Below are 72,089 nucleotides of genomic sequence, written 5' to 3' on the forward strand. Positions count from 1 at the left end.
GGGAGGCCCCGCCTGGTGTACACGGCACCTGGAGGGTCCCAGAGAGAATCCCAAGTGGCACGGCTGCCCGCTAGCTGCCGTTGCCTGCCCCACTGTCTGCCGGGCAGGGCACGGGATTGCCAGAGATCTCCTCAGGGAGGACTAGGGCTGAGTGGAACTCCAGCGGCCAGCTCCGCAGCCTGGGGGAGAAGCTCCAGAGCTCCACTCGGGCACCAGACAAAAGTCTCTGTTTGCCATTAGCAGAGAGGCTCCTCCCAGCATCCACAATGCTGGGAGGGTCCCAGAGAGAATCCCAATCAGAGCAGCACCCTGCCCACTGCAACTGCCGGCCCCACTGACAGCCTGGCGGGGCTTGGGACTGCTGGATATCTCCTGGGAGAGGACTGGGGCTGGCTGGAGCTCCAGTGACCTGGCTCCATAGACTAGGAGGAAACCCTACAGTCTCACAGCAGCCTCAGAGAAAGTCTCTGTACACCACTAGTAAAGAGCACCCATCCGGCAGCCACAAGGCTGGAAGACCCTGGGACAAAATTAGCATAGCTAGGTGAACTAACCACAGACTGCAGATGATGCCAATAGCTGTGCTGTGACCCATAGTGGACAAATGAGATTTTGTGGGTGCCAACAGTGACAGAGCTGCAAATATAAGTGATCCTGTCCCTGGCTGCTGGAAAAGCCCATAACACCGTGGCAGGCCCCAAGGAGGGAGCACATCTAGGTGGTCTGCAACAGTAGGCATGAACAGCCTGAAGCTCCCCCTCCGTGATGGCCCCTACAGCTGAAGAGGGAACCCACAGGACCACTGTGACTATGAGGAGGGGCCCAGGCCCAGTTAGCAACAGCTGATAGGGTTCCTGGTTGGTGCAGTATAAATAGCTTCTCCCCCACCACACCAGAAGAAACAAGTGGAAGGAGTAACTAAACTCTATCTCTATGTGGAGGCACAAATCTACAACATCAAGCCATATGAAAAAATATATTAAATCTCCAGAACAGAAGGAAAATAACAAATACACAGAAAACAATCCCAAGGAAAGTGAAATATATAACCTAAATGACGATGACTTCAAAACAGCCATCATTAAAAACCTCAATGAGTTAAAAGGGAATTCAGATAGACAACTCAACGAGTTCAGGAGCTATGTCACAACAGAGTTTGATACTATAAAGAAGAACCAAACAGAAATACTGGAAATGAAGAATACAATAGAGGAGATTAAGAAAAATCTAGATGCACTGAACAGTAGGGCCGATAATATGCAGGAAAGAATTAGCAATTTGGAAGATAGGAATATAGAAATGCTGCAGCAGAGGAGGAGAGAGAAGGAAGACTAAAAAGAAATGAAGAAACTCTGTGAGAATTATCAGATGCAATTAGGAGATGCAACGTAAGGATTATAGGTATACCAGAGGGAGAAGAGAGGGAGAAGGGGCAGAAAGCCTATTCAAAGAAATAATGGCTGAGAACTTCCCAAACCTAGTGAGAGATGGAACTTCATGTGACAGAAGCCAATAGATCTCCAAACTTTATCAATGCAAGAAGACCAACCACACGGCATACAGTAGTGAAGCTAGCAAAAGTCAATGACAAGGAGAAAATACTAAGGGCAGCCAGGTAGAAGACATTAACCTACAAAGGAACCTCCATCAGGCTATCAGCAGATTTCTCAGCAGAAACTTTACAGGGAAGAAGAGAGTGGAATGATATATTCAACAATCTGAAGGACAACAACCTATAGCCGAGAATTCTCTACCCAGCGAAAATATCCTTCAAATATGATGGAGAAATAAAACCCTTCCCAGATAAACAAAAATTAAGGGAGTTCATTGCCACAAAACCTCCACTTCAGGAAATGCTCAGGAAAACCCTCATACCTGAAAAATCAAAAAAAGGACAGGGACTACAAAGAGCAAAGGAGATAAGTAGAAGGACAACAACAGAGAGTAGCAGCTATCCATCAGAACAGATTAAACCATGGGACGAGAAACAAAGGAAATTGAAGAAAAGCGGAAAACAAGACATAAAATGGCAACGGTAGGCCCCCACATTTCAATAATCACTCTAAATGTAAATGGATTGAACTCTCCAATCAAAAGACACAGAGTGGTAGGATGGATCAAAGAACAAGACCCCACAAAATGCTGCCTCCAGGAAACACACCTCAGCACCAAAGACAAACACAGACTCAGAGTGAAGGGATGGAGAACAATACTCCAAGGTAATAATGAACAAAAGACAACAGGAGTCGCTATACTAATATCAGACAAAGTAGACTTCAAAGCAAAACAGGTAAAGAAAGACAAAGAGGGACAGTATATAATGATAAAAGGGACTCTCCACCAAGAAGACATAACACTGGTAAATATATACGCACCCAACACAGGAGCACCAAAATTTGTAAAGCAACTCTTAACAGAACTAAAAGAAGACATCAACAACAATACAATGATAGTAGGGGACCTCAACACACCATTAACACCAATGGACAGAACATCCAGACAGAAGATCACCAAGGAAATTATAGAATTAAATGAAAATTTAGACCAGATGGACTTAATAGATATATATAGAACACTTCATCCAAAAACAGCAGGTTACACATTCTTCTCAAGTGCGCATGGAACATTCTCAAGGCTAGACCATATTTTTGGAAACAAAGCAAGCATCAATAAATACAAAAGAGTTGAAATAATATCAAGCATCTTTTCTGATCATAATGCTATTAAACTAGAAATCAACTACAAGAATAAAGCAGAGAAAGGTGAAAAAATGTGGAGACTAAACAACATGCTTCAGAACAAACAATGGATTATTGAAGAAATTAAAGAAGAAATCAAACATTATCTGGAGACAAATGAAAATGAGAACATGACGTACCAAATCATTTGGGATGCAGCAAAAGCAGTCCTAAGTGGGAAATTCATTGCAATACAGGCTCACCTCACTAAACAAGAAAAAGCTCACATAAGCAACTTCAAATGACACCTAACAGAATTAGAAAAAGAAAAACAAACAAAGCCCAGAGTCAGCAGAAGGAGGGAAATAATTAAAATAAAAGCAGAAATAAATGATGTTGAAACAAAAAAGACTGTAGAAAGGATCGATGAAACAAAGACTTGGTTCTTGGAAAAAATTAACAAAATCAACAAACCCTTAGCCAGACTCACCAAGAAAAGAAGAGAGAAATCTCAAATAAATAAAATTAGGAATGAGAGAGGAGAAATCACTACAGATACCAATGAAATACAAGGGATCATAAGAGAATACTATGAGAAACTATATGCCAACAAATTGAACAACCTAGAAGAAATGGACGAATTCCTAGAGTCCTACAACCTCCACAAACTGAATCAGGAAGAAATGGAGAATCTGAATAGGCCAATCACAAGTAAAGAAATAGAAACAGTAATCAAAAACCTCCCCAAAAATAAGAATCCATGACAAGACGGCTTCTCTGGAGAATTCTACCAAACATTCAAAGAAGATTTAATACCTATTATTCTCAAACTATTCCAGAAAATTAAGGAAGATGGAGTACTCCCTAACACATTCTATGAAGCCAACATCACTCTGATCCCCAAACCTGGCAAGGACAACACAAAGAATGAGAACTATAGACCGATATCACTGATGAACATAGATGCAAAAATCCTCAACAAAATTCTGGCAAACCGAATACAGCAATACATTGAAAAGATTATACACCGTGATCAAGTGGGATTTATACCAGGGACACAGGGATGGTTCAACATCCGCAAGTCAATCAACGTGATACACTACATTAACAAATTGAGAAACAAAAACCACATGATCATCTCAATAGATGCAGGGAAAGCATTCAACAAGATCCAACATCCATTTATGATAAAAAACCCTCAACAAAACGGGTACAGAAGGAAAGTACCTCAACATAATAAAGGCCATATATGACAAACCCACTGCCAACATCATACTCAATGAACAAAAACTGAAAGCTATCCCTCTGAGGACAGGAACAAGACAAGAGTGCCCACTTTCACCACTCCTATTCAACATAGTACTGGAGGTGTTGGCCAGACCAATTCGGCAGGAAAAAGAAATAAAAGTACTCCAAATAGGTAATGAAGAAGTAAAACTCTCGCTGTTTGCAGACGACATGATCTTATATACAGAAAACACCAAAGAATCCACAGAAACACTATTAGAAACAATCAACAACTACAGCAAAGTAGCAGGGTATAAAATCAACATACATGAATCAGTAGCATTTCTATACACTAACAAGGAACTAACAGAAAAAGAACTCAAGAACTCAATCCCATTCACAATTGCAATGAAAAGAATAAAATACCTTGGGATAAATTTAACCAAGGAAGTGAAGGATTTATACAATGAAAACTACAAGACTTTCTTGAAAGAAATTGACGACGACATAAAGAGATGGAAAGACATTCCATGCACATGGATTGGAAGAGTAAACATAGTTAAAATGTCCATACTACCTAAAGCAATCTACAGATTCAACGCTACCCCAATCAGAATCCCAAGGACATTCTTTAAAGAAATTGAACAAAGAATCCTAAAATTCATATGGGGCAACAAAAGAGTGCGAATTGCTAAAGCAATCCTGAGTAAGTAAAACAAAGCCAGAGGAATCACAATCCCCGATTTCAAAACATACTACAAAGCTACAGTGATGAAAACAGCATGGCACTGGTACAAAAACAGGTCCACAGATGAATGGAACAGAATTGAAAGCCCAGAGATAAAACCACGCATCTATGGACAGCTAAACTTCGACAAAGGAGCTGAGGGCCTACATTGGAGTAAAGAAAATCTCTTCAACAAATGGTGCTGGGAAAACTGGACAGCCACATGCAAAGGATTGAAAATTGACCATTCTTTTTCACCACACACCAAAATAAACTCAAAATGGATCAAAGACCTAAAGATTAGGCCTGAAACAATGTCTTCTAGGAGAAAATATAGGCAGTACACTCTTTGACATCCGTTTCAAAAGAATCTTTTCGGACACTGTAACTCCTCAGTTGAGGGAAACAATAGAAAAAATAAACAAATGGGATTTCATAAGACTAAAGACCTTCTTCAAGGCAAGGGAAAATGGGATTGAAACAAAAAACAGCCTACTAATTGGGAAAAAATATTTACAAGCCACTTATCTGACAAAGGGTTAATCCCCATAATATACAAAGAACTCACACAGCTTAACAACAAAAAAACAAACAACCCGATAAAAAAATGGGCAGAGGACATGAACAGACATTTCTCCAAAGAAGATATAAGTATGGCCAATAGACACATGAAAAGATGTTCATCATCGCTTATCCTCAGGGAAATGCAAATCAAAACTACACTAAGATATCACCTTACACCCGTTAGATTGGCAAAAACATCCAAAACCAAGAGCGACAAATGTTGGAGAGGTTGTGGAGAAAAAGGAACCCTCATACACTGTTGGTGGGGATGCAAACTAGTGCAGCCACTATGGAAAACAGTATGGAGATTTCTCAAAAAATTAAAAATAGAAATGCCTTATGACCCAGCCATCCCACTACTGGGTATCTATCCTAAGAACCTGAAATCAGAAATCCCAAGAGTCCTTTGCACCCCTATGTTCGTCGCAGCATTATTTACAATAGCCAAGACATGGAGCCAACCTAAACGCCCAGAAGATCATGATTGGATAAAGAAGATATGGTATATATACACAATGGAATACTACTCAGCCATAAAAAATGACAATATTGGTCCATTCGCAGCAACATGGATGGACCTCGAGGGTATCATGTTAAGCGAATTAAGCCAGACAGAGAAAGACGAACTCTATATGACTCCACTCATAGGTGGAAGATAACATATAGACAAGGAGAACTGATCAGTGGTTACCAGGGAAAAGGGGGGGTGGGGGGAGGGCACAAGGGGGAAAGAGGTGTACCCACAACAAGTCTAACAATAACGTACAACTGAAATCTCACAAGGCTGTAATCTATCATAATCTTAATAAAAAAAATGCATTCCAGAGCCAGCCCTGATGGCCTAGTAGGTAAAATTTGGTGCTGTCACTGCTTTGGTGGCCTGGGGTTTGCTTCCTGTCACAGAACCAGATGAGCATCTGTCAGCTGCCATACTGTGGTGGTGGCTCACATAGAACTAGAAGGACCTACAACTAGGATATACAACCACACATTGGGGATTTGGGAAGGAAAAAAAAAAGGGAGATTGGCACTAGATGTTAGCTCAGGGTGAATCTTTCCCTGCAAAAAAAAAAAAAAAAAAGAAAAGAAAAGAAAAAGCATTCCATTAGGCTGACCTGATTTTATATTCACAGCTTTCAAGTTGGTTACATAAAAATACAAGTTTTGGAAGCTCAAAAGAGACCTAAAGTGGCCACTATAATTTTAAGTCATCTTTAGTAATTTTGATGAATTGAGACAGAAATTTAAAAGAAGAGGGATCATAATTTTTAAGCATAAAGCCAGCTAGAGTTCATGAGACAATTAATTCTCAGGAATTTTTAGAAAGCAAAGCCTCATGGTAAAGACAAGAACTCAATTTAGAATGACAGTTTGACTTTTTATATTCATGTTAACAGAATTACCTAAGCTTTGGGTCTCTTGGAGCCAAACTAATACCAAAGAGAAATGTGCTATGGGGGGGGGGGGGTGTGTGATGCTTTTTCAGTGTATCTCACTTCATAAAAGATCTCTTTTTTCTTCTTTTGTTGAGGAATATTCACCCTGAGCTAACATCTGTTGCAAATCTGTCTCTATTTTGTGTGTGGGCCCCTACCACAGCATGGCCACTGACTAGTGGTCTAGGTCCCTGCCTGGGAACTGAACCCAGGCCACTGAAGCTGAATGTGCCAAATTTAAGCACTAGACCACTGGGGTTGGTCTCATGAAAGTTGGCTTGAGGTTAGTCTGTGACCTAGTATCAATACAACCCATGCCATGACCAACAGCCTATCATAGGAGTTTTGGGGTTTTTTTTAAATGATTTTATCGAGGTCATATTGACTTATAACATTGTGTAAACTCAGGTGTACATGATTATATTTCAGTTTCTGTATAGACTGCATCTTGTTAACCACCAATAGCCTAGCACATATGTGCCCTTTATCCCTTTTGCCCTCCCCCCAGACCCTTCTTTTCTGGTAACCCCTAGTCTGTTAACCATATCTATAGATTTTTTTTATCTTCCACATAGGCATGAAATCATATAGTATTTGTCTTTCCATGTATGACTTATTTTGTTTAGCATAATACCCTTGAAGTTCATCCATGTTGTCACAATTGGCACAACTTTGACTCTTTTTATGGATGAATAGCACTCCATTGTACATATATACCACTTCTTCTTTATCCATTCAACCATTGTCAGGCACTTGGGTTACTTCCACATCTTAGCTATAGTGAATAATGATGCAATGAACATAGGGTTACATCTATCTCTTTGAAATGTTTCTTTCATGTTCTTTCACAAATACCCAGAAGTGGAAAAGCTGGATCATATGGTATTTCTATTTTCAGTATTTGAGAAAGCTTCGTACTTTTTCCTGTAGTGGCTGCATCAATTTGCGTTCCCAACAGCAGTGTATGAGGGTTCCCTTTACTCCACAACCTCTCCAAGACTTGTTATTTCTTGTCTTGTTAATGATAGCTATTCTGACAGATGCAAGTTGATATCTGATTGTAGTTTTAAATTGCATTTCCCTAGTAATGAGTCATGCTGAACATCCTTTCATGTGCCTGAAAAGATGTCTGTTCATATCCTCTGCCCAAGTTTTAAACAGGTTGTTCATTTTTTGTTGTTGCGTTTTATGAGTTCTTTATGTATTTTGTAAATTAACTCCTTGTCAGATATATGATTTGCAAATATGTTCTCCGAGTTGGTGGGTTGCCTTTTCATTGTGTTGTTGGTTCCCCTTGCTGTGCAGAAGATTTGTGGTCTGGTGTAGTCCAGTTTGCTTATTTTTTTCATTTGTTTCCCTTGCCTGAGTAGACAAGTTATTCAAGTATACTGCTAGGACTAATGCCAAAGAGTGTACTGTCTATATTTTTTTCTAGGAGTTTTATTTTTTCAGGTCTTACATCAGATCTTTAATCCATTTAGAGTTAATTTTGTGTATGGTGTAACATAATGGTTTACTTTCATTCTTTTCATGTGGCTGTCCAGTTTTCCCAAGATAATTTATTGAAGAGACTTTCCTTTCTCCACTGTATGTTCTTCACTCCTTTGTCAAAGATTAGCTCTCCATAGATATGTGGTTTTATTTCTGGGTTTTAAATTATGTTCCATTAAATGGTGAATATTTTTTTCCTCCAGTACCGTGCTATTTTGACTACTATCGCCTTGCAGTATAATTTGAACTCAGGGAGTGCGATAACTCCAATTTTGTCCTTTTTTCTCACGATTGCTTTGACTCTCTGGGGTCTTTTGTTGTTCCACATAAATGTTAGGTTTCTTGATTCTATTTCAGTGAAGAATGTCATTGGGATTCTAATTGGGATTGCATTAAATTAATAGATTCCCCTAGGTAATATAGACTTTCAGAATATGTTTCTTCTTCTAATCCATGAGCATGGAATATTTTTCCATTTTTTTATGTCTTATGTCTTCTTTGATTTCTTCTTCACCTCTTTTCTTTTGAGGAAGATTAGCCCTGAGCTAACATCTGCCACCAATTTTCCTCTTCTTGCCCAGCAATATTGGCCATGACATAGCATCTGAGCCCATCTTCCTCTATTTTATATGTAGGATGCTTGCCACTGCATGACTTGATAAGCAGTGTGTAGGTCCGTGCCCAGGATCTGAACCAGTGAGTCCTGGGCTGCTGAATCAGAGTGGGTTAACTTAACCAATGCACGACCAGGATGGCCCCTCCAATTTCTTTCAATAATGTCTTAGAGTTTTCAGTGTATAGATCTTTCGTCTTCTTGATTAAATGAATTTCTAGGTATTGTAATCTTTTTCTTGAGATTGTAAGTGAGATTGTATTCTTGAGTCCTCTTTCTGCTAGTTTGTTATTAGTGTATAGCAATGCAACTGATTTTTGTGTGTTGATTTTGTACCTTGCAATTTTACGGAATTGTTGATTATTTCTAATGGTTGTTTGGTGGACTCTTTAGGGTTTTCCATATATAGAATCATGTCACCTGCAAAGAGTAATAATTTCACTTCTTCATTGCCTATTTGGATTCCTCTTATTTCTTTTTTTTACCTCATTGTTCTGGCTAAAACTTCCAGCCCATTGTTGAATAAAACTGGAGAGAGTAGGCATCCTTGTCTTGTACCTGCTCTCAGAGGGATATCTTTCAATTTTTACCTATTAAGTATGAGAATGACTCTGGGTTTCTCATATATGACCTTTACTATGCTCAGGAATTTTCCTTCTATACTCACTTTATTGAGAGTTTTTTTTCTATCATAAATGGCTGTTTGATCTTGTCAAATGCTTTCTCTGCATCTATTGTGATCATGTGAATTCCTATCTTTATCTCAATGTCTTCTTTATCTGGAAGTCTGCTTTGTCTGATATAAGTATGGTTACATCCGCTGTCCTTTGCTTGTCATTTTTTGGAGTGTCATCTTCTCTCCCTTTGCTCTGAGCCTATGTTTGTCTTTAGTTCTGAGATAGGTTTCCTTGGGGCAGCATATTTCTGAATCCTGTTTCTCATTCATCCAGTTACTCTGTCATTTGATTTGCGAATTCAATCCATTTACAGTTAGAGTGATTATTGATATATGATGTCTTAATATTGTCATTTTTATCTTTTCTCTGTTTTTTCAATATTTCCACCGGTCCCCATCTCCTTTGTATTTCTGCCTGCCACTTCAAATTGGAGATTTTCTGCGATAGTTTTTTCTTTATGATTTGTGACTCTGCTCTGATTTTTTATTCTGTGGTTACCAGTAGTTTTGTACAAAGATCTCATAGATGAGATCGCCCTCTTTCTGATAGCTCTTATCTCCATTAGCCTAAGCAGGTTCCATCTCTTTCCTCTTCTCTTTCCATGTTTTTGTTGTCACAAATTACTCTTTTTTGTGTTCTGAATTTGTGACCAAATTGAAGTGTTTATAAGTATGTTTGATGCTTTCTTCCTCTTTATCTTTCGTGTTATAATTGTGTGCTAGCATATTCTAAAAATTGTTGCAATTTTCTTTTTTTCTATTTATCTCCTTACTCAAAGTTTTGTAAACTTTCACCTTTTGTTTCAGGTAGGAGTACTCCCTTCAACTTTTCTTTAAGGCAGGTCTAGTGGCAATGAACTCCCTCAGCCTTTGTTTGTATGGGAAAACTTTAATTTATCCATCACATCTGAAGGTTAATTTTGCTGGATAGAGTATTCTTGCCTAATAGTTTTTGTTTTTCTGTATTTTTGAATATATAATTCCACTCTCTCCTAGCCTGTAAGGTTTCTGCTGAGAAATTCACTGAAAATCTGACAGGGCTTCCCTTCTAGGTTATTTTCTTCTCTCTTGCTGCCTTAATATTTTTTCTTTGTCCCTGACTTTTCACAATTTTAATATTATATACCTTAGAGAAGGTCTTATTGCATTGATGTGACTGGGAGTCCTGTTGTTTTCATGTACTTACATGGGAAATTATCAGTGATTATTTCTTTGAAAAAACTCTACTCTTTCTCCCTCCTTTCTCCTTCTGGGATACCTACAGTCCCTATGTTACTTTTCCTTAGATATCTATTTCTCAAAGAATTTCTTCATTTTTTTATACTCTTAGTTCTGCCTTCTCCTTCACTTGAATCATTTCCAGGTTTCCATCTTTGAACTCATTAATTCTCTCCTCCATAGTGTCTGCTCTATTTTTAATGCTTTCTAAATTGTTTTTTTAACTCATTAATTGTTTACTTCCTATCCAGAATTTCTGTTTAGGTTTTATTTAGAGCTTCAGTCTTTTTGGTGAAATATTCTTTCTGTTCATTAATTTTGTTCATGAGCTCATTTAATTTTCTATCTGAGTTTTCTTGTAACAACGAGTTTCTTTATGGTAACTAGCTTGAATTTTCTGTCAGTTAGATTGTAATCTTCTGTGATTTCAGGTTTGTTTTCTGGAGAGCTGTCATTTTCCTTCTGTTCTACTCTGTTACTGTAGTTCTTCATGGTGTTTGTTGAACTGATCCTCTGCAGGTGCATTTGTGGTAGTAATCACCGTTCCTTATTTGGGTACAGCTTTGGTTCTGAGTTGATTCTGATTGTATTTGAGGGCCTACTCTTTACACCCTCCACTGCCTCTGCCAGAAGCACTTTTAGTGCCCGCCTCGTAATGCTTGTACCTCTGGGGTTGCTGGTGACTTGCTGCTTAGATGTGACTATAAGAGATCCTGTGCCATCAGGATCTCCAGGCTGTGAGTACTTTTGCTGCTTCTGGAGTCTCCTGGATCTCATGTTCTTACATTGGCTCTCTGCAGGCACAGGAGCTGCCATCCTGTGCACCACCTGAACTGCAGTCTCTGAGTTGTCAGGTGGATTTGGGTGCACCCCTGCCAGAGGTGCTGTGTTCATTGGTGCTGCTGTCACTGCCAGGGACCCAGGGTTCCAAAGAATAGTATTCAGCCCCAACTGGTGGTGGAGTTGGTGTCAGAGTTGCCACCACTGGAGGCTGCATCACTGATTCTACTGTGGTTCTTGATGACTCCAGTCACAAGTTCCACCTACCACCCCTGGGGGGACAGTAGTTGTTTCTTCAGCTCCCACCTTGTCTGCTTGCAGTCTCATGGGCTGGGCCACTGGCACTGCCACCATTCCACCAGAAGTTACACAGAACAGGCTGCTACTGCCACATCTCTGAGGGCAGTTGTATGGGCCAAGCCACCATGACCACTGCTCTGCAGGAAGTCACACAGGACAGAAGTTTTCTCAAGGTGGTGAGAACCCTAATAGCTCTTAAATGCTCACATGTGCCCACCAATTTTTCAACTTTGGCTTCCAAGATGTCTCTTAGCAATAGCTTTTATTTTATGTGCATATTAAACCACAGCAAAGATTATCTAAGCAGAAATTTCTACTGAGGGAATGCCTCCAAATTCAGAGATCAAGGAATCCCCTTCAAATTCAGACTACTCATCTTAGGGAATCCCCTCCCATAGCAAGACCTTCATCAAAATCATAACTAGAGAATTCCTTGCTTACCTGAGACAAATTTTTCTGCAATGATGAAAACCACCTCACCAATCCCAAGGAAAGTCACTGACCTCAGCCAAGGGAGGAAGGTATGAGCCTGGGAGGTCCCACAATCAGACAGCCAGCTCTCCATGGAAGTGTCTAACTATACAAGGAGGCTTTTGTTGGTTTACAATCCATCTTCAGGAGATCCTGGTCCAGGAAGGTGAGATTGCTTCAGGTCCCACTTTTTGACAGCATGTGTCAATTGAAAAAATGGAAACAAGTTTAAGAGGGAATAAATTTGTTTATCATCATGGAATTGCAATTCAGAAAGCAAAGATTTAGGTAGAAACCCAAATAGTGTCCCAATAGGAAGTAAAAGTCAGTGGATTTTAAAGGCAAAGAAGGGAGGTTTGGTTCATACAAAGAATTTTAATTGCAGTAGGGAGCTGAGAGCTTGTCTTGGCTAAACATTGATTGACTATTGATTCTATCTTCAGAAAGTCCATAATCCTCACTCTCTTTGATCAGGACGTCTATTTTCCTGCTTATTACCCAAATAATTGCTTATAAAACAATTTCTGTCTCGATTCAGTTCAATGTTTAAGATGGCAAGGCAGTTTCTCTGGAAAAGTACCTCTGACTCCACTTTAAACTTGTTCCATGACAGTCAATTTTGACAGCAAGGAACAGTACAAGAAGACATATACCATAAAATAATAAGATACATAAAAAAGAAGCAAGGGAGTTAAATAGAATAATTGCAATCAAAATATTTTTAAATGTATAAAATTATGGAATACACATACTGATGAAGGGGACATCAAAAGACAAAGTTTATGGAGTTTATATTTATGGCACAAAGAATTACAACTGCATAAGTGAACAGAGTTACTCTATACTCACTATGTTCTATCTAATGCTTGATGAATGAATGAGTATGTTTATCACAATTTTGTGCAATGTGGTAGACCCATCATAGCATTCAATCAATCCCTCAAATCTCCTATGATTAAGAAACAATATAAATGTAGTAATGTTTGCTAAAATATTGCATTTTCATAGGAAAAAAATTGTTTTTATGTATTAAAAATGAATTTCCAAATGTAAAAAATTAAAATTCTTATTAAACTCAGTCAATAAATTTTTGAAAACAATATTTTTCTTATAATCCAGTAAAATATTTAATCTGAACAATCAAAATTAAAATCAGTAAATCAAATTATTTCTCTTATTGTTAAATTCTTGTTAATTCATAAGTATAAAGTCACAGATAAGCCATCTTAGAATTGATAATAAAAATAATCAAATATAAAGAAATATATACAGATTTTAAAATGTGGGTCATAGTCATCTCCTTCTAGCAAATATTATTAGCTTATGATATTTGATGAATTCTGCAATATAATTGAAAGCAAAATATGAAAATACCATTTCAAACATATGATAATGGATATTCTATTTTTTCTCTAATTTTCAGTCATCACACACTGATCTTAAAATTTTGAAAATGAAAAAAATATAAAAATAATTATTCACCTTAATTATACAATTTAAGATAGAATTATTTCACATTAACATATTTTAGAAATAGCTTTTACCAGTAATTTCTATTTAAATAAAAATTAAAGCATCATTTCTTTGAACCTGACCATCAGATATCAGACCTATAATGTCTCTGAAAGCATCAGGTCTAATGTGCTATGGCTCTGGGCCTGGACCTCTAGAATTGCTGGTCATTGCTCTACTTTGGACAACTTCTGTGGCTTCTTTGTGTTTATTTTATCATTTGTAAAACTAGTAGGATGACAATAAAATCAAAGTAATAATATATGCGAAGATCTTGTAGATAGTAGACTAATGACTGCCAAGTAGGCATTCACTATATGTTGGCTACTTTTAGCCATTGTTATGAGTTTATATTTACATGGTATCTTCTTGACTATCTTTTTAAAGAAAAAAAATTGGAAAATACTAAAGACATTAACTATGGCCATAAGTAATTTGGACTCGAAATCATGTGTTAAATAAATTGGTTGGCCATGAGTGATGCAGATTTTGGAACATATTAGCATTAAGAAATTTATGAAAACCATTATTTAGCATTTACCTCTAATTAGCATATTTTCTTTGTAGTCTCTATTGTTCTGTCTCATGCTTCAATGTCTAAATTGAGATAAGTTTTTCTTTATTAGGATAAGTACTTAATATTCTAGATACTTTATTACTGAATCAAGCAAAACTTAGGAGAGTAATTAACATTCTTTGTGTGTGTGTGTGAGAAAGATTGGCCCTGAGCTGACATCTTTTACTCATCTTCCTCTTTTTTCTTGAGGAAGATTATTGCTGAGCTAACATCTATGCCAATCATCCCCTGTTTTATGTTGGATGCCACCACAGGCATGGCTTGATGAGCAGTGCCAGATCTACGCCTGGGATCTGAACCTGCAAACCCGGGGCCAATGAAGTGGAGGACATGAACTTAACCACTACATGATCAGGCCGGCATCTTTAGCTTACCTTATTTACTAAATTAGAAGGATGCTAGGTTCTTGCTCCTTAGAGTAGGATCCCCAGACAGTGATGCCTTCTGAAAGTTTGTGTGAAATGCACACCCACAGGCCCCACTCTAGATCACTAATTTGAAAGCTATATTTTGCCATCACCCTCAAGTGATTCAAGTGCCCATTAGAACTCGGGATCATTGCTCTAGTTGACCCTAAAGACCCATTCTGCTACACATGAGGTACCATCATACCCTGGGGATATTGGGAGCTTGGTTCCAGACCACTGCAATAAAGCAAATATTGCAATAAAACAAGTCACACACATTTTTTGGCTTCCAAGTACATATAAAAGTTATGTTTACACTATGCCGTAGTTCATTAAGTGTGCAATAGCATTATTTCTAAAAAAAAAAAAAGTACATACCTTAATTAAAAAATACCTTATTGCTAAAATATGCGAAGCATCATCTGAGCCTTCAGCAAGTCATAACTTTTTTGCTGATGAAGGGCCATATAAAAATATGATATCTGCAAAGTACAATAAAGTGAAGCACAATAGGGACAATTATTCCTACATATCCACAATTTCTACCCATTGACTTTGTAGACTCATTTGTCGGAAAGATATGCTTGTTGACACTGGATATATGTAAAAAATTTTCTGCGATTTATACAAGAGATGAAATGTAGTGTTAGAGAGTATAAGAGTCTTATACATGAGGATGGAGAGAGGAACATTCCTTCAGAAGGGAACGTGGAGCCAGCCTGGTGGCTCATCAGTTAAGTTGGCATGTTATGCTTCGGCAGTCTCGGGTTCACTGGTTTGGATCCTGGGCACGGACCAACCTATCACTTAGCAGGCCATGCTGTGGCAGGCATTCCACATATAAAATAGAGGAAATTGGCCACAGATGTTATCTCAGGGCCAATCTTCCTAAAAAAAAATAAAAGAAAGAAGGGAATGTGGAAAGTGAAGTTTCCAAAGTCCACTTCATCTTTTTTTCCCAAAGCTGCCTTTCAAATGTGAGTTCTAGTCACCTGAATGTTTGACAGTAATAGCTTCCCAATTGATCTTCCAATTTATAGGTTCTGTCCTCAAAATAATGATTCAGAAATAAACTACAATCTTTTTTAATAACTAGTTTCAAAATTATTTTCTGCTTTTAGCCTCTTCTTAGTATGTCTACTTCCAAATGAGCATCAGGATGTCTTAGACATGAGAATCAGTTGCCTTAAGTGCATTGTTCAATAAGGTGCATTCTTTTGTTTGTGTGAAGAATGTGTCACATTAAGTTTAAATGTGTAAGGATCAAGATCAGAGAAGAAAAACCATTTTACAGCTATTTATTTTTTAAATTATTATAGTTAACTTGTGAACATTATTTTTGAGGTCAGAACTTGTAAATAAGAAGATCAATTCAGAAGCTATAACTGTTAAACTTAGGTACCTAGAATACACATTTGGGAAGCCTTTTTCTTAAAGACAAAAATACATGTTTTCATTTAAGGGCCATGCAGAAAGTGTCCTTTTACAAAGTAGTGAATTGAGTCAACATAAAATGGTTGGCCCTTTGTGTATTTAGATGTAATCTGTGGCTGAGCTGGGGCATGCTACTGCAGGATGATGGAGGTAGAAAGACTGCATTTGACATTTGGATTTGAAGTGCAACTATAGGTGCAATCTTTGTAAAACTGTTAATTATTTTTGCATGTACGCCTCTTGAACTGTTAAATTAGTTATAATAATACATGTCTCTCCATTTCATTAAATTAACTGATATTAACCATGCACAGCTCCAGGCACAAAGCAGGCCTTCAACAAATGTTATGCTGTCAGTCTGCATTTGGTTATTTAGTTGAATCACTATTATGAATATATTTCGTTTTATTTTCCCAGGACTGTGCAATTCAGTCAAAGGCCTCAGTGTAGGGCCTCTGCTTTCTTATTTATCTCCTCCTTCAATGAGTACAGACAATAAAACTCTCCTCCAGGACTCTCTGTTGCTGAATTTTCCTGGGTCCCAGACCATTCAGCCACTTCTCTTTGTGCTTTCCTGGTTATGTATGTACTCACGGGTCGAGGTAATATGACTATCTTGGTATTTTGAGTACTTGCCATCAGTTACACACCCCCATGGAGTTCTTTCAGAGAAAACTCTCTTTCCTGGGAGTTTGGTATACCACAGCAAAATATATGTGCAAAAGGCAGCTGGTAACTGCTATGGTTTGGCTTCCTTACAGGAGGACTGCCGGGGCTCTAGGAACTGCCTTTTGCACATATATTTTGCTTTCTCATTGAGCTGCACAGAGTACTTCCTCCTGGCAGCTGTGATTTACAACCACTATCTAGCCGTCTCCTCACCTCTACACTGTGGGACAATCATGAGCAGCCTTCTTTCAGCACACTGGCCCTGGACTCCTGGTTCTGCACTTTCCTGGCCATTGCAGTGCCCACAGCCCTCATCAGAAGACTGTCCTTCTGTGGCTCATGCACTATCAGCCACTTCTTCTGTGACTTGTTTCTCCAGGTTGCCCCAGCCTGCACCAGCACAGAAGCAGTGGAACTCACAACCTTTGTGACGGCTTTGGTGGTGATTCTGAGATTGTGCCTCATCACCCTGGTATATATCATCAGCACCATCCTCAGCATCCCCTTGGCCAGCAGAGGAGCAAAGCATTGGATCTGAATAAAGCTGTGCATGTCCTGAACACTGTGATGACTCCAGATCTAAACACCTTTATCTACACTCTCCATAACAAAATAGTAAGGGAAACTGCTGAAGAAATGGAAGGGAAATAAGCCACCTACAAAAAGGAGAATCTCTGTAAATCATCTCCATAGTTGTGCAGAGGTCCCACGTATAAATATGGAGGAAAAAGACAAATGTTTCTTGACAGAGGTAAAGACAAAAGTGAAAACATCGAACAAAAGAAATTAAAAAACTGTATACATTTGCTCTACTTTCTCATACACGATGGGAATGGGAGTTCTTGATATAAGCAAAACCGGACTCTTTTTTCTTGAAAAAACTTTGCACACAATTAAATTTGTTCTAGACTTTCACTTATAAAGTTAGGTGCATATAAACAGTAAGAATAGTGTTTTACTAAAGAAACTCTAAATCCCTGTCCCTTTTAAAGATTGTTTTGATTACATAAGTGAAAACTCTTGGGAACTATATTTGTGAAATATGGAGTATTAGAAACACAAAAAGGCTAAATGGATAAAAGTATAACTAATGTCAGAGTCTGCAATAATTACAGCACACTATTTCTTGATGAAATACAGTACAATAGATACATATAAAAACTGCTAATTTTAATGTGCCACATTTGTTTAGCAAGGACTGTGAACAAAGAAATCTAAAAAGCAGTGGATGGATATTTCTCAAAAAATTAAAAATAGAAATACCTTATGACCCAGCCATCTCACTATTGGGTATCTATTCAAAGAACTTGAAATAAGCAATTCCAAAAGTCCCTTGCACCCCTATGTTCATTGCAGCATTATATACAATAGCCGAGATGTGGAAGCAACCCAAGTGCCCATCAACTGGTGATTGGATATAGAAGATATGGTGTATATATATACAATGGAATACTACTCAGACATAAAAAATATAAAAATTGTCCCATTCACAGCAACATGGATGGACCTTGAAGGTATTATGTTAAGTGAAATAAGCCAGATAGAGAAAGATGAACTCTGTATGTCTCTACTAATAGGTGGAAGTTAAACATAGAGACTAAGATAACTGATTGGTGGTTGCCAGGGGAGGGGGGGGTGGGCACCAAGGGTGAAGCAGTGCACCTACAACATGACTAACAATAATGTACAACTGAAATTTCACAAGGTTGTAAACTATCATAAACTTAATAAAAAGTTAATAAAAAGAAAAAACAAGCGGGGGATGAAAAGTGAAAAGTAGATAAACAGGATCCCTGGAGAGTTTGGATAAGGCAATAGAAGTCCCATACAGAACAATGTGTTGACCTTAGAAAAGGAAAATACTACTGGATTCTGACTACCAGCAAGTCAACAAGGTTAGGATCGGCAGTGGCTCCAGGGTGAAAATAGCTATGGAAAAAAATAACTATGGTAGTGATTTGATCTTCCTCCAAATGACTTTATCCCTTAGAGAGCAAAATATGGTCTTTCTCATCATTGACACATGAAAGTTAATTTCCCTCCATTTATCCCTGTTTTGGGCCATAGGTTAGAAGTAGCAAAAGGGCTCAGCAGGCTGAATCAGTCTGCAGACATACTCTGTCCTGTTCCACACTGGCTTACACAGGTGCACAGTGGGCTGCTTCTCACAGGGGAAAAGCCTGCAGGGCTGAGGGGCAGCCAACCCTTGGACCCTGTTTGTTTGTACTATTGAATATTCCTCCTGGGTCCCTACTCAAAAAGGAAGTGGGGGAAGGTAGAATAAAAAGGCTATATATCTGAAGGAACAGGGAGAAAATATTTCATTGTGAGAGTAATAAATATGGATTTTCAGAAGTCATGTGTATGTTGAAAGCCTACCTCTTAAGGTAGCATAATGAAACGATGTACACCTCATCTGCTCCCTCTTTTATCTGAGCATAAGGTTAAAATCCATGAAATTCCTAAGATTAAAAAAACACACAAAAATCACAAGGAAATTTTTGGAAGTGATGGATGTGTTTAGCACTTGGTTCTGGTGATGATATGACGGATGTATGCATATGTCCAAACTAATCAATATGTGCATAGTAAAGTTGAGCATTCTTTTGTCTATGAAGTGTAACTTAATAGAGCTAAAAAATAAAATAAATTTTTAAGGTTACATGGAGATTTCTAAGAATCAAAATTTCTAACAAAAGTCAAATTCTTACTTTCTGAGGGCAAATGGCATCCCTGCTTTGATGGATGAGCCCCAAATTCTGAAAAAATACAAAAGCTGTTGCTACTGTCAATCTCAGTGAAAGTTATGTTCAACATCTCACTCCCTCTGCACACCTCATTATATCAAAACCAAGGAAATAGTCTTCATCATTTAAAGTGAACGACTAAATGCATCAGTTTGACATGATAATGTATCCAAGATTTAATGTTAAGTGAAAAAAATAACTGAGAATGATCTGAATACCTTTATTAACTCGGGTCTTTCTTCCTATGCTGTTTAAAAAAATGACATACTCTGATCATAATTTGCATGATATATTTTCAAGAAAATATCATTTGCTGCTGGACTTAGATTTTGTTTTCTTTCTTGTTTTAATCAATAATTTATTTAAAAATTAATTTGGGAGAAATTAGAATTATCAGAATTATTCCCTGGAGGTAAATTACTGGAAGTGGAAATGTAAAGTCGCTGCTAAAGACTTTTTAAGTCATTTAATCCATTTTGCCAAACTTCTTTTTAAGAAAATGGTGTTGGGGCCGGCCCCTTGGCACAGTGGTTAAAGTTCTATGTGCTCTGCTTCAGCAGCCCAGGGTTCAAGTGTTCAGATCCTGGGTGCAGATATACTCCACTCATCAGCCATGCTGTGGAGGCATCCCACATACAAAGTAGAGGAAGACTTGTACAGATGTTAGCTCAGGAACTCAGAGCCAGTATTTCTCAAAAAAAAAAAAAAAAAAGAAAAATGTGCAGGATTGGCAACAGATGTTAGCTCAGGGTGAATCTTCCTCACAAAAAAACAAGAAAGAAAATTGTATTAATGTACAGGCCTTCAAGTTTGACAAGCCTGTTTCACAAAATTCTGTTCTATTGAAAGATAATTTTGTGGTTTTTTCAAATTTTTTAATATTCATCTATGTAAATTATTTGGCAACATTTATTTTTTAACATTTTTATCTTTTTAACTTTTGAAGCTTTAACTTTTCAAGACAGTTATTTTAGTGAAGAGCAAATTGAATAATATGCATTTGTACAGAAACTCTTATTTTTGAGACTGAATATACAAATGGAGAAGGGCCAGATCTTATGTGATAACAGAACTCCGCCCCACAACCTGGAAAGCAATCACCCTAGGAAACCAAATCACAACCTGTGCAACAGTCAGCACAAAACAGTCTGCACCTGATCAATAACTGCCAACTTCCAAAATTTTAATTCTGCTTTCAACACAGGACCAACCAGACAAAGCCAAATACACTCCCTAAATCATCGCATAGGATGTCCTCCATTTACCTAGTGGCCTCCAGCTTCCCCATGTCAGCAACTTTCCATCAGGGCACACCTTGACCCTCCCCTCCCTTCTCCTCTTCCCTTCACTCTTCCTCCCTCTCCCTGTCTCTTCTCTTCTCCTCTTATTCATCCAGTAACACTTCCCTGTTGTATCACAGACTTTGCAATATTTTTAATGTATGATAGAGCAAGTCTTTCTTCATAACTCGATTTCAGCCTTTCTAGCTGGTGTGCAGTGATATCTCATTGTTGTTTCAATTTAGCTTGTCTTTGCAAATTCCTCACAGTGATTTCTGCAAAGTGAAATATTTTAGTTGTGATGAGATCCAATTTAACTTTTTTCATTTTATGTAATGTGCTATTGCTATCCCATCCAAGAACTTTCTGATTAACCTTAAATTCTGAAGATTCTTATATATTTACTAAAACAAAATTATAATTTTGTGTTTTACATATAAATCCATGATGCATTTTGAATTATTTTTTATATTGGGATGATTTTTAGCAGTGCTTCTTTTTTTGCCTGCTGACGTTCAATTTCTCCAGTACCAATTGTAAAAGGGTCTTCTTTCTTTCACTGTATTGCTTTTATCTATTTGTCAAAAATTACTATGGTATAACTATATGGCATATTTTTGGATTCTCTATTCAGGTTCATTAATTTGCCTGCCTGTCCTACAGTGAAAATTACAATGCCATGATTATAGTAGTTGCAGAGTAATACTAAATATTGTTAAATGGTTTACTGCTACATTATTCTTCAATATCAAAATTGTTTTAACTACTGTCAAGTATGTGCTGTTCCATATAAAGATTTGAAGAAGTTTGTCTATGTCTACAAATAATTTGGTGGAATTTTGGTTAGAATTTTAGACCTATGCATCAATTTGGGGATAATTGATGTCTGTACTCATTATTCTACCCATGAACATGGTTATCACTTCAGAATCCTCTGCACATAACAACTCCTTCCAAACCCCTGCATTAGGAGAAGACTTGATCAAACTCTAGCATGGCTTCTAGCAGCATAAGTCTGTGTATCTAGACCATCCAGGCCCAACTTTAAAAGACCAGCCTGAGAAAGCTCAAGCTTCCAGAAAACTTACTATTTGTTCTAGCCAACACCCTATTATAGGCCCCTGCCCTCCATTTTCTAGTGTATTTACTATAAAGGTCTTACAGTTTTGAATACTCATCTCACAATTCTCCCAAGGACCTGACAGCCACTACTTTGATATGCAATTATTAAGAATAGGGTCTCTTTCTCTCAACCTCTGAGTGAAGATAAAATCCTAACTCTGATAACCGCCGAAAGCAAACACAGCTGGCCTAATCACAGTTACACTGACCAACCCTTTATACATTTTCACTTCTGTGACTCTAGCCCCCACACTTCCCACTCCCCTATCCTTCCTTTAAAATTCCAAAATGACCTATGCACAAGTTAGAATGGAGCTCAGATCTTTCCCCTGCTGTCAGTAGTTATGAAATAAAATCTGCTTTCACCACTTTAGCTGATGTGGGTTGTGTTTGTATTTGATAACTGTATTTCTAGATTTACTTACATCTTCTTTAATTACCTTAATCAGTATTTTGTAATTTTAAGCATATGGATTTTGTACATATTTTATTGAGCATATACCTGAGCATTTCATGTTCTTTGGAGTGATGCTAATTGATACAGTGATTTTGATTTCAGCATCTGCAGGATCCTCGTTAATAAATAGAAATAAGATTGTCTTTGTGAGTCATTTTTGTTTTTGGTGATCTTTTTGTGCCTATGTACCTCCAAAATTGTTTTTTTCAATTGTGAGTTGACTTTCTATTTGGTGATCTTTTTGTACTATATATTGCCTTGAATATTTATTTCAATAGATTCCTAGATTCAATACATTGTTTTTCAATAGATCACTAGTTGAATAATTCACCTAAGAACAGTTTTATTTCTTCTTTTCCAAACTCTATGGCTTTTATTTCTCTTACTGCTATTACTGCTAGAACATTGTGTATTTTGGTTCAATAAAAATGATGAAAGTTGTTCAACAAGAATGATGGAAGTGGCCATTCTTGCCTTGTTCTCCATTATGAGGAAATGCACTTAATCTTTCACTCTTAATTATGATGTCAGCTGTACATTTTTTATAGATAATCTTTAACAAGTGAAAGTAATTTTTCTCTATCTTGAACTTCCTGGAGTAGGGCTTTATCTGTTTATTTATTATCTATCATAAATAGTTATTGGATTTTATCAAGTGCTTTTTCGACATTCTTTTATTTTTAAACATACATTGATCTTAAACCAATAGACGGCCAGTTATTTCTCCAGCAAAAATGGGTTTAATTGGGGCAGCAAAGAATAGCAACTTGGAGTCTGAACCCATGGCAAAAGACATGCAGATCCACAGCAATAAATGGAGGAGAAACATTTTTATAGAGGAGAAGAGGAAGTCAGGAGGCCTGTTGTAAACAAAGAGTCCAAGCTGTGGATTTGCCTTGTGTGAGTAGTGATAGTCTCTCGTTGGCTGAGCTTTTGGCTCGTCAAGAAATGGAAGTCTTTTTTCTTCCTGTTGGGCTTTGCTATCAGCATAGGGCATGAGGTATCCTCCCTTGGCCTCTTGATTCTATATTAATAAGGTTTCTGTTTACTAATATCTAAACAAAATTGATATTCTTGATTTATTTTTAAATATTGAATCAGCCTTACATACCTGTAAGAAATCCCCTTGGTCATGGTGTAAAATACTTTTGATACGTTGTTTAATTTGGTTTGTTAATATTTTTTAACATTCTTACATATAAGTTTATGAGTTATTTGTAATAGGAAATATTGTAGTTTTATTTTATTGTACTCTCTGTCTTTTTTATACTTTATTAACTTGGAATCAGGTTATTAGAAATCTCATATGTTTTATTTTCTGAAAAATATTGATATCAAACCTGAAGTAAGTTCGCTCACCCATTGCACAGCAAACCAATTTCTGACACCTGGTGTAGTAGAAGACAGTAGGAATTTTATTTATGCACAGTGCTGAGCAAGGAGAGAGGGCAGCTAATGCTGAAATCCCAAACTCCCCGAAAAGCTGGAAGGAAGGGTTTTGATTTGGGGTTTTAGGTAGGGGAGGAGGAGCATATGGCCTTGCTGGTCAGCAGCTTTCCCACCAGCTGGTATCTCTTTGCAGGGAGGTGATAATTAATGCAGGTACTTGTCCTTGGCTGTGTCTGTCTCAATGGAGTATAGTTGATTCTGGAGCCAGGAAGCCAGGGAGTAAGCAGGGAATGAGTGTTTTGGTTTTAACCCCATATATGCTGGGTTTAATGTAGGGAAACTGATGTCAAGGTTGGTATCAATATTGTTGAAAATCTTTGTTAATTTGCATTTAGAACTTTGTTAGAATTTTTCAGTGGCCCCAGTAGTTTTTTTTCCAGGTCTTTTAATTATCAATTACATATCTTTAATGTTTATGTGACTATTCATATTACCTACTTCATCTTGGTTGAGTATTTTAGTTTAAAATGTTTTCTAAATTGTTTCCTTTTACCAATTTGTCAAATTTATGAGCATATAACTGCATTTTTCTCAATGGCTGGAGAATCTGTAGTAATATACCCCACTGGTATGCACCATACCTTTGGGGATGAAGAGGTTGCATTGAAGCATGTTGCATCAGAATCCCACTTACTGGTGGCCCCTGGCAACTTGGGTATCTCTGGGTTGGAGAATCGAAAAAGACTTCCCACAATAAGTCCCTTCCTTTCAGAGTTCAGAACATGCACTCCCAAATAAACCACTTTGGTGTGTAAATTATTTTGAACTGAAAGCAATTGGCAGCTAGCAGATGAAGAAAAGCTCTTGACCTCTTTCTTAACGGGCTAAAATAAAGTATAAATTTTCCTTTTGCTGAGGAAATTTATATTGACAAAGGACATTTCTATTAGTAAAGCATCTGTACCAGGAAGAGAGCTACTCCCAGAGACACTCTTTTCACCTGACTTATCTACACAGTAAGATAAACTTTATTTAATATACATTTTCTTCACTCATCTTCCAATAATTTTCCTCCAGCCACAACCTGCTTCTGTTCACCCAGGGGGCTTTCTGCTTCCCAGATTCCCCATGTGCACCAAGTGTGGACTGAGCCCACAATCCACAGTTGATGTGGAGCTACCTGATAAAAGGTTGCAGGGCACCATCCTGAACCTCATGTCTAACATGACCCACGTTGCCAGCAATGCTTAGGACCTGCCACCTCTACACACGATTGGGACAGGTGCACTGACAGTACAGGTTGTGGGTAATAACTGGCCCAAACTCCACTCTATTTTGCTGGCTTCATGCCTGTGCTGTTTTCCGATTGTACAGGTCATAAATGAGAAGCCATATCCTGTTGTTGAAGTGGAACTATTGGACCAACTTGAGAAGTTTCTTAACATCTGTAATACTAGAGAGGTGCCAGGAGAAGTATCAGAACAGTTTTAGAAACCTGCACTAAAATTAGTTGAAATGTCAGATATGTGTGTTCCTACTGTTGTTAAATTGAGTTATTTTTTAAGATAGTTCTCCAAGGGAAGATTTACTACACATCTGGACACCTAATAGTCAATCAAAATAAGCTCCAAATTTTAGATACTGTGAGTATAGAGGAACCATTTAAGAGGATGATACCACTCCTTATCAAGGAAATGGAAGGACGAAAATTGCTTTAAAAAACAGAAAACACAAACCAGAGGATAATAAGTATTTTATAGTAATATGCCCTCATAGGAGAATTATACACATCCCAGGAACTTTAGAAGATGAAGAGGAGGATGTAGATAATGATGAAAATCTCATGCTAGAAAAATAAATATATATAAGCATCTCGTATGTCAGAACAGGCCCATAAATTCTGTGTCAAAGAAACAAAAAGACTAAAGAAAATTCTGTAGTCCATGTAAAAATATGCTCTGATTATAAATTATTTAAAACTTATGGTGGAACTTCCTTGGAACAGAAGTACAACTAATCATCTGGATATTTGAGTAGCCCAGATTTTTCTGGAAAATGACGATTATGTAACAGAAAAATTGACGAAAAGAGTACTTAAATATTTGGGTATCAGACTTCTAAAAAAGCAATCTGAAGTGCCCCTTCCTTGTGTTGCAGGCCCTCTTGGAGTAGGTAAAACAAATTTGGGAAGATTAGTGGCCAAGACTCTAGGTCAAGAGTTCAAAGTGTTTGCACTTGGAGGATATGTGTTCAGTCTGACATATAAGGACACAGGCACAGCTATGTTGGCAGTATCCCTGGTTATGTAATCAATGACTTGAAGTCTGTTGACATTAATAATCCAGTGTTCCTATTAGAGGAGGTTGACCAACAAGAAAAATGTCTACAAGATAATCCTATAACTCCAAAGAAAATTATCTAAATGTGGTCTTTGACTTTTTCCAAGTTCTTTTTATAACTACTGCCAATATCCATTGTTGAAAAGAATGGAGATTATTTAGGTGCCAGTGTATACGCAAGAGGAGAAGATAAATTGCTGACAGATACTTGATCCCAAAGCAAGTGGAGCAGCATGGGCTGACTCCTAAGCAGATTCAAGTCCCTCAGGTTACTCCTCTTCACATCTTCACCAGGTATACCAGAGAGGCATGGGTTCATTCTCTGGACAGAGACTTTGGGGCCATTTGCCCAGCTATTGCCATGAAGGTTGCAGAAGGACAATATAAGGAAACCAAACTGGACCATTCTGATGTGACTGAGGGAGAAGTTTACAGAGAACATGTCTTCAAAGATTCAAAACCTGAATCTATGAATCACAGTGCTGACTTGACCCTACCACCTGCAGTATCAATTTTGATTAATTTCCATGCTCTGTAACATATGCTTGGGCTTAAGATGTATGAAATGGGCATTTGAATCAACCAGGAGTGGATATAGGTTTGGTTTGGACTCCCTTAGGTAAGGAAAACATATTTGTGGAGGCAAGTTGAATGGATGGCAAAGGTCATTTAACTCTAACTGGTCAGAAAGGGGAGTCATGAAGGAGTCTACTCATCTTGCTATTACCTGACTTTGCAACAATAAAAAAAATCTAACTAATGCTGTTGAAAGTTTTGATCTTTGTAACAACACAGACATCCATCTGCACTTTCCAGCTGGAGCTGTCACAAAATATGGACCACATGTTGGAGTTATCAGAGTAACTTGTCTTGTCTCACTTTTTAACCCATGACTGGTATGTTTAAATGTAGTCATAACTGGAGAAATTACACTGAGAGGTTTTGTTCTTCCAGTGGGCAGAATTAAAGAAATGTGCTGGCAGCACACAGAGCGGGCTTGAAGCAAATCATTATTTCTCAGAAGAATGCCAAAATTTACTGACAAGGTTGATTTTATTCACCTCAGTAGAAGTAAGGAAAATGCCCTTAATTTGTGGACATAATCACAACAGTAATAAACCTTGCTCAAGTGGCAGTAATGTTTATTACAAAGAAATGTTAATTTAACAGATTGGTAAAAATTGAAACAAACTCTCAATAATCTGGCCACCTCCTTGAGTCTTGTAATTTAAAAACTCCATGCATATTTATATTATTATGCAATTATATTTTTTCTTTTGTTAATATGTCTCATGTCAGTTTAACTCTTTGCCCAGCACAGAACCTAGAAGCTTAGAAGAAAGCCTTATTTTATTCCTCTCCTACAGTGACAAGGTCATTCTTGCTGCTGCTGCCCAGAAGGCTCTACCTGGGGGAATGGGTCTCATTTCTGACAGGGAAGGATAATCTTATTTTGCTTTCTTTTGTCAGTGACATTTCCCAAGGACCCCCTCTTGTTAGTGCTATTTGGAATGGTTCCTAAGACTCTCATTACATCTGGAGGAGGACAAGCCTACCTTGGCTGTATTCTGTTCATCAACTGAGGAGCTGAAAATACTGGATCTGGATTTCCTTCTTGAGTTGGACCGGGGCTAAGAGGCCCTGTTGCTATCTTGTTCAAATCCTAGAGTCTCAAGGCAGTTCATCTTCTTCTAACCACCTTTCAGAGTTCTCATTCAGCTTCTTCTTTCATGTCGTACATATCTTATGTTCGTACTTAGCAAAGAGGGACAGGGAGAAATTGCTGTATGACGTCTTGTCTGTATTTATGTCCATTATTCATTTTATATGATATTTTGTAGTTTTCTTCATTCAGTTTCAGATAATTTCTTGGTAAGTTTATCTATTATTGTTGTTATTGTAAATAAGCTTGCTGTTTTTCATATGAATGCTGCTGACTTTTGCATGTTAATTTGACATTCTGCTACCTTGTTGGATTCTTTAATGGTTTGGATTAGTTTGATCATTGATTTTACATGGTCTTCCATGTTTAATACCATTTAATTTTTAATTGGGGTGAATATAAGGGGTTTCACCTGTCAAGGAGAAGTATTCATGTTATAAGGAGTTACATACTTTTAATATCTCCTTCTGCATTTTCTCCACGTTTCCTTCATGGTGTTTTCACACCATTCAAGTAGACGCTGAGCAGTTGCTATATACAATTATGTCATTTCCTGGATGAGTGAAACAAACAATTACTTCATGATTCTTGGGGACACATTTGTATGCAAAAGGGATGTCCCTCCAGCAGAATGATTGGGAACTGGATGAAAGGGGGCTGGCCAGAGGTGGCCCAGATGATTAACTGTGCAAGTGGGTCTAGATGCAGACTGAAAACTCTCCTCATAGTGAGCTTGAACCAAGCTGGAATAGATGTCTGCCAAAGATCAAGAAGAGGTAAGCCCCTCTTCTTTTGCATCATTCTTTCCCCCTACATTCCATCACGCTTTAGTTGATTTGATATCTATGTTATTAGGGAAATGGAGTTGCAGTCTACAGAATGGACTTCAAAGCAGCATCTCCTGCTTATTATCATACCATCTCTGTCTTGGAGTGTGAGAGAAGCCAGGGATGACCTGATGTTAAGCCACTCCAGCGAGACAGAGTGTCTGTGTGTGGGCTAGGGTCTGCCTTCTCCACTGAGTCTGTTTGCAGTTCTTCTGAGATTCTTTTTTAAGTTGATTATGGGAGAAAAGCTTGTATGAGATACTTACCTCCTCTCCCTACATCTACCCTTCCCCCTAAAATGTGGGGAAATCTTTGGTTCTCCAGAGAAGCTTTGAGGAAGGATGAGGCCGTACTATAGAAAAAGCCCTTGGATTTGAAGATGTGCTGGAGTGTAAACTGAGTAGTCTCTTTCTAGGGTCATGGTCAGTGCTCCTTCCCCAGCATAGGAAAGAAGAAACCTAGTGCCCTGGCAAATATGGGACCCTTGTCACCAACTTCCCCTCCTGAGCACTCAGAGATACTTTCTCCTTGTAATGCAATCATTCCCAGCTCTAACCCAGCTCTTCAGTTGGCATCAAAGCAACAAATCTTTGGCATTGTGGAATTGCTGCATTCCCAAGTTTCCTTGCTTACATGTCTACCTTGTACTGGGGGCTGTTTACTATTGCGACTTTTCAAAGGGAACTTTCCTGGGTGGAAGTAGTTTGGGCTGCTATAACAAAAATTTCATAGACTACTGGGTGGCTTAAACAACAGAAATTTATTTCTTGCAGATCTGGAGGCTTAAATTACAAGATCAAGACTCCAGCAGATTTGGTGTCTAGTGAGTGCATGGTTCATGGATTACCATCATCTTACTGTGTCTCCTTACATGGGTGGAAGGGAGGAGGGATCTTTTTGGGGTCTGTTCTATAACGGCAGTATTTCCGTTCATAAGAGTTCTACCCTCATGACCACATCATTTGCAAAAGTCCATAATATCTCATACTACTATCACATTGGCAGTTCGAATTCAGTATATTATCTTGGGGAACACAGACATTCAGTCTATAGCATCTGGCTCAACCAAAAGGCTCATGTTCTGGTAGAGCCTCCATGTGTGAATGGAATACATGCACAGGTATTCACACATGTGTATGCCTTCACTCTCCCCTTTTTGCCAAGGATAACTGAATTCGTGGGATTTTCTTACAATAGTATTTCTTTTCCTTCTTGGGCTTAAAGGAAGAGATGCCGTCCTAAGCCTGAAGAAGGAACTTCCAGCCTGTAATGAATCTCATAAAACAGCATGGTCAGAGGTTGACCAGGAAGAGAACATGTAGGGTCTGGGCCTTGCTCATTCAGCAGAAACCCCCAGGCCCATTGCAACCATGTGTACTTATGGCTCTCTTCTGGGCAGGCAGCCAAGCTCCCAAGATTTTTAAGCACCTGGACCTGGCCAACCTGGATCCTCCCTTATCCCACGTAAAGAACATAGCCTCTTACAGGGAAACAAAGCCCTTCCATGTGAGTTACTGTTCCTGGAAATGCTGTTCATACCAAGGACAGCCCTTTGGCAAGCATGCAGACTTTGTTCCTCTGTCTACTTAAGCAAGCTTCGCTTAGGGGGCAGTAGCAGGTGCACACTTCCTTCTAGCCAGCCACCACTGGACACTCTCCCTTCAAGTAAGTCCCAGTAAACCTATATGTCCTGTTTGCAGTCTCTGGGTCATTTCTTTGGTCTCTAGGAATGATACTCCACTGTCCTAGCTCAGCTGGGCTTTTGGCAGAACAGAAGTGATACATGAATTAATCCAAATTGACAAATTGAATTAAAACTGTTACAGAGGACACTGGTTTAGAAGTCAAGTCTTAGTAACACAAATGGATTCCAACTCCCATCTCATCCCAAGATGTCTTCCTCAGGTGATGGTGTGTGTCTCAAATAGGCTGAGTGATGTGTATGGTGGGGCTTCCTGGTGCTGGGAAAAAGCTGAAGATGAGGAGGATTTTCCTCTGTATTTAAGTGGATATTAACACAATTATTGCAATCAGCAGCAAAAACAGTGACTAAAAATGTACAGTCAAACTGAAAACTCAAAGGCTATATTAGGAGAAAGTGTGGACAACATATGTGATGGACAAAGGGTTGGTCCGAACAAGCATTTTAAATGTCCAAAAAATTCACTAAGAAAAGGTGAATAACTAAATGAATGAGAAAAGTTACACTGGATATTGATGTGCAACTGACAGAAGAGAAATATCAAAATGTCAATAAAAATTTTAAAAGCATATCAAACTGGCTGGAGGTCAAGGTGATACAGATGGGAAAAAAACTAAGGAGGCCGTTGAGTATTCCCACACATTCAATTGGCAGCAAATAAAAATCTAACACTACAAGAATTAGTGTAAACTGGAGAGAACTATTTTGATAAATAATTTGACTCATTTGATACCCTATGTGCTAAATTCCACTTTTTAACACAGAGAAGTTTCAAGCATCTAGGATCAGATGTTCTATACAATTGAATGCTAACAAACAGCATAGCCTTACCATACCTAAATGAAATGGATAGGCATGAAGTTTAGTATTACAATCAAGATATAAAAACAAATCTTATCGTCACGTCATTTATAAGAAACTCAAAATATGAAAATTAAGCAGTATGCTGTTTTGATAAGTTACCTTGTACTCTATTAAAATTCTAGGTGCTGATAAATAAAAAGAATCATCTTGGAGGTTAGCAATGGGGTTAGTTGGAGTATTATTGTAACTTTGGTTATATGCTTTTCATTTTTTCAGAGTTTTTGGGTGATTAGCTTTTCTGCCAGTTTGTCCATTTTAGTTTCTATTGGTTTTAGCTTCCATCTTGTTTCAGCAATTTTGCCCTGACATATTCTAGCACATTTTTAAGACTATTAGTTGAATATAAATTTTGTACGTGATTCATACTTTAAGACACTGAAGACTTTTCAAAATAATTTTTAATTAGAAAATATTTTTGTTTCAATTAACCCATTGTCTATAATGAACACAGAAATCAATGGACTTTTTTGAAATTTGTTTAGACAACTGAAACTTGCCTCATCAATGAGATAAATCTCATGTGTTTGAGATACACAACTTTGTGATAAAATAATCAGCTCTCAAAGATGTCTACCTTCCAATCCCTGCAACCTGTGAATATGCTGCACAACATGGAAAAAGGAGATGATGGTCCCAGATAGAATTAATGCTGCCTGTGGGATGACCTAAAGATAGGTAGACTATCCTTCATGATCCAGGGTGACCCAATGAAAGCACAGAGCTCCTGAAAAGTGGAAGATGACAGGGTGAGAAGGAGTAAAGCAAGTTCCTGGCTTTGACAGGGAGGAAAGTGACCATTTCCAAGTAAAGATGGCCTCTGAAAGCTGGAAAAGGCAAGAAAACCGACTGTATCCCAGAGCCCACAGAAATGAACACAGCTGTGCTGCCATCATGAATTTAGCCTAGTGAGACCCCATCTTGGACTTTAAAGTCTATATTAAGATAATAAATGTGTTTTATCTTAAGCCGTTAAATTCATGTTTATTTATTACAGCGGCAATAGAAAGCTAATAAAACACTTTTAAGTTTTTCTGGATTTTTTTCCAGTTTTATTGAGAAATAATTGACACACATCATTGTCCAAATTTAAGGCTTGCAGTATAAAGGCTTACTTTTCATATATTGTGAAATGACTATCACAATAGGTTTGGCTAACATCCATTTTCTTATGTGGATGCAATATAACAACAGAAAAAAAGAAAGAATTTCCTTGTGATGAGAAATCTTAGGATTTACTCTCTTAAGTTTCCTAGATAACCTACAGCAGTGTTAGGCGTAGTCATCATTTTGTATGTTACTTCCCAGTACTTATTTACTTTGTAACGGGAGGTTTGTACCTTTTGATCATCTTCCTCCCCTTCCCCCTCTCCATCCCCCACCTCTGATAACTACAAATATGATCTATTTTTCTGTGAGTCTTTTTTTTTTTTAATTCACATATAAGTGAGATCATACAGTATTTGTCTCTGGCTTGCTGGCATATTTCACTTAGCACAATGCCTTCAAGCTCCAACCATGTTGTCACATATAGTAGGATTTTTTATGACTGAATAATATTCCATTATATATATATATATATATATATATATATATATACCAAAACTTATTTATCCATTAATCCACTGATGAAAACTTAGTTTGTTTCCATGCCCCAGCTATTTTAATAGCTGCTCTAAACATGAGTGTGCAGATATCTTTTTGAGTTGGTGTTTTCCTTTTCCTTGTATACTATCAGAAGGGAATTGCTGGATTATATGGTAACTCTTCTTTTAATCTTTTGAAGATTCTCCATACTATTTTCCATAATACTTGTGCCAATTCACAGTCTAACTAATAGTGCACAGGGGTTCCTTCTTCTCCATATCCATGACAGCAATTGCAAGTTTTTGTCTTTTTGATCATGGCCATTTTAACAGACACGAGGTGATATTTCACTGTGGTTTTAATTTGCATTTCCCTAATACCTAGTGATGTTGAGCAGCTTTCCATGTAACTGTTGGCATTTTGTATATCTTTGGAGAAAGATCTATCAAGATCCTTTGCCCATTTTTTAATTGTTTTTTTATGTTGTGTTGTATGAGATTTTACATATTTTGAATATTAATCCCTTATCAGATATATGATGTGGAAAGATTTTTTTTACCATTCTGTAGGTTGCCTGTTCACTTTGTTGATGGTTTCTTTTTCTCAGCAAAGCTTTTTAGTTATATTAGTTTCATTTGTTTATTTTTGATTTTATTGCTTGTGCTTTAGGTGTCACATACAAAAAATCATTACCAAGACCCATGTCAAGAGGCTTTATTCCTCTGTTTTCTTCTAGGAGTTTCATGGTTTCAGGTCTTATATTTAAGTGTTTAACTCATTTTGAGTTAATTTCTGTGAGTGGTCTAAGATACGGGTCCAAATTCATTATTTTTCATGTGAATATACAGTTATCCCAGCACCACTTATTGAAGTCTGTCTTTTCTCTATTGAGTATTCTTAGCTCCCTTGTCAAGTATTGGTTGACCATATGTGCTTGGGTTTATTTCTGGGCTCTCTATTCTCTTCCATGATCTATTTGTTTTTCTGCCAGTATCATACTGTTTTGATGACTAAAGCTTTATACTATAGATTGAAATAGGAACTGTGATACTTCCTGCTTTATTTTTTTCTGAGGACTTCTTTGGCTGTTCAGGATCTTTTTTGGTTCCATATAAATTTTACAAGTAATTTTTCTACTTCTGTAAAAACTTCCATTGGAATCTTGATAAAGATTGCATTTAATCTATAGGTGGCTTTTGGTAGTATTGACATTTTAGCAATATTAATTTTTACTACACATGAACAAGAGATACATTTTCATTTATGTATGACTTTTATTTCTTTGGTCAGTGTCTTGTGTTTTTAGCATAGGGATCTTTCAACTCCTTAGTTAAATTTATTCCTAAGTATTTTATTTTTTGTAATGCTGCCATAAATTGGATCAATTTTTTGTTTCTTTTTCAGAAATGTTATTGTTAGTTTATAGAAATGCTAACTATTTTTGTGTCTTAATTTTGTATCTTGCAAATTTACTGAATTTATTCATTAGATCCAACAGTTTTTTGTTTGAGTCTTTAGAATATTCTCTATAAAATATGTCATCGCCAATAAAGACTATATTTCTTCTTCTTTTCCAACTCTAATATATTTTCTTTTCCTTTCTTGTGTGATTTCTCTATCTAGGACATCCAGTAGTATGTTGAATAAGAGTAGTGAGGGTGGGCGCCTTTGTCTTGTTCCTAATTTTAGACAAAAAGCTTTTATCCTCTCACTACTGAGTATGATGCCAGCTGTGGGGTTGTTATACATGGTCTTCATTAAGTTGAGGTATGTTCCTCCTATGTATAGTTTGTTAAGAGTTTTTATCATGAATGAATGTTGAATTTTGTTGCGTATTTTCTCTGTCTATTGAGATGGTCATATGATTCTTTTCTTTCATTCTATTGATGTGATATATCACATTATTTGATTAGTTTATATTGAAACATTCTTCACCCTGGGGATAAATCCCACTTTATCATAGTGAATGATCCTTTCACGTGTTCCTGAATTTGGTTAGCTAGTATTTGATTGTGAATTTTTGCATCTACATTCTTTAGGGATAATGACTTGTAGTTTTCTTTTCTAACTGTGTATTTTCCTGTTTTAGTATCTAGAAAATGTTGGTCTCATGAAATAAGCTCAGGGCTGATCTCTCCTCTTAACTCTTGGGAAGAATTTTGGAAGGAACAATGTTAATTCTTCTTTAAATGTTTGTTAAAATTCACCAATAAAGCCATCTGGTCCTGGGATTTTCTTTGTTGGGAGATTTTTGGTTAGTGGTTCAATCTCCTTACTAGTGATTGGTCTATTCCAATTTTCTACTTCGTTTTTATTCAATATTAGTAAGTTGTATGTTTTTAAGAAGTTTTCTGTTTCAGCTAGGTTGTCCAGTTTGGTTGCTCATAGTAGCCTCTTATGATCCTTTTAATCTCTGTGATAACAATTATAATGTCTCCTTTTTCATTTATAATTTTGCTGGTTTTGGTCCTTTTTCTTTTTGCCTTGGTTAATCTAGCTAAAATTTGCCAATTTTGTTTATCTTTTTAAAGAACCAAATCTTAGTTTGGTTAATCTTCTCCCATGTTTTTCTTTCCTCCATTTTATTTATTTCTGCTCTCATCTGTATTATTTCCATTCTTCTGCTAACTTTGGACTCAGTTTGCTCTTCTTTTTCTAGTTTCTTAAGGTATAGTGTTAAGTTGTTTTGGGGGGATCTTTCTTGCTTCTTAGTGTAGGTGTTTATTGCTATAAATTTCCCAGTTGGAACTGCTTTTGCTGAATCCCATAAGTTCTGGTATGTTGTGTTTCCAATTTTGTCTCAAAAACTTGTTAATTTCCCTTTTAATTTCTTCTTAGATTCATTTACTGTTCAGGAGAGTGTTGTTTAATTTCCATGTGTTTGTGAATTTTCCAGTTTCCATGTTATTGATTTCTAATTTCATGCCATTTTGTCAGAGAAGATACCTTGGCATGGCTTCAATTTCTTGAATTTGCTGAGATTTGTTTTGTGGCCTAAGCTATGCTCTATGCTATGAAAATATCCCATGTGCACTTAAGAGGAATGAATATTCTGCTGTTGTTGAATAAAATGTCCTGTATAAGTCTGTTTGATCCATTTGGTCTGTAGTGTTGTTCAAATCCAGTTTCCTTATAAAGTCTCTGTCTGGATGACACAACCACTATTGAGAGTGGGGTATTATAGTCCTAACTATTAGTGTATTACTGTTCAATTCTCCTTTTAGCTCTGTGGGCTTTTGCTTTATATATTTAGATTCTCCAATGTTTGCTGCATAAATACTTACAATTGTTGTATCATCTTGATGTGGCAACACCTTTATCATTATATAATTACCTTCTTTGCCTTGTTTTCCAGTTTTAGTTTAAAGTCTTTTATTTGATATAAGCATAGCTAACCTCTGCTTCTTTTCTGTTAAGCCTAGCTTGAAGTGCCTTTTTACATCTTTTCATTTTCAGTCTACATATGTCTTTAAACCTTAAGTGAGTCTCTCATAGGCAACATATTGTACTTTTATTATTATTATTATTCAGCCATTCTTTGTCTTCTGATCAGAGAATTTAATCCATTTAAATTTTAAACAATTATTGATAGGTAAAGACTTACTATTGCCATTTTGTTAATTACTTTCTGGTCGATTTGTAGATTCTTTGTTTCTTATTTCTTGTCTTAATATATTTTTTTTGTGTATTGATGTCTTTTGGTACCAGCATGCTTTTCCTTCTTTACTGTCCTCTTTTGTGTAACTAATACAAAAACAAAACAGGGAAATTCTGATAAATTGTTACAGCCAAGAGAAGCATAAGGTGACAAAATAAATAAATGTAATGTGGTCTTCTGGAAAGACAAAGGACAATAGGTAAAAACTAAAGAAATATGAATAAAGTGTAGACTCTAAGAATACTATACATAAATATCAGTTCTTTAATTTAAACAAATGTAACATATTAATATAGAATATTATTAATAGCAAAAGCTTAGCATGGTTTATTTGTAAATTCTTTATTCTCCCTTGTCAATTTTTCTGTAAACTGAAAATATTTCTAATCCTTTTTCCTTCCTGCTGCTGAAAACACAAGGGAACTTTTCTCTGAAATGTATCATGAGGATCGAGTTGAAATCCTGTAGGTAAAAATCACAGAAGTGTAGAACCCCCCCATGACTACAACTTATTGGAGTTTTTAACTGTCAGAGTTGACCACCTTGAACCTCTAGCAACTTGTTGGTTACAGTTCAGGTTTTCCAACTCCAGCACTCTTGGAAGTTTCTGCTCACGAGTGTCTGCTTAGGAGAGTCTGGAAGATGACAGCATAGGATAATCCTGAACTCATCTCCCTCCACAGACACAACAAACCTACGACTACCTGGGGAACATGTTCCCCTGGGAGAGATCTGGAAACTAAATAAAAATAACCTCCACATCAATGGACAACACAGAGAGGGGTGGAAGAAGGAGACATAGAGCCCTTTGAGGACTTCATGGTCAGGAACAGTCTCAAAGGTTCAGAGATTTTCCTATATGAACAGGGAGTTAGAGCCCTGCATTAGGCACCCCATCCCTTAGATCCACCACAAGAGAAACAAGATCCCAAATTCCTGGCTTTAAAAACTAGTGAGGAATATGCTCAGCAAAATTATAGAACTTCAGGGAAAGGAAAAGCTGCTCTTGAAGGGCCCATACACAAATTCACTCAACTCAGAAACCAGCACAAAAACATGAGAGAGAAAAGTTCATAGTCCAGTGGTAAAAGAGATTCACTTACTAAGTTCACAGCATAGCCAAGAGAGGCAAAAGTGGCTGGGTTCACTATCCAGGGACTGAGGAACTGGCTACACTTCCTATCGTGACCTAGATCAGCCATGGTCACACAGATGCTGACAGGCATTGGAATCCTTCCTCTAGCCTATTAATACAGGGTTCTGCCCCACCCACTAGAGCAACTAAGGCAACTGAACATAGCCAGGCTGGGCAGTAGCCTGTCCCTCTGACTGGCCCCATCTACCAGTGAGCCCAAAGCAGACTTGTACCACTGGTCCTCACAAACAGCCACACAGAGGATCTGTCCCACCTGCAATGCCTGAACCAATTGCACACTGCCATGCCTGGGGCCTGCCTTGCCAATCAGCACACCCGATGTTGCTGTGCACTGCAGGGCAGTGTAGGTAGTTTACACTAGTGGACTGCTTCACCCAAAAGCAAGATGGCAACATCCATGTAGCATGCTGCTAAGCTCATCAGAAGCCTGTCTCACCTACCAATGCAGTCAAGGCAGCTGAGCAACTCAGGGCCATGCGTTCAGCTACAGCAGGGGCCTGCAGCAGTTGTGTGCATGTGGACTTAGCAATCAGATACACTGGGACCCTGAATCACTAAAAAATGCAATAGTCATGCACCACCAGGCTTCACATCCAGCCATATCAGGGGCTTGCCCCACCCTATACATGGCTGTAGCAGCTGCATGTGGCCTCACCTCACAATTTGCCAGCCCAGGGCCCAGCCCAGTTTGCGTGCATGCCTACAGCAATACCAACCCTGCCACAGCAGAAGGGCACATGCAGCCCACACAAAGGAGACCCTTGAAGGATTTGGAATGGGTGGTGAGAAGGATCATGCTGATAGGCCCCTTCAAAAAGCATTCTTATATAACACCATATTTTCAACACCAGGAGATGTAGCTCATGTACCTAATACATATAAGCAACATAGAGAAGTAGGCAAAATGAGGAGACAAAGGAATATGTTCCAAATAAAATAGGACAAATCCACAGAAAAAGAACTAAACAAAACAGAAAAACTATCTATCTGATAAAGAGTACAAGCTAATGGTCATATGGGTGCTATCTGATCTTGAGAGAAGAATAGTTGAACAAAATGAGAATATCAGCAAAGAATTACAAAATATTAAAAAGAACCAATCAGAATTAAAGAATACAATAAAGGAAATGAAAAATTCACTGGAGGGAATCAACAGCTGAGTAGATGACACAGAAGAACAGGGTAGCAATCTGGATGACAGAGTAGACAACATCACTCAAGCTGAACAGAGAAGTAATTTAAAAGAATTAGGACAGCCTAAGGGAATTCTGGGACAACATCAAGTGTACTAACATCCAACCACTTTATGGTTAATCTCAGAAAAAGAAGAGACTCAAAGGGGCAGAGAAACAATAGCTGAAAACATCCCTAACATGGGGAAGAAAACAGACATCCAGGTACAGAAAGCACAGAGAGCACCAAACAAGATGAACTCAAAGAGATCCAACCCTACACATTATAAATAAAACGTCAATATTGAAAGGTAATGAGATAATCCTAAAATCTGCAAGACAAAAGCAATATTACATACCAAGAAAACCTCTTAAGGCTATCAACTGACATTTTGATGAAATCTTGTAGGATAGAAGGGAATGAAATAATATATTCAAATTACCGAATGGAAAAAAACCCTAGAACCAAGAATACTCTACCAAGCAAATTTATCATGCAGAATGGAAGGAGAGATAAACAGTTTTCAATACAAGCAAAAACTTGGGGCCAACCCCGTGGCACAGTGGTTGATTGTGCACGTTGCCCTTTGGCAGCCCAGGGTTCGCCAGTTCAAATCCTGGACGTGGACAGGGCACTGCATGGCAAGCCATGCTGTGGTAGGTATCCCACATATAAAATAGAGTAAGATGGGCGTAGTTGTTAGCTGAGGGTCAGTCTTCCTCAGCAGAAAGAGGAGGATTGGCAGATGTTAGCTCAGGGCTAGTCTTCGTCAAAAAAAAGAAAAAGAAAAGACAAGCCAAAACTAAAGGAATTTATCACAAATAAATTGGCCTTAAAAGAAATGTTAAAGGGACTTATTTAAGTGGAACAGAAAAAGCCACAAATAGAACTAAGAAAATTATAAAAGAAAAAATATCTCTGGTAAAGGCAAATCAACATTAAAGGCAATGAATCAATAACTTATAAAACTAATATGACGGTCAAAAGTTACAGGCACTAAAAACATCTATAACTGTGATATAGAAGAGGTTAAGGCATTCACAAAAATAAAAAAAGGTAAAATATGATGTCAAAACATAAAACATGAAATTGAGTAAAGTGTAGGGCTTTTAGTAAGAGGTCGAACCTAAGAGGTCATCAATGTAATATAGATTGCTATTTACATAGGTCATTATATATATATATATATATATATATATATATATAAACTTCATGGTAACCACAAACCAAAAGCCTATAGTAAATACGCACCAAGAAAGAGGAATCCAAAGATAATACTAGTGAATGTCATCAAATCACAAGTAAAAAGAACAAGAGAAGAGGAAAGGAAGAGAGAGGAATTACAAAACATCCAGAAAAAAGTAACAAAACAATAAGTACATATTTATCAATTGCTATTTTTAATGTAAATGGACAAATGCTCCAATCAAAAGACATAAGGAGAATGAATGGTTAAAAAAGCAAGACCCATATATATGCTGCATGCGAGAGACACACTTCCAACCTAAAGACACTCACAAACACAAGTGAAGGCATGGAAAAAGACACTCCAAGCAAATGGAAATGAAAGGAACAATTTCACAGAATGTTTCATCCCCAAATTGTAAAACATACATTCTCTTCAAATATTCATGAGACTTTCTCCAAGGTAGATCACATATTACACCACAAAACAAGTCTCAACAAATTTAAGATTGAAATACTATCCAGTATTTTTTTGACCATAATGGTATGAAACTAGAAATAAACTACAAGGCAAAAACTGGAAAAGTCACAAATATGCAGGGGTTGAAGAAAATGCTACTGAGCAATTGTTGGGTAACAAAGAAATTAATGAAGATATCATAAAATATCTTGAGACAAATAAAAATGCAATGTGCCAAAATCTATGAGATACAGCAAATAAAGTACTAAGAGGGAAGTTTATAGCAACAGTGCCTATCTCAAAAATCAAGAAAAATGTCAAATAAACAATCTAATAATATACCAAAATGAACCAGAAAAACAAGAATAAATGAAGTCCAAAATCAATAGAAGGAAGAAAAAAATAAGTAGCTCAGTATAAATAAATGAAATAGAGACTAAAAAGAGAGTATAGAAGATCAATGAAGTTGAGTTGTTTCTTTGAAACGATATACAAAATTGACTAGAAAATGCTCATCAAATAAAATAAGAAAGAGGGGAAATTACAATAGATATCATTTAAATTCAAGGAATTATCAGAGAATACAATGGAAAGCTATATGCCAAAAAATTGGGTAATATAGAAGAAATGGATAAGTTCTTAGAACCCGTCAAAACTGAATAAAAATAAATAGAGGATCTGAATAAACCAATTGCTGGTAAAGACATCAACCATAATCAAAAAACTCCCAAAAACAAACATCCAGAACTAGATGTCTTCCTTTTGAATTCTACCAAACATTTAAAGAAGACATAACATCTAATATCTATCCTTCTCAAACTGTTCCAAAAAATTGAAGAGGAAGGGAAGCTTCCTAACTCATTCTACAAGGGCAATATTTCTCTGATACCAAAACAAGACAAAGATAACAGAGAAAAAGAAAAATTACAGAACAATATAATGATGAACATAGATACAAAAATCCTCAACAAAATATTAGAAAATTAAATACAACAATACATTAAAATAATCATAAGACATGATCAAGTGGGATTTATTCCAGGGATGCAAGGATGGTTCAGCATCCTCAAATCAATCAATGTGATACACCACATTAACGAAATGAAGAATAAAAATAGCATGATCATCTGGATAAATACAGAGAAAGCATTCAACAACTTTTAGCAAACTTTTATAATAAAAACTCTGAATAAAATATTTATGGAAGGAAGTATCTCAAAATAATAAAGACCATATATAATAATCCCCCATCTAACATCATACTCAGTGATGAACAACTTACAGCTATCCTTCTAGGATCAGGAACAAGACAATATTGCCCATCATTTTTTTGTACTTTATCAAAAATAAAGTGTTTCGTGCATCAAAGGACACGACAAGAAAGCAAAAAGATCACCTACACAATGGGAGAAATATTTCTGATAAAGGTTTAATACCCAGAATGCATATAAAGATCTCTTACAACTCAACAACAAAAAGGTAAAGAATCTAACTTAAAACTAGGCAAAAACTTAAAGGTACGTTTCTACAAAGAAGAGATAAAATGTGCAACAGCCACATGAAAACATTTTCAGCCTCATTAGTCTCAGTAGAAATGCATTGATACCTTTTCATACCCATGATAATGACTAGAATCATTTAAAAAAGAAAATAAGTGCTGGCAAAGATGTAGAGAAATGAGAAGCCTTGTATATTGCTGGTGGGAATGTAAAATGGGGCAGCTCCTGTGGAAAACCGTTTGGCAGTGCCTAAATTAAAGAACCATAACTATAATACGACCCAGCAGTTTTACTGTAGGGTATAAACCCTAAATATACAAAACAGGTTTCAAACCAAGTATTTTACATGAATATTCCTAGCAGCACTCTTCACAATAGCCAAAAGATAGAAACAACAAAATTGCCCATCAATAGATAAATGGGTAAACTGAATGTGGTGTCACCATAAAATGAAATATTATTCAGTCATAAAAATGAATAAAGTAGCTAGATGTGCTACAACATGAGTGAACCTTGAAAACATGAAGCTGAGTAAAAGAAGCCAGACAAAATGCTCCATGATTCCATTTATATAAATATACAAAATAGGCAAAGCCATACAGACAGAAAGCAGATTAATGGTTGCTAGGAGATGGATGGGAGGGAAAGTGAGGACTGATTTCTTAATGTGTACAGAGTTTCATGTTGGAATTAACAAAATACTCGGGAACTAAATGGTGCTAATATTTGTACAGCATTGTGAAATTACTAAGTGTCATTAATGGTAAGTTTTATGTGCATTTTATGAGAATAATTTTATTTTAGTGATCAATACCTTACTAATAATTTCAATGGTAACTCAATGCAGAAATTTTTATCAGTTATTGTTAAGGGAAACTTTTAGTTTAAAAATCAATTCATATATACATTTTGTTGTAGGTAACTATGATAGAGTATTGAATACAAATTTTCAAGAATAAAATACACTACATTACTATAGAATTTTATGGGGAAAATGTGAGGAGAATATGATATAATGCAAACTCTTTTTTATTTACTAATAAATATATTTATTCATAAAATAAAATTTACTAGTAGAGATAGCACCCATGACTCCGTTAGAACACTTGGGGGTCTTGGAGAGTAGTATGTGCCAATCAGATATTAACAATATTGTAGAAGTGAATGTTCACTATAAGAAAAAGCAATACTACTATCAAATATTCCTAGTGACTTCAGTGTGCTGGGCAAATTTCTAAGCACTGTATGTGTATTGCATCATGGAGATCTCTAAATTTCATTCAGTTCTTTGGAGATAAACATCTATGAAATTCACCAGTGTAAACTCAATACATGGCATAATGCTTGACCATAGTAGCTGCTGATGATATAAATGCACTGTATTAGAATTTTTGAAAAAAATATAAAGGTATGTTGCTAAATGAGCACTTAATATATTACTATAAAATGCATTTTCTTGAAGATTTGCTTACAATTCTAGCACAGTGTAGCCCAATTTAAACTACACTGTTCTTGGTTTTTTGTTTTCTTTTCCTCAGGGTTATTGAGATTGACATGCTCTGTAGGTTTAAGGTGTAAGGCATGTTGATTTGAGAGACTTATATATTGCAATATGATTACAACTGTACAGTTAGCTAACACCTCCAATACATCATACAATTACATTTTATTTGTGTTGAGAACATTTAACATTTACTCTCAGCAATTTTCAAATATATAATATAGTACTGTCACCTATACTCACAATTCTGTGCATTAGATCCTCAGAATGTATTCATTGTCTAACTGGAAGGTTGTACCTTTTGACCAGTATCTCCCTATTGCCCCCAGCCCCATTCTCTACTCTCTATTTATGTTTGGCTTTTTTAGATTTCACACATAAATAGTAGCATGCAAAATTCGTCTTTCTCTGTTTGCCTTATTTCACTTAGCCATAATGCCTTCAAACTCCCTCCATTTTGTCACAAACGGCAAGATTCCCTTCTTTCTCTTGGTTGAATAATATTCCATTCTCTATATAAATATATATGTATATTTATATTATTTATATACATATTATATACATATATACATATACCACATCTTCGTTATCCATTCATCCATTGATGGACACATAAGTTGTTTCTATATCTTGCATATTGTGAATAATACTGCAATAAATACGAGAGTGCAGATATCTCTTAGCACTCTTGTTTTCACTCCCTTTCGACAGATATCCAAATATGGGATTGTTAGATTATATGATAGCTCTATTTTTAATTTTTGAAGTAGTGTTTGCACTTTTTCTCAAGTGGCTGTATCATTTTATATTCCCACCAACAAAGCATAGGAATTCCCTTTTCTCAACATCCTACCTGTACTTGATACGTCTTGTCTTTTCAATGATAGCCATTCTAACAGTTGTGAGGTGATATGTCATTGCGATTTTGATTTGCTTTCCCTAATGATTAGTGATATTGAGTATCTTCTCACTTACCTATTAGCATTTGTGTATCTTTTTTTGAAAAATGTCTATTCAGTTCCACTACTCATATTTTAATTGAAATATTATTTTCCATTATGGAGTTGTATGAGTTCTTTATGTATTTTGGATATTAACTCCATATCAGATACACGACTTGAAAGTATTTTCTCCCATTTCATAGGCTGTCTTTTATTTTTTTATGTTTCATTTTATTATGAAAATGCTTTTGAGTTTGATGTGGTCCCACTTATTTATTTTTTCCTTTGTTTCTTGTGCTTCTGGCACAATCGTTGCCCAAACCAAGGTCAAGGAGCTTTTCCCTGTTTTCTACCTGAAGTTTTATGATTTCAAGTATTCTATTTAAGTCTAATCCACTGTGAGTTCATTTTTGTAAGTAGTTTCAAATGTTTGTAAATTCATTTGTGTAAGATAAGGATTCAATTTCATTTTTCTGTGTGTGGTTGTCCAATTTTCACAATACTATTTGTTGAAAAGACCACCCTTTTCCTATCAAGTATTGGTGGCTCCCTTGTCAAATATTAGTTAACCATATGCACGTGTTTTTTCCCCTAAGTTCTCTAGTATGTTCCACTGATATGTGTATGCATTTTTATGAGTAATATACTATTTTGTTTACAATATCTTTACAGTATAGCTTGAAATCAGGAAGTGGTGACCCTTCCTGTTTTCTTCCTTCTCAAGACTGTTTTCACTATTTAGGATCTTTTGCGGCTAGATACAAATTATAAGGTTGATTTTTATAATTCTGTCAAAATGTCATATTGGAATTTTGACAGGAATTGCATTGACTCTATAGATGGCTTTGGTAGTATGGACATTTTAACAATATTAACTTTCAATCTGTGAACATGGCATATGTCTCCAAAGGTTTGTATCTTTTTAAATTTCTTTCATCAAAATCCTGTACTAGACAGTGTTCTGATCTTTCACCTCCTCCATTAAATTTATTTCCAAGAATTTTATTGTTTTTGTTATTATTGTGAAGAGGATTGTTTTCTGTACTTCTTTTTCAGATATTTCATTGTAGTGTATAGAAATGCACATAATTTTTGTATGTTAATTTTATATGCTGAAATTTTACTGAATTTGTTAGGTAGCCTCAAAAATTTTTTAGTTGAATCTTTAAAGTTTTTTGTAAGATCATATCATCTTCAAATAACAATATGTTACTTATTTCTTTCCAATCTGGATCCCCTTATTTCTTTATCGTGCGTGATTGCTCTAGGTAGGGCTTCTAGTACTATGTTGAATAACAGTGGTGAGAGTGGGCTTCTTTGTCTTGCTCCTGATCCTGCAGGAAAAGAATTCAATATTTCACTATCGAGTATGATTTTAGTTCTAGATTAGTCATATATTGCCCTTATTATGTTGAAGTATTTTCTTTTATATCAAATTTGTTCAGAGCCTTTACCATTAAAGGAGGTTGTACTTTGTCAAATGATTTTGCTGCATATATTGAGGTGATCATGATTTTTATCCTTTGTTCAATTCGTGTGGTATAGAAAATGTTTCAATTTGAGCATATTGAGCCATCCTTGCTCCCCAGAGATAAATATCACTTGATCATGGTAAATGATCCTTTTATCTTGCTGTTGAATTATGTTTGCTAGTATTTTGTTGAGAAGTTGTGTGTATATTCTCAATGATATTGGCCTATATTTTTCTTTTCTTGTAATGTCCTTTTCTGTCTTTGGTATCAGAGTAATGGTGGAATAATAAGATGAGCTTGGTAGTGTTCCTTTCTGTTCAATTTTTTGGAAGAGTTTCTGAAGGATTGGTGTTAATTCTTCTTTAAATGTCTGGTAGAATTCACCAGGTAAACCATCTAGTTCTGAGATGCTCTTTATTGAAAGATTTTTATCTCCTCACTCATTATTGTTTTTTTCCCCTATATTTGTATTTCTTCACAATTTGGTCTTGTTAAGTCGTATGTTTCTAAAAAGTTATCCACTTTTTCTAGCTCATTGCATTTGTTGGCATATAGTTTTTCATAATAGTCTCATGATCTTTTGTATTTCTGTGTATCAATTTTAGTATCTATTTCATTTCTGATTTTCTTTATCTGCACCTTCACTCTCTCTCTTTTTTTATTTTTTGTGGAAGATTGGCCCTGACCTAACGTCCATGCCCATCTTCCTCTACTTTATATGTGGGATGCCTACCACAGCATGGCTTGTCAAGAAGTGCCATGTCCGCACCTGGGATCCAAACCGGTTAACCATGGGCCATGGAAGCGGAACCTGGCCCCATCATCTCTCTTTTTTAATCACTTAATGTAGCTAAAAGTTTTTCAATTTTGTTTATCTCTTTTAAAAAAGAGCTCCTAGTTTTATTGACTTGTCTATTCTCTATTTCATTTATTTCAGTTTTATCTTTGTTATTTTCTTTTTTCTGCTAACTTTAACCTTAGTTTGCTGTTTTCCTGGTTGCTTCACATGTAAAGTTGGATTATTTGTTTGAGATTTTTTCTTACTATATGCGTATCACTCTAAACTTTCCTTTCCAAACTGCTTTGGCATTATCCAATAGGTTTTGGTATCTTGAGTTTCCATTTACATTTGTCTCGAGATATTTTTCCATTTTCGATTTTGAATTCTTTGAGCTATGGTTTGCTCAAGAATGTGTTGTTTAGAGTCCACATATATGCAAATTTTTCAGCTTTCCCCTTGTTATTAACTTCTAGTTTCATATTATTTTACTCATATAAAATATTTGCTATGATTTCAATGTTCTTAAATATGCTCATAGTTGTTTGGCCTGATATGTCATGATATATCCTATAGATTGCCCCATGCGTACTTGAGATGAATGTGTATTCTGTGGTTGTTGGAAGAAATGTTCTATGTATATTTCTCTGGTCAAATTGGTCTAAAGTATGGGTCAAATCCCACATTTCCTTGTTGATTTTCTGCCTGGATGATTTGCAGACGTTGAAATATCCTTGTGTCCCTGGTTTAAATCCCACTTGATCATGGTGCATGATCCTTTTAATGTATTACTGCATTTGGTTTGCAAATATTTTGTTGAGGATTTTTCCATCTACGGTCATCAGTGATATTGGCTTGTAATTTTCCTTCTTTTTCATACCCTTGTCTGGTGTTGTTATCAAGGTAATGTTGGCTTCATAGAATGATTTAAGAAGTATTCTGTCTTCTTTAATTTTTTGGAACAGTTTGACAAGAATGGATGTTAAATCGTTGAATCTTTGATAGAATTCTCTAGAGAAGGCATCTGGTCTTGGACTTTCATTTTTTGGGAGGTTTTTGATTACTGTTTATATCTCTTTTTTTTGTGTTCAGTCTATTCAGATTATCTAATTCTTCTTGATTCAGTTTTGAGAGGTTGCATGAGTCTAAGAATTTATCCATTTCTTTTGGATTACCCAATATGTGGGAATATAGTTTTCTGAGTATTCTCTTATAATCCCTTGCATTTCTGCAGTATCCATTGCAATTTCTCCTCTTTCATTTCAAATTTTATTTACTTGAGGTTTCTCTCTCTTTTTTTTCTTAGTGAGTCTGGCCAAAGGTTTTTCAATTTTATTTATCTTCTCAAAGAACAAGCACTTAGTATCATTGATGCTTCCTGCTGTTTTTCTACTCTCTACTTTATTTATTCTCTAATTTTTATTATTTCCCTTCTTCTGCTGACTTTGGCTTTTTTGTTGCTTTTTTGCTACTTCTGTTAGGTGTAGTTTAAGATTACTTCTTTGAAATTTTTCTTGTTTTTTGAGGTGGGCCTGTATTGCAATAAGTTTCCCTCTTAGAACCACTTTTACTGTATCCCATAACAGGTGATAGGGTACAACATGTATTTTCATTTTCATTTGTCTCCAGTTATTTTTTATTTCTCCTTTCATTTCTTTATTGATCCAATGGTTTTTCTGTAGCATATTGTTTAGTATCCACATATTTGTTGCTTTTCCAGTGTTTTTCTCGCAGCTAATTTCTACTTTCATAACACTGTTGGTCAGAAAATATGCTTGATATGATTTCAATCTTCTTAAATTTATTGAAGCTTCTTTTGTTTCCCAACATATGGTCTATCTTTGTGGATGCTCCATGTGCACTTGAGATGAATGTATATTCTACTGTTTTTGGATGGAGTGTTGTGTGTATATTATATATTTTGCATATTAACTCCATATCAGATACATGACTTGAAAATATTTCTCCTATATTTTCTTCTAGGAGTTTTAAGATTTCATATCTTACATTTAAGTCTTTAATCCATTTTGAGTTAATTTTTCTGTATCATGAAAGATAATGGTCTGTGTTCATTCTTTTGCATGTGGGTGCCTGTTTCCAGAACAAAATTTATTCAAGAGGCTTTCCTTTTTCCATTGTATGTTCTTGTCTTCACTGTCAAAGATTACCTGTCCATAGATGTATGGTTTTATTTCTTGGCTTTCAATTCTCTTCCATTGATTTGTGTCCATTTCTGTGCCAGTAACATGCTGTTTGGATTATAGCTTTGTACTATATTTTGAAGTCAGCAATTGTGATACCTCAACCTTCTTCCTCAGGATTGCATTGGTTATTCAGGGTCTTTGTTGCTCATTATCAATTTCAGGATTCTTTGTTCTATTTCCATGAAGAATGTCACTGGGATTATGACTGAGATTGTATTGAACCTGTAGTCTGATTTAGGTAATATGGACATTTTAACTATGTTTATTCTTTCAATCCAGGAACATGGAATATCTTTCTATTTCATTATGTCTTCTTCAATTTTTTTCAATACTATCTTATAGTTTTCAGTGTATAAGTCTTTCACCTCCTTGCTTAAATTTATTCCTAGGTGTCTTATTCATTTTATTGGATTGTAAATGTTATTTTAATTTTAAGTTATCTTCCTGCTAGTTCATTATTAGTGTATAGAAATGCAAGTGATTTTTTATGTTGATTTTATACCCTGAAACTTTGCTGTAGTTGTTGACTGTTTCTAAATGTTTTCTGGTGGATTCTTTAGGGCTTTATATATGTAGAATCATGTCATCCACAGTGAGAGTTTTAATTCTTCTTCTCCAATTTGGGGCCTTTTTATTTCTTCTTCTTATCTAATTGCTCTAACTAAATCTTCTAGTACTGTATTGAATAAGAGCAGTGAGAGCCTTGTCTTCTCCCTGTTCTTAGAGGCATGGCATTCTGTTTTTCACCATTAAGTATGATGTTGGCTGTGGGTTTGTCCAATGTGGCCTTTATTATCTTGAGGAACTTTCCTTCTATATGCATTCTATAGAGAGTATTTATCATAAATTTGTGTTATATCTTGTCAAATGCTTTCTCTGCATCTATTGAGATGATCATGTGATTTTTATTCCTCATTTTGTTAATGTGATATGTCAAGGGCATTATATACTGATAAAAGGGACATGCCACCAAGAAGACATAGCACTAATTAATATGTATATACACATAACATAGGAGCACCAAAGTATATAAGGCAACTATTAGCAGGCCTAAAGGAAGAAATTAACAGAAAAACAATAGTAGGGGACCTCAACACCCAACTTACATCAATGGGTGTATAATCCAGACAGAAAGTCAACAAGGAAACAGTGGCCTTAAATGAAACACTGGGCCAGGTGGACTTAATACATATATATAGAATATTTCATCCCCAAACAGCAGAATACATTCTTCTCAAGTGCTCATGAAACCTCTCAAAAGATGGACCATATGTTGGGAAACAAGGCAAGCCTCAACAAAATTAAGAAGATTGAAATAAGATCAAGTATCTTTTATGACCACGATGCTATGAAACTAGAAATCAAATATAAGAAAAAAGCTAAGAAAGTCATAAACATGTGAAGACTAAACAATATGCTAATGATCAATCATTGGATCAATGAAGCAATCAAATGAGAGAGGCTGGCCCCATGATGCAGTGGCTAATCTTGACATGCTTTATTTTGGTGCCTTGGATTTATGGTTTCAGATCCAAGGTACAGACCCACACCACTCATCAGCCATGCTGTGGTGGTGACCCACATATAAAGTGGAGGAGGATTGGCACAGATGTTAGCTCTGGGCTAATTTTCATCAGCCAAAAATAAAAAAAAGAGAGAGAAAGAGAAGATAGAAGTCAAAGGAGAAATAAAAAAGTACCTAGAGACAAAAGAAATTGAAAACACAACATACTAACGCTTATGATTTGCAGCAAAATTGGTACTGAGAGGTAAACTTATAGCAATAATGGCCTCCCTGAACAAACAAGAAAAATATCAAAGAAGTAATCTTAAACTACACATAAAAGTACTAGAATAAGAAGAACAAATCCCAAAGTCAGTGGAAAGAGGGAGATAATAAAAATAAGACCCAAAATAAATCAAATAGAGACTAAAACAATAATAAAATGGATTAATGAAACTAAGAGCTGGTTCTTTGAGTAGATAATAAAAATTGACAAACCCTTAGCCAGACTCCCTAAAAAAAGAGAGTGAAGGATAAAACAAATAAAATTATAAATCAAAGAAGGGAAATTATAGTGAATACCACTGAAATACAAAGGAGTACAGCAGAATACTACAAGAAGATATATGACAATAAATCGGATAACCTAGAAGAAATGGACAAATTCTTAGACTCATATAACCTCCCAAAAGTGAATCAAGAAAAAATGGAGGCTCTGAATAGACTAATCACAAGTAAAGTGACTGAAACAGTAATCAAAACCTTCCAATAAACTAAAGTCCAGGGCCAGATGGATTCTTTAGTGAATTCTAGCAAACATTCAAAGAATATATAATACCTGTCCTTTCAAACAATTTCGAATTATTGAAGAAGATGGAATGCTTCCTAACTCACTCTACAAGGCAAACATTACCCTGATACCAAAACCAGATAAGGACAACACAAAAAGGAAAATTAAAGGCCAGTATCACTGATGAATATAGATTCATATATCCTAAAAAACATTAGCAAATAAAATACAATACTTTACAATGATCATACAGCATGATCAAGTGGCATTTATTTCAGGGGTGCAGGGATTATTCAACATTTACATATCACATGGTAGTCTCAGTTATGGCATTCTTTCTTTTTCAATCCAATTTTATTCCACTATTATGTTTGTGATTCCAAATCTGTACTTATGATATGTTTGTTGAGAGATAGTATATTAACTGGCATAATATAAACATTTCTTCCCTTTCCTATGTATAATTCCAAAATTGTTCAGAAATGTCAATTGCCCAGCTTCTATATCCACTCTTCCAATCAGTACTTACAGCTTGAGGTGGTGCAGTGGTACAGCCGTGGCCAATATGATGTAAATACATGATTATGGATGAGTGATTCTTAATTTAAAATATAATCATGAAACACACTTTACAATCTTACTATTTTCTTTGTCAATTATACCTCAATAAATCATGAAAAAGGTTAAAAATTAATAGATGAAGACATTTGCTCTTTAACATATCCATCTTTAGCATTCATTCTGCTTGGGTCCTGAGTGAGATGCCTGGTAATACAGAAGCCATTCATAACCCTAGAGAAGACACAGTTGAGTGGCAGAACAATAAAATGAAAGGAGCCTAGTTCTTTGCTGGTATAATTGAGCAGTCATAGACACTATTGACTGTCTAACACCAGACTTCCATTGCATGCAGCATAAATATTCTCACTGGTTTAAAAGGACTGAAGTGGTATTCTTTGTTACTCATAGCTGAAAACATTATAGACAACAAAAAAATTGCCCTACAATTGCATTCATTAGAACAGGATTTTTCTTCAATAAAATCTGAAATAAATTATATGAAGCCCAAACTCAGACTGTCTGCCTCATGATCACAGTGTTCTAAGTGAACTAGCCAGATCGGTATGGAATATTACCTACACACTATGACAAGTACTAGATACAATGAAGGGCAAATCCATTATATACCCTACTTCTGCCCATCCCACATTCACATAACAAATAAATGGCACAAAATACTCAAAGCACTCCTGGTCTCTCACTCTTAAACTTAAAATAATCAAGAAGCTCATAATTTAAGATGGAGTTTTGCACTGCTGAGGAGTATAGTGTACAGTGAAAGAAATATTAAGGTATGATTTCAACTTTACACAGCTTGTAGTCTCCTATAGGGAGCATAAACATTCTAGGCAACTAGCTAAACACTGAGCCAAGTCTCTTCTATTCTGCATGAGGTATATGTGTGAGTGTAATGGATTCTCTAGAGAATCGTGCAAGATAGTCTAAATATAATGACGTACTATATATATATAAAACAATATATATATTTTATATATATTTATATATATATAAAACAAAATGAAAAATCCAGTGCTACAATGAGCAATAAAATTGTAGAAGCCATGGTGGAACACTTTCTGAGAGGAAGGAATTCAGAATTGGCTTCCTTTTAAAATTTTCAACTTAAAATAAAAAGTCTGAATGAAAATAAATTTGAAGGTTTCAAATGATGGTCTCATTATGCCAAATCATGCTTATTGCTACCTAACTTCAATGAAAAGGAACACATCTTGACAGTTATTTCGTTTATTCTTTATAAATAAAAGAACTTACATTGCTGATTTGACTTCCATATGGTTTTCTTTGACAAGGAAGAGAGCTTAAGACAGAGAGTCATCTATGAGCTTAACGTTAAAGAAGTGAGAAAGAAAATCGCAGACTCTGACAGTTGTCTACTCAGCTTGTCTGATTAAACAGCTGAGTCATGGTGTTCTCCTGTTGATCATCACCAAATTGGAGTCAGGGAGACCTGTAGGGGGAGCTCTCACACGTTGTCATATGCCATCAATTACTCCAAAGAAGACATAAGCTTGAATCTCTGACGGAAAGTACAACTACTTCACTACTGAAAGAAGATTTCTCTGTCTACCTGGCAATAGCCCAAGCAATAAGAAATGCCACAGCTCAGCCACTGAGAAGCTATTGTCACCCTGAACTCCTACTTTCTCCTAATGAACTTTGTTTATAACAGAGCATCCCTACTCTCCTCTTTAATTATAAAAGCAAGCCCCTCTCCTCTCTTGTCTGGATTTGCCTGTGGTTCTCTATAGCATGCACATCTCAAATTGGAATACTTTTGGCTATTCCAAAATAAACTCATTTTGAGGATAAAAATAGTAAAATTATCTTTTAAAGTTGATGAAACATATTCCTGTATACTTTATCCTGAATAATTTCAAATGTTGTGAAGCAAGAAAGACCCATTTGGTCTCTGTAACCTTCTTTATAATGGCTGTTTTAAAATATGGGTGTTTTTTTTGTTTTTTTTTTTTTTCTTTTTTAAAGATTTTATTTTTTCCTTTTTCTCCCCAAACCCCCACGGTACATAGTTTTATATTCTTCGTTGTGGGTCCTTCTAATTGTGGATGTGGGATGCTGCCTCAGCATGGTTTCATAAGTAGTGCCATGTCTGTGCCCAGGATTCAAAGCAAGGAAACACTGGGCCTCCTGATGTGGAGCTCAGGAACTTAACCATTAGGCCACGGGGCCAGCGCCTGTTTTTTTTTTTTTTTTTCATTCTGATGAAGTAAGATTTCATATAAGATCTATTTCATGGAATGTATTAGATCAACCGGAGACAAGCAAGTAATATTTTTGGGATGACAGTATTACATTTTTGAAATAGCAAATAAAAGATATGTGCTATGGAGGGTAGATCTCAGAACTGCACTTGCTGATATGCATCTAAAGAGGAAATGTCAGGTATCAAATTGTAATTAAAAATATTGTAACACTGTGCACTAAAGCTAGCCAAACATTGAATAGTTTCACTCCTTATATAAATTTATGTTATTACATATATTTGCATGTAATATGTGTGTATGTATATATGTGTATGTTATCTATATTTTATATGCACTATTACATATATCTCAAAAATAAGATTGCTATATATAACTGTCGAAACAAACATAAAGACAAAATGAAAATGTTGGCTATACAAAAATAGTGGAAACTAAGAAAACCTTAGATGAAGCTTTCAATATCTTCAAGGAACCCTCTCTGTTGTGAATGCTACAACGTAACATAGATAACTCAGGTGCACTGATTGGCTGACTGCTAAATCACACTTTTGTGTATGTTCTGACCAGTAATCAGTTATCTAAGTATTTTAGTCTCTGTTCTGTAACCAGTCTTTTTTAAAGGGAGTCAACAGGAAGAAAATATGGAAAAGGAGTTGGGTACAAGTAGATTATAAAATCAAAATTTATTTTCTAATGATGATTGCGCTGATAAATGTTAGTATCTTTTCTCCTGAGTCTTGTGTATTGATGGAGGACTCAATAATATATTCTGTCTGTTTTTGAAAGGTGAGTTAGGGGGTTTATGGAACAACCACAAGAAAAACAAGACTTCTCTTTGGGAACAAAATCAAAGCATCAGAATTAACCAATAATTGGAATTCACAGTGTGATTGCTTTGTTCTCATGGAAACAGTTCACAGGGAGTTTCCAGTTGGTGGTTTGGTTTCTCCAACTTGAGCATCACTTGGCCTCCCAGGGAGACTATTTATTAAAAATAGGACAGGTTAAAAGCACAGGGACTGAGTAAAGATTTAAATTGTCTCTCGCATATCATGAAAAAAAGGGCTTGAAAGCAGTTTGTTTCCTTTGCTAATCAACTTCCAGGAGCTGGGAGCCCTGCCAGTTAAACTCCCTCCCTGGACATGCCAGGGGACTTGTTAGTCTACAATATAACAATAAAAAGTTATAATTAAATAGAGGCAATTACAAGCACTTGTATCTGTAGTTTGGATCCAAAAAGAAAAGCTTGTTAAAACATCCCTAGGGTTTCTAACTCAACTCTCCCAGGCATTTTGGAAAGTAATGAGGTCCCACATGGACATAAGGAGAATTTGGCAACAGTGAAATCAAAGAGAAACTTTGAGAACAAGTCTTAGGTTTACCCTACTGATATCGACCCTGATATCAGTTTCCCCACACTAAATCCAGCATATATGGGGTTAAAACTAAAACAATCATTCCCTGCTTACTCTCTGGCTTCCTGCCTCCAGAATCCACTATCCTCCATGGAGACAGACACCATCAAGGACAAGCACCTGGACCATCTCCTCCCCACAAAGAGATAGGAGCTGGTGGGAAAGCTCTGACCAGCAAGGCCATATGCTCCACCTCTGCTACCTAAAGCCCCAAATAAAAACCCTTCCTTTTAGCTTTTTGGGGAGTTTGGGATTTCACCATTAGCTGCCCTCTCTCCTTGCTCAGCGCTGTGCAAAAGTAAAGTTCCTACTTTCTTCCACCACACCCGGTGTCAGAGATTGGCTTGCTGTGCAACGGGTGAGCAGACTCACTTCAGGTTCGGTAACACTATGCAATTCTCATACACAATGCATGGACCTTTCGCGTCTGAATAAACACGGTGTGTCTGTGTTGACAAGTGTATTGGGAGTGGAAGGACAATAGTGTACTCTTAATTTAAAGTAGTATAACATCAAAATGATCTCCCTGGGTGGTTGTGGGCTCACTTACCAACTATGCTCGTGTTTCATGAGGCTCCTATGTACTTAATGATTGGCAGTTGGAATAAATTCATCATTCCAAGAATGGACTGTTTTCTTCTACATTACCACTTATTTCAGTATCTGTAAGTCATAACTCCGGATTCATAATAGCCTTATTTTCATGTTTCGACCATGTCAGCATTTATGCCAAAACTATCACTGAAGTAAAAATATACTTGGGTATATTATTGGATGTAGAAACACATAGTATTCAACTCTTTTACTGCATAAGAAGATATTTGATTGTTTAAAGTGTAAACACATTTCACTTATTGAAAAAGTCCAAGAATGGAGACTAGAATATTCAAAAACAAAACACAATAAATGGTATTAATTTGGTAAAACAATCAGTCAAGTCAATAAAAAATATAAAAATCATAGGATAGAATGAATTGACTTATTTCAATCACTGTACATGAATTTCAGCACTCATGAAAGGAAAATTATTGATTATCTTGGTGAACTTCTAGGAGAATAAAAGTGCCATTAGCTGTCTCTCCTTCCGACTGCTCTGATAATGCACCAGAGCAAGATTATGTTCATCATCTTCTACCTATTGTTCTACCTTCCCAGCTACTTAAAGACAGCATTTGGATTGAAACATGTTTGAGACCTCCCACAATCTCTGCACCCCCATTTATTCTTGGGCTAATTTAAAGGAAAGTATTTGGATCCCAGAAATGTTTAAGATAATAATAACATAATTATCATTATCATAAAACTATATAACAGTTGTTAATAATACTTCAAATAATTAATTATGATTTGGAAAATCATAAAGTTTTCTAACATATTGTATGGTGCTTAGGATTTGTGCATCTTATTAAAGATTGCAAAATTCATAGCTAATCTTTATTACTCCTTACCTACATGCACTCTTCATTTTCTCCATTTTTTTTAGCTTCTACTTATTTATTTACTTTTTATTAAGATTACAACAATTTACAACCTTGTGAAATTTCAGTTCTACATTATTGTTAGTCGTGTTGTAGGTGCACCACTTAACCATTTGCGCACAACCCCCAAACACCCTGTCCCCTGGTAACCACCAATCAGTTCTCTTTGTCTACATGTTTAAGTTCCACCTATGAGTGGAGTCATACGGAGTTTGTCTTTCTCTATCTGGCTTATTTCACTTAACATAATACCCTCAAGGTCCACCCATGTTGTTTTGAATGGGAGAATTTCATCCTTTTTATGGCTGAGTAGTATTCCATTGTATATACATACCATATCTTCTTTATCCAATCATCAGTTGATGGGCACTTAGGTTTATTCCATGTCTTGGCTATTGTAAATAATGCTTCAATGAACATAGTGGTGCATAGGACTTTTGGAACTGCTGATTTCAAGTTCTTTGGATAGATACCAAGTAGTCAGATGGCTGGGTCATATGGTATTCCTATTTTTAATTTTTTGCGAAATCTCCATACTGTTTTCCATAGTGGTTGCACCAGTTTGCATTCCAACCAACAGTGCATGAGGGTTCTTTTTTCTCCACAACCTCTCCAACATTTGTCACTTTTTGTTTTATTTTTGCTATTCTAACAGGTGTAAGGTGATATCTTAGTGTAGTTTTGATTTGCATTTCCCTGATGATTAGTGGTGATGAGCAGCTTTTCATGTGTCTATTGGCCATCCATATATCTTCTTTGGAGAAATGTCTATTCATGTCCCCTGCACATTTTTTGAAGAGATTGTTTGATTTTTTGTTGTTGAGTTGTGTGAGGTTTTTATATATTACGGAGATTAACCCTTTGTCAGATATATAACTTGTAAATGTTTTTTTCCCCTGTTAGTGGTTTGTTTTCTTGTTTCATTCTTGTTTTCCCTTGCCTTGAAGAAGATATTTAGTATGATGAAGTCCCATTTGTTTATTCTTTCTATTGTTTCTCTTGTCTGAGAAGAGATGGTGTCCAAAAAGATCCTTTTGATACTGATGTGAAAGAGTGCCCTGTGTGTGATTTCTTCTAGAAGCCTTATGGTTTCAGGTCTCACCTTTAGGTCTTTGATCCATTTTGAGTTTATTTTGGTGAATGGTGAAAAAGAATGGTCAATTTTCATTCTTTTACATACGGCTTTCCAGTTTTCCCAGCACCATTTGTTGAAGAGAATCTCTTTTCTCTATTGCAGGCCCTCAGCTCTTTTGTCAAAGATTAGCTGTCCATAGATGTGTGGTTTTACATCTGGGCTTTCAATTCTGTTCCATTGATCTTTTCCTGCACTTGTTTTTGTACCAGTACCATGCGATTTTGATTACTGTAGCTTTGTAGTATGTTTTGAAGTCAGGGATTGTGGTGCTTCCAGCTTCGTTCTTTTTTCTTAGGATTGCTTTAGCAATTCGAGGTCTTTTGTTGCCCCATATGAATTTTAGCATTCTTTGTTCAATTTCTGTAAAGAATGTCATTGGGATTCTGATTGGGATTGCATTGAATCTGTAGATTTCTTTTGGTAGTATGGACATTTTAACTATGTTTATTCTTCCAATTCATGTGTCTGGAATGTTTTCCATCTCTTTATGTCATCATTAATTTCTTTCAGGAAAGTCTTGAAGTTTTTGTTGTATAGGTCTTTCACTTCCTTGGTTAAATTTACCCCAAGCTGTTTTATTCTTTTTGCTGCGATGGTGAATGGAATTGTGTTCTTGAGATCTTTTTCTCTTAGTTCATGTTTAGAGTATAGAAATGCTACTGATTTATGTATGTTGATTTTATACCCTGCAACTTTCCTGTAGTTGTTGATTATTTCTAAAAGTTTTCCAATGGATTCTTTGGGGTTTTGTATATATAAGATCACATCATCTGCAAACAGTGAGAGTTTCACTTCTTTGTTGCCTGTTTGGATTCCTTTTATTTCTTTTTCCTGCTGAATTGCTCTGGCCAAAACCTCCAGTACTATGTTGAATAAGAGTGGTGAGAGTTGACACCTTTGTCTTATTCCTGCTCTCAGAGGGACGGATATCAGGATTTGCCCCTTGAGTGTGATGTTGGCTGTGGGTTGTTATATATAGCCTTTATTATCTTGAGGTACTCTCCCTCTATACCCATTTTATTGAGAGGTTTTATCACAAATGGATGTTGGATCTTGTCAAATGTTTTCTGTGCATCTATTGAGATGATCATGTGGTTTTTGTTTCTCATTTTGTTAATGTAGGGTATCACGTTGATTGACTTGTGGATGTTGAACCATCCCGGTGCCTCAGGTATAAATCTCATTTGATCATGTTGTATAATATTTTTAATGTATTGCTGTATTTGGTTTGCCAAAATTTTGTTGAGGATTTTTGCATCTATGTTCATCATTGATATTGGCCTGTAGTTTTTCTTCTTTGTGTTGTCCTTGTCTAGTTTTGGGATCAAGGTGGTGTTGGCTTCATAGAATGTATTAGGGAGTGCTCCATCTTCCTAAATTTTCTGAAATACTTTGATAAGGATAGGTATTAAATCTTGTTTAAATGTTTGGTAGAATTCTCCAGAGAAGCTGTCTGATCCTGGACTTTTATTTTGGGGGAGGTTTTTGATTACTGTTTTGATTTCTTTACTTGTAATTGATCTGTTCAGATTCTCTATTTCTTCCTGCTTCAGTTAAGGGATGTTGTAAGAGTCTAAGGATTATCCATTTCTTCTAGGTTGTCCAATTTGTTGGCATATAGTTTTTCATAGTATTCTCTTATGATCTTTATTATTTCTTTGGTATCCGTTGTGATTTCTCCTCTCTCATTTCTAATTTTATTTATTTGACTCGTCTCTCTTTTTTTCTTTGTGAGGCTGGCTGTTTATTTTTTTCAAAGAACCAACTCTGTTTCATTTATCCTTTCTACTCCTTTTTTGTGTCAATTTCACTTATTTATGCTCTAATTTTTATTAATTCTCTCCTTCTAGTGACTTTAGGCTTTGTTTTTTCTTCTTTTTCTGATTCTGTTAAGTGGCATTTGAGATTGCTTATCTGAGAATCTTCTTGTTTATTAAGGTGGGCCTGTATTTCAACAAATTTCCCTCTTAGGACCGCTTTTGTTGTGTCCCAAATGAGTTACTATGGTGCATTTTCATTTTCACTTGTCTCCAGATAATGTTCAATTTCTTCTTTAATTTCTTCAATGATCCATTGCTTGTTCAGTAGCATGTTGTTTACTCTCCAAATTTTTGCCCCTTTCTCAGCTTTATTCTTGTAGTTGATTTCTAGTTTCATAGCATTATGATAGGAAAAGATGCTTCATATTATTTCAACCCTCTTGAAGTTGTTGAGCCTCGCTTTGTTTCCCACGATATGGTCTATCCTTGAGAATGTTCCATGTGCACTCGAGAGGAACGTGTAACCTTCTGTTCTTGGATGGAGTGTTCTATATCTATCTACTAAGTCCATCTGGTCTAGTTTTCCATTTAATTCTATAATTGCCCTTTTGCCTTTCTGTCTGGAAGATCTGTCCATTGGTGTTAGTGGGGTGCTGAGGTCCCCTACTATTATTGTATGGTTATTCATATCACCTTTTAGTTTTGTTAATAGTTGCTTTTCATATTTTGGTGCTCCTGTGTTGGGTGCGTATATATCTATAAGTGTTATGTCTGCTTGGTGGAGTGTCCCTTTTATCATTATAAATTGCCCCTCTTTGTCTTTCTTTATCTGTTTTGCTTTGAAGTCTACCTTGCCTGATATAAGTATGGCAACATCTGCTTTCTTATGTTCATTATTAGCTTGGAGTATTGTCTTCTATCCCTTCACCCTGAGTCCGTGTTTGTATTTGGGGCTGAAGTGTGTTTCCTGGAGGCAGGATATTGTTCAGTCTTGTTCTTTAATCCATCCTGCTACTCTGTGTCTTTTGATTGGAGAGTTAAATCCATTTACATTTAGAATGATTATTGAAATGTGGGGACCCAATGCTGCCATTCAATTGCTTGTTTTCCGGTTCTCTTGTATTTCCTTTGTTTCTCATCCCATTATTTTTGGATTACTAATTGAGGTAGGTAGTTTTCTATATTGGCTTTCATCCTATTTGTAATTTGTGTCTTTATTCTTGATATTTGTTTAGTGGTTACCACGTTGTTTGTATAAAACTTCTCATAGAGGAGACGGTCTATTTAATGATAGCCTCTTATTTCCTTAGTTTAAGCCATTCCATGCCTTTCCTCTTCTCCTTCTAGGTTGTTATTGTCAGGTTTTTTTTTCTTTCTTGTGTTGTGAGTTTGTGGCTAAAATGACAAGATTATATGTATTCTTGGTGTTTCCCTTCCTTTTATCTTTAATGTTATACCTAGCCTTTGCTAACCTGTTCCTATGGAGAACTGCAACTTTCTTACTTTCTCTTTCTAGTTATCTGCTTTGCTCTGGGTTTTGTAACCCTTTCCTTTTTTTGTTTTTTCAGGTATGAGAGTTTTCCAGAGCATTTCTTGTAGGGGAGGTCTGTGGCAATGAACTCCCTTAACTTTTCTTTATCTGGGAAAGTTTTAATTTCTCCACCATGTTTGAAAGATATTTTTGCTGGACAGAGTATCCTTGGCTGCAAGTTTTTGTCCTTAGGAGTTCTGAATATATCATTCCACTCTCTTTTAGCCTGTAGGGTATCTGCTGAGAAATCTTCTGACAGCCTTAGGGGGGTTCAATTGTAGGTTATTTTCTTCTCACTTGCTGCCCTTAATATTTTCTCTTTGTCATTGACTTTTGCAAGCTTCACTACTATATGCATTGGGGTTTGTCTTCTTACATTGATAAAGTTTGGAGATCTATTATCTTCCTTCACCTGCACTCCCATCTCTCTCTTCCAAGGTTTGGGAAATTCTCAGCCATTATTTCTTTGAACAGGCTTTCTGTCCCCTTCTCCTTCTCTCCCCCCTCTGGGACACCTATAATCCTTATGTTGCATTTCCTAATTGAGGCGGATATTTCTTGCAGAGTTTCTTCATTTCAATTTAGTCTTAGTTCTCTCTCCTCCTCTATCTGCAGCATGTCTATATTCCTGTCTTCCAAATTGCTAATTCTGTCTTCCATGTTATCAACCCTACTGTTCACAGAGTCCAGATTTTTCTTAATCTCCTCCATTGTGTTCTTTATCTCCAACATTTCTGATTGGTACTTCTTTATAGTATCAACCTCTTTTGTGACATAGCTCCTGAACTTGTTGACTTGTCTATCTGTATTCTCTTTTATCTCATTAAGTTTTTTAATGATGGCTATTTTAAATTCATTGTCATTTAGGTTATAGATTTCAGTGTCTTCAGGATTGGTTCATCAGCACTTGTCATTTTCCTCCTGTTCTGGAGATTTAATGTATTTTTTCATTCTGCTTCACGGCATTGATTTGTGCCTCTGCATAGAGATAGAGTTTAGTTACTGCTTCCACTTGCTTCTGCTGTGGGGGGCGGGGGGCAGCAGCTGTGTAATCTGCACTGACCAGGATCCCTGTCAGCAGTTGCTGACCATACCTGGTCCCCTCCTTGTGATCAGAGTGGCACTGTGGGGTCTCTCCTCAGCTGTGGGGAGAATCACAAGGGGGCCTCGGGTGTTGGTGCCTACTGTGAAAGACCTCCTAGACATGCTCCCTCTTTATGGTCTGCATCAGTGTTGTGAGCTTTCACAGGGTCCAGGAGCAGGTTCACCTAGACTCGCAGCTCTGCCACCCTCAGGGCTCACAACACTTCACTTGTCCACTATGGCCACAGCAGAGCTATGGGTATCTACTGAAGTCTGTGGTTAGCTCACCCAGCTGTGCTAATTCTACCCCATGGCCTTCCAGCTTTGTGATTGCCAGGCAGGGCCTCTCCACTAATGTTGCACAGAGGGTTTCCCTACAGTTGCTGTGGGATCATGGATTTTCCCCCTTGACCAAGGAGCAGTCTAACTGGGACTGCAACCTGCCACCACCCACTCACATGGTCTCTCTGGGTCTCCCTTGCCCCCTCAGGGCCACAGCAGGACTTTGAGTGTTAGAGGCAGCTAGCAGGTTGCTGCTTGGGCTTGGCACCTGTTGCCCCAGGGCCTCCCAGCATTCTGAATGCTGAGCGGGGCCTCTCTGCTAGTTCCAAGTAGAGGCTTTCCCTGCAGCTGCTGTGGGACCATGGATTTTCCCACTGGGGTATGGAGCAATTGTGGTCGTGCTGCCGATGAGTGCAGATGTCCGCCCTTGGTGCCATGGCAATGCTATGAGTGAGTCAGCCAGTAGAAAGTCACTTGCGGGTACTAGGCTGTCTGGGGGTCAGAGAATTTTCACCTATCTCCACCTCATCCCGGAGAGAAGTTTGTCCGCCTCCTGATGTATAGCAGCACAGTCTCTCAGGCATCCTGAGATCTTGTGTGGATATCCTTAGTTGACTGATGAATGTCCAATTAGTTGTAGTTCAAAGGGGGAGAGACAAAGAAAACTGCTCATTCTGCCATGTTGCTGACATCACCCCCCATCTTCTCCATATTATAACAGCTTTTTATATTTCTCACCTTCTTTTCTTTGTCACATACTGGCCAAATATCACATTATTGTCTTCTAATAAACTGAATTGTTCTTGGGCTATGTTGATTCTAAAATGCATTTCATATATATTTTTTTTAATTTCAGTTAATATATTTTATGTTTCCAAGATTCTGGTTTTGTTTACTTTGTATTCACTTTTCTCCTTTCATCCTTCCTGATTTGTTTCAAAATTTTCTGTTTTTTAAAATAGAAATTATACTTCTATTTCATTGAATTTCAAATGAGCATGTGTGCATTGCAAGACTCTTCTTATCTACAATATAAATCACATCTGTAACAAGTTCCTATTTCTATCATAGTTTGGGGCTATTTTTTTTTTTAACATTAGACTTAACTATCTGGATTTCTCTCTCTCTGTCACACAAATACACATGCAAACTCATTTACATACTATATTCTGACTCTTAATATCTGTGCTTACCCTTTCTGTCTAGCAGCATTATAACTTCCTCTCAGCAGACATCTGGGATTCCAATTGAAAACTGGTTCCTGTGACTCATGACTTGAATTTTGTTCCCCATTCAGATATTGTGGATATAGCAGGTCCAGAGCCAGAAGACAGTTTGTCTCAGTCAGTTCCTTTGCAGTGCTACTGAGCCTTTCACCTCAAATTCTTGACCTCAAAACTTCCCATTAAGAGCTTAACCACAGACATCAGCTTATTAATATGTATTAATCCTTTAAATAAGCCAAAATCCCACCACATCCTCTGACTTCACATAAAGAATCTTCCTGCAGTCCTTGATTTCTTGCATGATTTCATTACTCATCTTTATCCCTGGTAAACAGCTGCCTTCTGTCCCTAGAAAGAGCCTGCAGTTCACATTCACCCATTCTGCAACACGTCATCTGTTTCAGACCTGCAAATACATTCACCTAGTTTCTTATCAGAAAAAAAGGTTGTTAATATGTAAAGGATTATACCTTTGATAAGCATGTTATTAGTCTTCAGTATGTGTCTGGAGAAGAAATTGTCTAAGATTCTTGTGCAAGTTGATCCAAATTTATTCACTGTTTTTTTTTGTCACATCTACACTAATACGCCCCTCATTATTTTCTTGCTTGTTGTGGATCCCACAAGAATGAAATTAAACTTATCCTCATTCTGGTAAGAATAAAGTAATATTTTATTGCTGCCTATGGATTAGGAATGGAAGTGACCATCCCCCCCTGTATTTTTTAGCCATTGGGCTACCCACTGCTGTAAATGTTAAAAACAACTGCTGATTTATGGTCTACTTTAATAGAACTGCTATGGACTGCCATACTTAGGTTATTTCTGGAACATAATGTATGGACCATTTGCTTATTAGAAGCATGTCTGTGCTTGCAAGTATATTGAGAGTGGGATGACAAAAGTACACCCATTAATAAGATGTAATAGAATCACAAAATAACATTTCCTCAGTGGTTTTGTGCTGACTTTCGACAGTTTTAAAATTAAAAATATTTTAATTCATATTATAAAATATATTGTACATACAAGAGAACACATCTCCTTAACATTTACACATTTAAAATAAAATAAAATAACGTGTCATCATCGAACATATAGGAAACATACATCAGCAATGCATTCAAATCCCTGGTGGTCTCCTCCTACATTTCCCAGTGGCATACAACATTGTAAATTTTTTTTAGCTAATCCCTTGTTTTCCCTTATGATCACATCATACATATTGGTATCTTCAAATATGTGTGTGTTTCTTTTGAGCTTGATGATAGACGAATCATACTGAAATTGTCCTTTTGTCTTTCTTTTCTTGACTTTTTGTCTGGAATACTTATTCATGAAAGTACTGGTGGTTATAAATCGTTTAAAAGAACATCAACTGCAACTTTTTTTTCATTGTTTAAACATAACCTACTAAGGTTTTTTCCTCCAATTTTCTGTGATTACAAATAAGAGTTCAATGGTGTATCTGGACAAGTCTCCTTGTGAAAACAGAAATTGCTTTAGAGTCAAAACCAAAGACAGAAATAAATGGTTTGTTGAACATGTACCAGATAATTCCTGATTATTTTCAAAGTGATTGCACAAATTTATACTCCTCCACCTAGTGCATCAGTGTTCATTGTGCTTCACATCATCATCCAAACCTACCAAACCTAGTCTTTTGCTTGTTTAAATATTTGCCAAAAAATAAGTGTGGAATACTACGTAATGGTTTCATTTTCATTTCATTGATTATTAATTATACTTAGTATTATACAAAGTGAATAAATGGAGATATGATCAAATGATATTTGTAAATATGTAATAATTCACATGGAATAAAAAACAATGACTTTTTCACTTACAATAAGTTATCTAGATATCTACTATTTCATTTACAAAGTAATTGCTGTAAATAATACATTTACTATTCTTTCTATCTCAATGCACTATAAAGCTATGTTTTGGTAAGTTTGAATTCATGGGTTTGCTTCCTGCAGGGGTCCCATTGTTTAATTTTGAATCACTCTCATGACTTTTGTTTCAATCTCTATTCTCAGCTAACACTTCATGAATGCATTTCTCAGCTCACTAGGACTATAAAGGAATGTGAGTCATAACATAAATGAAAGACCATTTTTGGAAATTAAGCAAATGTATCTAAGCAATTAATATCTTTATACGCGAGGGAACATCCTAAGGTTAATAATGAGTTTATAAGGGGTGACACCACAAGATGACACAATAGAAGGTCTCAGCCTCCATACTCTCACCAAAAACAATTATTATCTAGAAATAAAAGAGCTCTGAGAGAACTCAGGAGTCCATTTGAGAAGCTGCAGAAACTCAGCAGAACAACAAAAACAAAAAAACCAATAATAACTATATAAAAAGGATGGGATAAACACTGTTATTTTGCTTGCATCATCCCACCCCCCAGGCTGGCACTGGTTAGTGCAAGAGAAAATTCACCAGCTAGAAATAGTTCCTCTTTCTGAGAAAAGTAGAGCAGTATGAGCAGCCAGCTTCCCTAGCCTATTGGAGCACTGCACAAAGAACTCACTTTAATTTCACTCGTCGTAGATATCTGGGTAGACTGGCGGAGCTGAGATGTCTAAAGATGACTAGGAACAAAGAAAAAGGCAAGAAGCTATCAGTCTCAGCCACAAGGAATAAGCCACTGAAGTCCTCAGTTGCCTGCTCTGCAAAAGACCCAAGAAGCCTTCTCCACGGAGGATCTCAACAGTCCTCAAGGATGTCACAGACCCCTCACAGATTTCACAACTGAAGACTCCTTTAAAGACCCCAGTATGCTGATCCACAGAGGACCGAGCAGCTTTCCTCACTGAGAAAATCAACAGCCATCACAGCTTCTGTAGACTATCTTGTGGATTTTGCTGTTGAGGATGCTGTAGGTTTTCACCTTTCTGACTCTAGCTAGGTGAGCCCCTCTCCCCACTCCCATAGTTGTTCATCACACCGAACAACCCTAGGATCTAGCATGGCTGCAATGCCTGAGGCCAGCCTTGGTCCCTGAACATGGTCATTGGCCCTCACTGCCATGTGGGCACCTGCTGCTAATCCCTGCAACTGAATGCACTGCAGGCTTTCCTCATAGCTGACTATGTGCACAACCCCAGCCCTGGACACTATCACCATATGTCCCAATCACTGGCTTCTGAAACTGGAGACACTGCTAAGGACCTCAAAAGCCCTTGCAGCCATCACAGACTCCTGAAGATGCTGCTGAGAAAGAATACACAGATGTTTACACTGTGGACTCAGAAACAGTGAAACACTATGCATATGACAAGGGTAGCTATATTTGTATCAGGTAAGAGACCTTAAATAAAAAACAAATCAAGATACAAGGAGAGTCACTACTGAATGATGCATTGGTCAATTCATCAGGGGGAAACAATTCTAAGTACATATAAGCATGACACGATATATTTGGGACATCTAAGTATATAAAGCAAATATTAAAATATGCAAAGGGAGAAATAGACAGAAATACAGCAGTAGCAGTGGAGTTCCATGCCCCACTTTCAACAATGGATAGATCATGTGGACGGAAATTCAATAAGAAAAATTTGGACTGGAAGTACACTTTGGACAGAACATACACAGAACATTTTATCCAATGGCATCAGAATACACATTATTCTCAAGCACACGTGGAAGATTCTCCAGGATAAATTGTACATTAGGACAAAAAACAAGTCTTAAAAATTTAAGAAGTTTTAAATCACATGAAGTATCTTTTCCCAGACAATAGTATGAAACTAGAAATCAATAAGAGGAGGACAACAGGAAAATTCAAAAATATGTGGAGATTAAAGAACACGCTCCTGAACAACAAATACGTCAAATAAGTAACCAAAAGGAAAATCAAAACATGTCTTGAAACACAACATACCAAACTTATCGGATGCAGCCAAAATAGTTAATAGGAAGAAATTTATAGCAACTAATGTCTTCACTAAAAGGAAACTTAAATAATCTTACCTTCAGGTTTTCAAAGAATGAGTAAAAGAAAAAATCTTAATCTTAACTTGGTAGAATAAAGAAAATAACAAAGATTCCAGTAGAAATAAATAAAATAGAGACTAAAAAATAAAAGAGATAAAACTAAGAAATATTTTTTAAGTGTGTGAAGAAGATTCACCATGAACTAACATCTGTTGCCAATCCTCCTCTTTTCTCACGGGAGCAAGATTAACCCTGAGGTGACATCCATGCAAATCTTCCTCTATTTTGTATGTGGGATGACTCAACAACATGGCTGATGAGTGGAGTAGGATCATGCAGAGCATCTGAACCCACAAATCCAGACTTACCAAGTGGAGCACCTGGAACTTTAACCACTTGGTCATGGGGTAAGCCATCAAGGTGTCTTTTTCTTCCCCCAAAGATTGGCACCTGCACTAACATCTCTTGTCAATCTTTTTCTAGTTATACCTCCTTCTAGTTGTGCTATGTGGTATGCCATCTCAGCATGGATTGATGAGCTGTGCTATGTCCTTGCCCAGGATTGTAACCAGCAAGAGCCAGGACCACCAAAGTGGAACACATGAACTTAACCACTCAACCATGGTGCCGACCTCAAGGTGTCTTTTTTTTAAGATAAAAATAATTGGCAAAATTTTGGCTAGACTAACCAAGAAAAAAAGAGAAAGGGGTCACAAAAATAAAATCAGAAATGAAAGTTTACACATCACAAATGATAACACAGAAATACAAAAGATAAGGTAGTATCATGAACAATTATGTGCTAAGAAACTAGATAACCTATAAAAAATAGAAGAATTTCTAGAAACATAACAACTACTAGGACTGAATCATGAAGAAATAGAAGTGGTATACTCAGATACAATGGAATATTATTCAGTTATAAAAAAGAGTGAAATCTTGCCATTTGTGACCACATTGATGGACCTGGAGGGCATTATGCTAAGTAAAATAAGTCAGACAGAGAAAGACAAATACTGTATCATCTCTCTTATATGTGGAATCTACCTACACACACACAATATATGTATATGCTATGTACTATATGCCATATATGCTATATGATATATACACTAGATGTGTATACTATATATGATAGATAGATATAAGGTCATAGATACAGAGATCAGATCGGTGATTATCAGGAGTGGGAGGTTGGAGATGTGAGAAATGGGTAAATTGCTTGGTATTTTTCTAGTTTAAATGAATTGAATAAAAAAAGCCAAAATAAAAGTAAATACAAAATCAAATCTGAACAGATCAATATGAAGGATTAAGTTTGAATCAGTAATCAAAAATCCCCCAAAAACAAAAGTCCAGGATCAGATGGCTTCACTGGTGAATCTGACTATATAATTAAAGAATAATTAATACCAATCCTTCTCAAAATTGTTTGAAAAATTGAAAAGAAAGGAACACTTCCAAACTCATTTTACAAGTCCAGAGTTATCCTGACATCACAGCCAGATTAGGACACTACAAGAAAGTAAAATTATAGGCTAATATCACTGATGGATACAGATGCAAAAATTCTCAACCTAAAACTAGCAAACTGAATTCAACAGCATAGTAAAAGGATCATACACCATGATCAAGTGGAATATATCCCTTGGATGAAAGGTTGTTTCAACATGTGTAAGTCAACTAATGTGATATACTATATTAACCAAATGAAGAATAAAAATCATACAATCATTTTATTAGATACAGAGAAAGTATTTGAAGAAAATTAACATAATTTCAGGATCACATGATGACTATAGTTACAACTGCTGTATGAGATATGAAATTTGTTGAGAGTAAATTGTGAGTTATCATTACAAGAAAAAATATTTTATTTTCATTGTATCCGTATAAGAATGCACATTAACTAAATCTATTATGGTAATCATCTCTCAATATATGTAAGTCAAACCTTTATAATGTACACCTGAAACTCATACTGTCATGTATGCCAATTATATCTTAATAAAACTGGGGATAAAACCTTCTCAAACTAGATATAGAAAGAATGCACTTGAACACCATAAAGCTATATATGACAGGGCCCCAGCTAACTTCATACTCAATAGAAAAACCTGAAGACTTTTTCTCTAAGACTAAGAACAAGACAAGGGTGCTACCCTTGCCACTTCTATTAAACATACTGATAGAAATCCTAGCCAAAGGAATTAGGAAATAAAAATAAATAAAAGGCATCCAAATCAGAAAGGGCAAAGGAAATTGTCTCTGTTTGTAGATGACATGATCTTATGTATAGGAAACCCTAAAGACTCAACAAAAAACTTAAGACAAATAAATGAACTCAGTAAAGTTACAAGATATAAAATCAATCTACAAAAATTGGTTGAATTTCTATATGCTAACAATAAGCTCTCTGAAAAAGAAATTGAGGTCACATTTACAATAGCATCAAAAAGAATAAAAAATTTAGGAATAAATTTACCAAAGGAAGTGAAAATTTTTACACTGAAAACTATGAAACACTGATAAAAGATACTGAAGAAGACTCAAATAAATTCAAAGACATCCTGTGTTCATGTATGGGAAGAATAGATATTGTTAAAATGTCTGTACTACACAATCCAATTTACAGAGTCAATGCAATCCATATCAAAATTCCATTGGCATTTTTTAACACTAATAGAAAAAACAATCTTAAAATTTGTATGAAACCACAAACCGCTCCTAATACCCAAAGCAATCTTGAGAGAAAACAAACCTGAAGGAATATTTGTTCTAGATATCAAACTATATTTCAAGGCTATACTTATCAAATTGTATGGTGCTAGCATTAAAACTGACAAATAGACCAGTGGAACAGAATCAAGAGTTCAGAAATTAATCCATGTACATACTGTCAACAAATCTTTGACAAGGGTGTCAAAAACATGGAATGCGGAATGGATAGTCTTATCAATGAACAGCGTTGGGAAAATGGATGTCCACATTAAAAAGAATAAAACTGTACCACTATCTTAAATCACTCACAAAAATTATTTTGAAATACATTAAAGATTTAAAGGTAAGACCTCATACCATAAAATTTCTTAAAAAGTGGAGGAGAAACCTCATTGACACTGGTATTGGAAATGATTTGTGGATATGATACCAAAAGCATAAGAAACAAATGAGAAACATAACAAGCGGTGTTACATCAAACAAAAAGTTTCTGCACAGCAAATGAAACAATCAACAAAAGCAAAAGCCTTCCTATGAAATGGGACAAAATATTTGCAAATTTTATATCTGGTAAGAGGTTAATATCCAAAAAAGTATATTAGGAACTTATACAACTTAATAGCAAAAGTACAGACAATCCGATTAAAAATAGACAAAAGATCTGAATGGACATTTTTTCAAAGAAGGCATACAAATAAGTAATAGGTACATAGAGAGACACTCAACATGTCTAACCATCAGGGAAATGCAAATCAAAACCACAGAGCTATCACCTCATTACTGTTAGAACAATTTTTATCAAATAAGTAATAGATAACAACCAATCATTGGTGAGTATGTGGCGAAACGGGAACCATTTTACTGTTGCCAGGAATGTAAATGGGTAGAGCCATGATGGGAAACAGTAATGAAGGCTCCTTAAAAATTAAAAAAATCCATCTATATGATGCAACAATCAAATGTCTGGTTATATAACCAAAGGGAAATTAAATCATTATCTCAAAGAGATATTGGCACTCCCAACTTCATTGCAGAGTTATTTACAATAGCCAAGACATGGAAACAATATAAGTGTCTGTTGGTGGATGAATGGATAAAGCAGATGGGGTATGTATGTACAATGGAATATTATTCTGTGATTAAAAAAAGAAGGAATTCCTGACACTTGCAACAACATGGATGAGCTTTTGGGGCATTATAGTAACTGTAATAAGACAGACTGAGAAAGACAAAACTATGTGATCCTTCTTCAATTTGTATAAAAAAGTCAAACTCATAGAAACAAACTGTAAGTAGGTGATTGCCCAGAGCTGAGGTGGGGGAAAATTATTCAGATATTTATCAAAGGGTACAAACCATTAGTTATAAGATATACAAGTTCTGATGATCCACTGTACACCATGATGACTATAGTTAATAATCTATTATATAATTGGAAATCGCTAAGAAATTTATCTTAAATGTTCTCACTACAAACGAAAATGATTATATGGGGTGTTGGTTAACTAAGCTTATTGCAATAATTTTGTAATATATACATATGTCAAATCGTCATATTGTACACCTTAAAATTACACAATGTTGTATGTCAATTATACCTCAATAAAGGTGAACTTTTTTTTAAG

At 36.3% G+C, this 72,089-nt stretch overlaps 1 pseudogene; it reads left to right on the forward strand.

Annotated features, from left to right (window-relative positions):
• Positions 1-24,369: 24,369 nt before the first annotated feature.
• Positions 24,370-27,156, forward strand: LOC138920983 (lon protease homolog 2, peroxisomal pseudogene; annotated as a pseudogene).
• Positions 27,157-72,089: the final 44,933 nt, after the last annotated feature.

The sequence above is a fragment of the Equus caballus genome, chromosome 27 (assembly GCF_041296265.1).
Source record: "Equus caballus isolate H_3958 breed thoroughbred chromosome 27, TB-T2T, whole genome shotgun sequence".
NCBI classification, from domain to species: Eukaryota; Metazoa; Chordata; class Mammalia; order Perissodactyla; family Equidae; genus Equus; species Equus caballus.